This window comes from Theobroma cacao, chromosome 4, assembly GCF_053813885.1.
Source record: "Theobroma cacao isolate CCN51 chromosome 4, ASM5381388v1, whole genome shotgun sequence".
In the NCBI taxonomy this organism is placed as follows: Eukaryota; Viridiplantae; Streptophyta; class Magnoliopsida; order Malvales; family Malvaceae; genus Theobroma; species Theobroma cacao.
The window spans coordinates 24,473,705-24,535,546 of record NC_142642.1 but is presented as its reverse complement, the minus strand read 5'-3'; the positions used below and the strand labels follow the sequence as shown (position 1 = coordinate 24,535,546).

General features: G+C 32.2%; 3 protein-coding genes and 1 long non-coding RNA gene across 4 annotated transcripts; 1 reads left to right on the top strand and 3 right to left on the bottom strand.

Moving 5' to 3' along the window:
* Nucleotides 1-2,617: 2,617 nt before the first annotated feature.
* SPX4 (SPX domain-containing protein 4) lies at nt 2,618-5,344 on the bottom strand. The gene is made up of 3 exons (XM_018120380.2): nt 4,830-5,344; nt 3,317-3,482; nt 2,618-3,235 (listed from the first exon to the last, which is right to left on the bottom strand). The coding sequence occupies exons 1-3, from the start codon at nt 5,304-5,306 to the stop codon at nt 2,751-2,753; spliced, it is 1,128 nt and encodes a 375-aa protein (XP_017975869.2). The 5' UTR covers nt 5,307-5,344; the 3' UTR covers nt 2,618-2,750.
* Nucleotides 5,345-5,839: 495 nt separating this feature from the next.
* On the bottom strand, nt 5,840-10,589 carry MTO1 (Pyridoxal phosphate (PLP)-dependent transferases superfamily protein). The gene is made up of 11 exons (XM_007032541.3): nt 10,001-10,589; nt 9,523-9,626; nt 9,114-9,187; nt 8,823-8,991; nt 8,392-8,451; nt 8,079-8,282; nt 7,885-7,971; nt 7,486-7,593; nt 6,903-6,998; nt 6,665-6,783; nt 5,840-6,233 (listed from the first exon to the last, which is right to left on the bottom strand). The coding sequence occupies exons 1-11, from the start codon at nt 10,479-10,481 to the stop codon at nt 6,110-6,112; spliced, it is 1,626 nt and encodes a 541-aa protein (XP_007032603.2). The 5' UTR covers nt 10,482-10,589; the 3' UTR covers nt 5,840-6,109.
* Nucleotides 10,590-36,623: 26,034 nt separating this feature from the next.
* Nucleotides 36,624-37,455, top strand: LOC18601560 (uncharacterized). Its single transcript, XR_001927425.2, has 2 exons — nt 36,624-36,710; nt 37,153-37,455. It is a non-coding gene; the product is annotated as an uncharacterized LOC18601560 (long non-coding RNA).
* A 6,594-nt stretch (nt 37,456-44,049) lies between these two features.
* On the bottom strand, nt 44,050-46,537 carry MYB16 (myb domain protein 16). Its single transcript, XM_007032538.3, has 3 exons — nt 46,171-46,537; nt 45,921-46,050; nt 44,050-45,317 (listed from the first exon to the last, which is right to left on the bottom strand). Exons 1-3 carry the CDS (start codon nt 46,301-46,303, stop codon nt 44,375-44,377), a joined length of 1,206 nt encoding a protein of 401 aa, XP_007032600.2. The 5' UTR covers nt 46,304-46,537; the 3' UTR covers nt 44,050-44,374.
* Between the last annotated feature and the right edge of the window lie 15,305 nt (nt 46,538-61,842).

Sequence of the window (61,842 nt, the reverse complement as noted above, 5' to 3'; positions counted from 1 at the left end):
AGCAGTCCATGAAGGTAAAAAGAGCCTTTTTTTTTCCCTAGACCACCCACTTGTAAAGCCAGCTCACTGAACTTTTTGACATATTCCGGGATTTCCCCACGTTGTACCAACCTACGCAACTTACCCCTAGCCTCATCCGTGGCATATTTCGTAAACCTAGCAATTTTAGATACAACATGTTACTATGACACGAGAAGACACGGGGTTAAACAGGTTTGGGTTGAATCTTAATGTGTTTCATGTTTAATATGGTCTAACACGTTTAAAACACGAAAATTTTCATATCTTAACGTGTCAAACACGAATAACACGTTTAAAACACATTTATACACGTTTAATTAATCATGTTATTGTGTTTAAACGTATAAACATATTTAATCGTGTTATCGTGTTTAAACATATATACATGACACGTTTATCAACTTGTTAAAAATTAATATCAAAGACTATTTTAGCCTTACTTAAATAATTTTAAACAATTATTTTAATAAGATTTTTAAATTTTGTAAAGATAATAATGTAATTATGCCATGCCCAAACCTTAATTTTAAATTTTGTTTTGTTATATTTGATGTTATTGTTATTTTTTTTGTTATAATTGTTTTTACAATTATTTATTTTAAATTTAAATAATAAAATTATATTTAATTGTAAATATTTTTATGTAATCTTGTTAAACGTGTTAATTGTGTTATTAATCGTGTCGTGTCATATATTGACATGTGTAACAAAAATGTTAATCGTATCATGTCGTGTTACGCGGTTATTAAATGTATATGTGTACATGTTTCAGATTTAAGACAAATAGTATTCATGTCGTGTTCATGTTTAACTTTAACGTGTTTCGTGTCTAATCGTGTCTGACACGTTTAAGATACAAAAACACGAATTGCCAGCTCTAATATTCCGGGTAGAACTGTTTTCGTAACTCACTATGGAAATTGGCCCATGTGAGAACCGGCGCTTTCTTAAGCTATCATCACACCACCTCCTCCATCAAAGCAGTGTTGTATCTCGCAAATACATAGATGTCGCGATGATCTGGTGGTCATCAGTAGCAATACCAGTGGCCTTGAAGAACTGCTCCAACCCCCAGAGAAAGTTATCAATTTCCTTGGCATCCCTCCGATCGCAGAAATCTCTCGACTTAAGCACTTCAAGCCTCACCTCTAGTTGTGTGGCAGCCCCCTAGCCACCCTCGGTTCTTGTCGTGCAGACTTCTGCACTCAATTCCTCCATTTCACGCCTCAAGATATCCAACACGTTCTCAAGCTGAGCGTTTCTCTCTGTCATAGTCTCAAGGGTCTCCCTCACCACTTCTTGGACCTCCCCTTTGAGCTCCTCATCCTGAGCATTGAGCTCATCCATGTGCTCCTCCTACACATCAAGGCGAACTAGCATCTCGCCTACTGTCGCTTCCACCCTGGACAACTTAGCGTCGAGAGCAGAAATAAAGTCTTGGGAGGTAGACTTACCCCTCCGACCGGCACGAGTTTCCCTTCCCTCGAGCACTGGGTCTAGCAAGCTTGACCCACTAGTAGTCATTTTTTTCACCTCAGATCACCTTCTAGAAAGCTTGCAAACTATGGCTTGCAATCTGATCGCAATTAACCCAACAACTAACTGTCTAGCAACTGATTGCAACTGCTTTGATACCACCTATCACGTGGTGGTTCTTTAGACCACCCAACAGTGTTGTCTTAGATTCATCCCTTAACTCGGTTCCGAAACTCAAGTCAACCTAAGATATGCCTACTAGCTAATCTTCAAGGTCACTAGGATCAATAAGCACACAATATGCAATATGCAATGCAAGCACACCTACTTTAACACTAGGCTCCAGCCCAACAAGCACTCAACACACACACACACAACAGCACAAGGCTTCTGGTCAGCAGGCTCACAACACACCCACACAACAGCACAAGGTTTTGGTCAGCAAGCAAGCGCACACACACACAACAGCACTAAGCCTTAGGCCATCAAACAAGCATGCAGCAGAAGATTGAAGAAAAGAAAGGAGAAAAGAGAACTAGAGAGTATTTGAGAGTGAAAAACTTGTATTCATTAAGTCATTAGCTGTATAAATAATTAACAAGAGCTATTTATAATCAAAATTTCCCCCAAGATTCATAATGACTGGACAAGACAATTTTAGGCGAAACATTTCAAATTCAGGTAGTTCAAGCCATTACAGGGGCTACAGTGGTGAGCTGGTCTGATTTCTAGGCAGTCTAGCTCGTCTGGGCTGCCCATAGGTAATCTGCTTGAGCACTGTGCAAGCTGGCTCACCCAGGGGCCAGTGTTACGCACTCCTGCTATGCAGCTTGCATCTGTTTCGCGCTACCAAGCGAGGGTTCTCTCCCAACAATACTTCCTCATATGCCGACACTCCAAAACACCCTAAGACCTCCTCTAATGCGTTGAACTGCAATCTATGACACATCCACATGCTTGGACCTTTGAACCACTTGGAAAATGTCAACCGAAATTGCATTTGACCAAGCAACTGTTTGCCAACATTGGGAAGGTCAAGGTCTAAAGCCAAAATCCCCCTACTCCCCTAGACTTCTCAATGTAAAACATTCCAAAAAATCTTTTTCAGATTAACGCTACCTTAATTTTTAACCCAACTTATATAACGTGAAACTGATTTGTAAAACACAGCTTCCAACACATTATTCATTTGTCAGTTGTTCCAACATATAAAACAAAAATAAAAACTAAAAGTAGCCAAGAAAAAGGAAAAACTAGCGATGTTGCACAGATTGCGCATCCTCTTTATCAGCCTCCTCGCCCTTTTGCAAAGTGGCTGAAGTGTTTGAAGCAGAGTTTTCTGCTGTTACAGCACCACTGTCACCATCCTGGTTCTTAAGGAGAGCTGAGAATGATAATGGATTGTACGTGGAGCTTGCCTTTTGAAGGCCACGTATTGCTTTCATTGCTGCCAGAGTACTACGATATATATCCAAGGTTCCCTCTCCCAGAGTTGATGAAGCATCCAGCGAATGATTTGCAGTGTTATTTGATGGTGAATTCGGTTCTCCTTGTGTGGTAGATTCAATGACTTCTGCTTCCAGTGGAAAGAGAAGCTCAAGATTTGCCTCACACTCATGGACTAGCCTTGTAAGAGATTCTGTCGTGAAGAAAGGCTGGCGAAGGACAAGTTGGGTGAACTGTAGTCGCAACAGTCCCCCTGTTCGTTTATCATACTTCTTTAAAATTTTAACAAGCCCTATTAAGCAGAAATGTAGAAATGGTTTAGAAACTGACAGATCCATATAGTAGAAAGAAATTGATGATGTAACCACTATACCTGCAAAATTGAGGGAACTGTAATTTTTGAGAAGCACCATCTCCCCATGAATTATGACAAGATCCTTGCGAATATCCATCATTTCTTCACTAAATTCACTCTCCGATGTAATAACTCCACCCTTTCCACTGCTCTCCTTAATTTGTTCAATTCTCTCCTTCAGCTCCTGTTATACAGTTATAGTTGAACTAAAAAATTACAAAATAAAACATTAATGAGCATCCGCATAACTCTACACTGAACAGTCCATGCCTCCAATGAAGGGGATTATTATACTCGGCATCTAAAAGGCATACAGAACAATGCTTATACAAATTCATATTCTCAAGCACCAGAACCTAAACCAAAAGAACTCAATAAACTACTTAGAAACAATTACAGAAGATCACTGATTTTTATATACTAGATCACAGACTTCAAACCCTTGTTTTGGTGCGATAAATGACAACTACAACATAGAAGGAAAAACCACATTCTGATTAAAAGAAAATTAAAACAGATCTAAACGATTTACTGGCGATTTACACTTCAGGAATAAGAAGACCATGATGAGGGTGGGGATGAAAGAAGTGCTTATTGAGTTAAAATCGGTTCGATAAGCAGGTAGAGCCACCTTAAATAACAAAAGATGAACTTGAGGTCAAGGCATATCAAGCACAATGACCAATTCAGGTTTCTTTAATGACTTGAGTAGATTTCAGAGGACTAAATCACTTTAGAATCATTGTGAGAGACGATGTTACCTATGTAAACTGCTCATGAAACACAATATTAAACTGTTATAAGAGTAACAACATTTTAAGACATCTGTATAATGATGAGATACCAATAATATTCCTGTCCTATCAGCTTAACAGAAGGTGAATACTCAAATTATAGATAGGTTACAAAAACTTATGTCAGAACTCAGATGCAAGCAACATCATTTAGTTATAAACTCCCAGAGATATCTGATTCACACTATCCAGCACTGATTCCTGATGCCATATTACTTGAAAATTTTAAAGCTCGCATTAAGTTTCATCATTCATGAACAATTTCTTTATAAATTGCATGCCAAAATAGGAACTTTTGAGCACAAATTCAAAAGACAAGTATATCACAGAGGAACCAAGGGCATTGAAACATTGTCTTGGAAGTTATAACTCTCATATCCTCACTATTTTACCTATACCAACAATCAGGGTTTCTCAACTCTCATTGACACTTCAAACTTGCTTCCACTACCGTAGTATTGCACTTCCTAAATTTTCAGAAACTTAACAATCTATAAAGCAAAAAAAAAAAAAAACTTAACTGCTGCAAGTTTACTTAATTTTCGCTTCATGTCATCTAGAGGCAAAATTTAACTTCATTCTCATAATAATCCAAAAAAAAAAAGCCCAAAAGAAAAACTCCCCATTGAATGGAAAAATTAAGAAAACCCCAATAACTCATTTCCTCATTCGCAATACGAAATGTCACGGCTACCCAAAAAAGGTGAAGATAAAAGAGAGAGTAAAAAGGGAAGAACCTGAAAGCGAATAACGAAATCTTCTTCTTTATCAACATAAAAATCATTGAACTTTTCAAGCTCTTCATTCAGAATTCTCACAAACCAATCTTGCAAATCAACCGGAGGCTGTTGATGATCATGATCAACGGTCGTAACAGCAGTGTTGGTGGTGTCAGCAAATACGGGTCGTTGATCATGTGGGAGATGAGGATCAAGGGTCGGGGTTTGAGGAAGGTTTTTAAGGAGTTTCTTCAAGGGTTTGTAGCATAGGAACTTGTCCCTCCACTCGGGTAGAGTCTCCTCTAGATGGGCCTTGAACTCTTTGCCGAATTTCATTGAAAACTGGATTTTTTTTTTTTTTTTGGGTTTGTTTGGACAATCACGATGAAGATATTCTTTGGGTTTTAGTATGCTTGGTTTCAAGTGAAGTAGAGGGGTGAGAAAATGAGAAAGGGGAGGGAATCTTGAAGGGTAAGCAGGAATTTGGAATCTCATAATGGAAAATGGATAAAGATGACGATAAATAAATAAAAATAGTAAATACTTACTAAATTGGCTTCTAATTCTAAATATCAAGTCGTCTTTTTCTTTGCATTTTTGCCAATTTTTTTATTACAAAGAAAAAAGGGAAACCTTTAGGATTTTAAGTTTTCTTTTGAGCTTGTTTGTTTGTTTGTTTGTTAAAAGTTCAAGACAAATGTCAGGCATCAAGCACCAACACACTCTTTTTTTTTTTCTCTTTAATTTCTTTCATTTACCATTATTATTATTATTATTATAATTATTATTTGCAGGCCAAACATGATTAACAAAAGTTTTCTTAAAAAATAAATTGTTGTTCTTTTCCTTGGTTTTTTTTATTATCTCTATAAAAAATGAGCGGGTGTCACTTTCTTGATTACCTTGGGTCCTTTGCTAAGAACATTTTCTTGAATTTTACCACTTGGTTTGACTTGAATAACTTAGTTGGAATTTGACTCAACCAATTCATTTTGCAAAGCCAGACAGTTGGAGCAACACCAATACCATGAACTGAAATTCCTCCTTGAGCTTGCTTTTTCTTTTTCAGTTTTGATTACTTCATCAAAATCCGCATCGCATTGAGAACAAGCATTAAATAAAATTGCAAATTATTCAAGAGATCATTACTTCATTCAAGCAATGAGCTGCCCAATTGAAACACAACAGAAAACTTTGGAGATCAATGCCAATTGAAACACCAAAATAACTTGACCAGACCACAAGGTTTGTAACTAAGAGTCGGAAAATTTATATATAAGGGCAGGGAATGCACGCCTTTATATGGTTTCCAGGGCCTGGAGTATATCAGCCTTCAAATCTTCGAAGTCTTCAACTCCAAAGCTAAATCGGACCAAGTTATCCTCGATTCCATACTTACGCCTCTCAGCTTGAGTAAGATCCCTGTTTCATAACGCACAAAATGATTACTGCAGTTTCAGAACCATCCCCCAAACAACAACATACTGTCACTGCTAACCATGATAATAATTTGGATCTACCCATTTTTTTACTACTATAACAGTAGCAAAGCTTATAGTGCATTAGATATATAGGGTCAATTATGTTCTTATTGCTTTATATGTCATGCATCTTTCTCTAAATCCCCTACTGTTACTGCATTTTTCTCTCCTCGATCTCAATCTATCAACAAGCACCCCATGCATTTGACTCATTAATTGATGCATGATCCCTTGCTTAAAAGAGTAAATACAGAGCTCAAATCCCCTTCCCCCAAATCCAAACAATAAAAACTCAGTCCAAAGGTTGAGCTGTTGCCTAGACAGATAAACGCAAGCAGTGCGGAACACAAGTATAGAGAAATAATGCCATACCAATAGGACATTATAGCTGGCTGATCCACAATGCTTTCACATCCACCAAAGGATGGGGCAATGTATGGTATCTTCAATGCATCAACAAACTTGATGGTGGTCATCAAATCTCCATCCACCTGAATGATTTAGAAGATGTTAATTTTGAGCAATTTTTGCATGAATTACACCAAATGGAACAACACAGATTAAAGATGAATTTCCAGTTACAAGGTTAAAGTAGTTAAATAATACCAACCTCAAAACTGACCACACCACCAAAGCCGGTCATTTGCAGCTTGGCAATTTCATGTTCAGGATGACTTGGCAAGCCCGGATAATAGACGCGTTTCACCTACCATTGACATTTAATACGCCAAAAGATTACGAAAATAAGGCCAAAGTTAGAAAAAGTAAGAAATGATAAATCAAATGAATTCTGAATGGTTTCAAAATATGACGACATCAAAAGCTTGATGAAGGTCACTCGACCAGTAATCCCATGCAAATACAACATATGATACCAACAATCGAGGAAATATTCCCAGCGGGAACCAGATGCACTATCAGATTCTTTGAAAATAAACCAGATTCCTCTCCAGGAAGTTCAAGACATGCATAGGGATGACACCAAATGTTGGGAACAACCAAATAATGGAAAGAATTGTTCATTGAGACACTAAAATCCAACAGCACCCAACTTAACTCACATGCACACTTTAAATTGATTTCAGTATTCCCATCCCTTTTTTATTTAGTTTACCATGTTCCGGTTCTTAAATTGAGTTGCATTAAATGAAACATACATAAACAAGAATAGAATAAGGGAATGTCAGTTGTACCCTAGGATGAGCCTCTAAAACTTTGGCCATCTTCAATGCTGTTGAATTCTGTTGCTGTACACGAAGATGCAGTGTCTTCATGCCTCTGATGATCAGGTACGCAGCATTCTGTTAAACATAGAAACAACATATTACTTTGTGAACCATGCAACTTACAATGGAGAAAAATTAGGGCGCAAATCTTCAGAAAAGTAAGGTGGAAGTCATTAAAACATCATTCTTGAAACAAAAAAACACATTCTTCTTAGACAAGAAGTTCAACTAATACCACCTAACGATATAGTCCTCTTAACTGATTAGAATTACCAAATAAATCTACTCAAGGCAGACAAACAAATACATACAGTTTGAGATGAAATACACCATGAAACTGCTTAATCAAGATTCAGGACAACTAACCGGGTTGAGAGTACCGCCCAAAATATGATGCAAAGTACGAATTTCAGTAATCAACTTCTCAGAACCACTAACACAACCAGCCAGAACCTGTAGCAAGAAGAATTACCCTAGTTTATTGCTTGAATTAATGATAATGCACACATGAAAGGAGAACTTATTTCAAACTGACTAGACTAACAAGAGCAAGTGCTTACATCATTGTGGCCCCCAATGAATTTTGTTGCAGAGTGCAAAACAAGATCAGCACCAAGGGCCAGCACCTTCTGGTTAAGAGGTGTAGCAAAGGTACCATCAATGCAGACAAGTACTCCTTTGCTGTGACACAGCTTTGAAACTTTTTCTATGTCAACACATCTGAGGAACGGATTTGTTGGAGACTCAGTAAAGAAAAGAGAAACCTGTATGGAATCATAATGCACTTTCAACTCAGGATGAACTGTCATTTCCAAAATAAACATAAAAAAATAAATCTAGCAGAACAATGGAACCACTTTCTACGCTACTGACTTTATTCTTGTTCAGTGCAGCCTCCAAGCCATCCACATCTGCAGGGTCAATAACAGTAGCCTGCACATTGGATGACAACCAAAACTCAATTAGAAAATAACACCAAATTTTCAAGATATTGCAACACGTATAACACTAGAAATATAAACATTTAAGCAAGGCAAGCATTGGAACTTGCTACAAGCAGCATTCGATTATTATCGCAACTGCACTTCCCATTTATAACAAAAGGAAACCCAATAAATAATGGGGACAGGTGTAAACTTTTGCTCTAAAAACTATCTTACTGTAGGTGCACCAATATTATTGTTAGAAATTATTTAGGGTGATCAAATCACCTAGGTAATCTTATCATTATGGTGATTAGATCACCATAGAAAATTATACAAAACCCTACCAAAAGATTAACAATAATAAATTTGAAGCCATACTGAGATTCCCATTTTAGGCAGAATTGTCTCGATGAATATCCTAGTCTTCCGGTAGCAATCTGTTGTTGTCACAATATGCCCACCAGCAGGAACCAATGTCATCAGCATGACTGTGCTAACGCACATTCCAGATGCCACAATTAGGGTCGATTCAGCACCCTCAAGTGCACTGAAACAAAGAAAGATCAGCTTAAAAATGTTTCAACAACAAAGATTCGAGACACAAGCAAAAGCCATTTAATTTAACAAAAAAGACTATTAAAAATGAGAAAAAAAGAGAGACAACCGGACCTTATCTTCTCTTCTGCAACCACTGTCGTCGGATTTCCATACCGTCCATATTCAAAACTTTTATGGCGTTTCTCCTATGACAAGATCACACAAATGTTAATGCAATATAATCTCCAGGTCAACCATCAAATGCTTTTAAGACATTTCATTACTTCATCACTCCTTATAAGAATAATAAAAATAAGACATCTTTCAGATTGTATTTTGGCAAACACTAACAAGGTGATATTTCATGCACCAAAAAAAAAAAAAAGGTGACATTTCATCTTTGACTCTGACTATGGCGATTTAACATATAATGAACCAAGATATTTATTTCAATAGAAACCTTGAGAAGTAAACCATTAAATCAATGCAAACATTAACTATGAAGACAACCGATTCATTAAGGCTCTTATTATTATTATACCTTGAAGTCAATAAGCTCCTGAGTTTTCTTAAAGAAGTAAGCAGAAGTATTAACCACTGGAGTAGTAATTGCATCAGTAACTATACCCCGACCTAATCTTTCACCTGCAGGAAAAAAAAAAAAAAGATAGCGCAAAATCCATTAAGTTTTTAATTATTAAACAAATAATAAGAAAAGGCTTCATAATCTTATTTTCCATGTAAATGTAAGGATTAATGACAGAAAATAACGTATTTTTAGGAAATTATAATTAAATCATTACTAATTAATCATCAAATCTGGATAAAACGAATCTTAAATTATATCCACATATTACTGTAATTTTTAAATTATTAATTATCTCCTAAACATAAATCCATAAAAACCACAAATATCGCTATCCTTTCCTTTCCTTCAAAATAGAAACTTTTTAAAAGAAAACATAAATAAATAAAATAATTCGATGGAATTAAAAATTAAAATTAATTAGTTTATTTACCAGCATGAACCGCGATGCTCCCATCGGAGCTCAAAAAGGATGTCGTTGAATTATCTGAACCCCCAATCTGTACACTACCGTTGTCATTACAACCTTGTACAACCGCCACGTCATCAGAAACGTGGACGGTGGCGGCTGTGGCTGCCTGAGCAGCAGCCGCCGCTGAGGAAGGGGAACCTGAGGCGGGACTGTTCGACCACGAAGCCGCGACTATTTGCGCAACACCGATGTTGCTACAGTTGCGGCGAGCCTTGATGCTGAGCTGGCGAACGAAGTTTGGCGGGAAACGAAAGATCAGAGACGACAAACCCCCGCCGCCGATTCCTCCAGTACAAAATGATGCCGCCGTTACCCGTCGGCTGGGCCGAACCCGAGGCTTGTCGCCGATCGGTGCACCGGAGAAATCGGGATCGGAACGGCACTCGAATGAAGAATAAGCATTAAAAACCCAAGGAGGACACGAACAGGAGGATACGGCCATTTTTAACGCAAAAACGACACCTTTTCAGCTCTCTCCTCTCTCTCTCTCTCTTTTTCTGGGCCTTCTCTGAAATGCGAAGAGGCTCCCGTGTCCGCCTTCGCTGGCCTCTAACTGAATAAATACGCGAATTCGATTGTCGTTTTGTGGAATTTTTAAGTTGTTGGAGCGGTGATCTTTTTAACTAGGGTTAGGTTTCTGTGGAGTTCAGTTTTGCTTACGTGGCAGATATAGACTGGTTGGAAATTTTTTGCTTGGGTGGAGCGAGGCGTGTTTTCCTTGTCCTTTTCATTTCCTTTTTTGGAGTATATCCCCACCCTACCCCGGAGTTTTTGGGCGTTTGAGATAGAAAGACTCGAAAGTTGAAAGTTGCTCCGTGTTTTCTACAATTAGATAGATAGGATTTCAAATTATGCCGGACTACAAAGGATGCTCTCCTAAATCAAAAAGATATATGTTATCTCATAATCATGTACATCTATGAAATTAGTGTTGATGAGGGATCTTTATAAGATTAGGATGAAAGATTAGTTTAATAAAATGTATAATAAATTAAAGACATAATATTTAAAAAAGTTTTTAAATTATTCATAAAATTTTAAATAAATTATTATTTTTTATTATATTTAATTAAATTTTCATATTTTTACTTTGAATCAAATAAGTCTCTACTAACTATCTTTAGTTAAAACATATGTTATTTTGTACATTGATATATCATAATAGATGATGATATGATATGCTAATGTGACATGATAACGAAATTATATGATATTTTTACTCTTAACCTAAATACCATATTAGCGTCATGTGGATATAAAAATTATAAGTGGTGTTTAGACTAATGATAATTGATTAATCGTTAATTATAAGAGTCTATTTGACTTAAATTAAAAATATAAAAATTTAATTAAAATAAAAGACGAAGAATTTATTTAAATTTTTTCACATAATTTAAAATTTTTTTCAATAATTTAAAATTTTTTAAAGTATTATACCTAAGGTAAAATATTTGATTAACTCATTGAACTTAGCATTCATTTTTTTAAGTATATATGTGTTAAAGCTTAGGTGATGGTCCTAAAGAGTATCATTTGTTTGTTAAAAGTGTTGTAATTTTACGAATGAAATTTGTGTATGATATTTATATAAATAAATTGTTTCCATAGAATAAAAAGAATATATAATTTAATAATTGTGAAACAAAATTTGGTAACAAATATGGAAATACACATTAGGATGGGAAATGGATTGTGACATTGTCGGTTATTGCTTATCAGCCCACACAATGTTTCGTAAATGGAACGAAGGAGGGAAGAAGAAGAAATGAGTGTTTCTTTTCTTTTCCGTCTTTTGGTAAGAGGAAACCAAGAGGAAGAAAGGAAAATGGACAAACTTGTATTTTTTTTCCTTCGCAAATCTAATCTTTTCAAATTGAGATGAAATTTTATTTTTACTTAAGTTACTCATTTTATTTAATGTAAAATATCTTTATTTTCTTAATTTTAGTGACAATTTTATATAAATTTATTAATTTTTAAAATATACAACCCCTACTAAAAGAATATATTTAGCGAGATATATAAATTCAAGTGTTAATAAATTATTAATATTTTTATTAATTTAATAACGTGATAATATTGAAAAAAAATTATTTTTTATTAATTTTAAAAATTATTATACTATATAAATTATAATTTTTTTTATTTAAAAAAATTTTATCCCCTGCCTCTTCGAGCGATCAGGGTGCCATATTCGGCTCTTGCCGGAGAATGCCAAATCCGACTTCCGCTAGATCTGCCTTCCCCTATGCTCCGTAAGAGAGAATGGGTCTGGTAGGGGGGGGGAGGGGCGGGGGGGTTGTGGGAGGTGCGGTTTCCTAGGTGCGAGATCCACACTGACTCCTCCAGGGAGTGTTAGGGTGGGGGGCTGTACCTCCCTTGGGGAACGCATGGTGGCCAGCCTAGACCACCGTCTACTAGCTTGAAAAAAAAAAAAGAAAATAGTGAGAAAGAAGTAGAAAGAGTAAGTATTTTTATATTTCACACTTGCCCATTAACATTGTTTATGTATTTAGAATAAATTATTTATTTAAAAAATTAATAAATTCAGATAAAAATTATAATTAAAAATAAAAAAATACTGATATTTTACTCTTCTATTATAATCTTACTTTTTTTTTCATCTTTTATATCAAATATGAAGAACTAAAATTAACTTTCTTTCTGCATCCATTTTTTCTCTTTTTTTTTGAAAAGTAAACAAACATGTTAATGTTAATAATTGCTTGTAAGTTGGTCCAAATATTAAATTGTAGGTTGACTTCAATGTCTGAAATTCAATAAAACAATTAATAGGAATAATTGAGTTATAATTAAGATTTCTAAGGCAATAAAAAGTTATAAGGTGATATGCTGTAGCTATTCTATTCGTGGGTTGAATTGCCACGTAGGCTAGCTCCCAAGTTTAGGTTTAAACTTTTAAGAAAATTTGAGCCGATCCAATTTGTGAAATATTATTTTATCATATTAACTATAGGACTTTTTATGAAAAATAATAATAAAAAGGTATTATTTTAATATTATTATAAATCGGTTCAAGCTCGACATAAATCTGATCGAAACCAGTTGAAGTCAGCAACGAAGACCTGTACGCTGAGCCATCAACAAAATCCTAAAAACATTATTAATTAGTACTCAATATTTAATTATAGATTAGAAATAAATTGAATTGCTTCTCAAAAAAAAAAGAAATAAATTGAATTGCTCATTTCATTAAAAAAATAAAAGTAAAATAGAAATAGTTGATATTTGATTCTCAAGTTGTGAAAAAGGAATATTCGGTATTTAGGAAATATGACTGGACAATGTTATGGGGCAAAGTGTAGTCCATATATATACTTCATAAAATTGGTACCATTAATATCACAAGTCATTTTCTTGGCTTTACTCTGTTGGGGTGGTGGCGGGTTCAAAGGATATTGCCAAATTGGGTCCCAAGTACATTTAATTTAATGCTAATACTTTGAGCCCGTCCTTCCAGATTTTAAGTTCTTTTGGGTTAATTAGTCATATAATTTAATTTAATAGATTAATTTTCAATTTATCTATTAAAAATCATTATTAATTATATATATATATCATCATTTGTACGAATCAAATTCACGAAAGACCACCTACTTACGAATTGAACTAACCAGGTCAATAGTCTTAAACATGTATGGACTTGAATTAAGAGTTGAACAAAAATCTCTTCATAGGTTTAGTCAATATATGCCTCCCCTTCATAATGGTTGTCACATACCCAAAAGGAAATCTCATACACTAATAAGAAAATGACTTGTTACCTAATATAGTTGAATATCAATGTAAAGATAACAAAGTTGTGGGTATAGCCGACTCATAACCGCGCTTGTGCACCAAACGTCTTTGGTTCTGTCCTATCAAAACCTTGTTCCTTTTCTTTGGTTTTGACATTTGATTCAAAGCCTAAAAAAAGGCTGAGTTAATCAAGACCGACAAAAGTTATTGGGTTTATGGGACGAGGAGAGCTTTAGTTTCTATTGTGTTAATCAAGACCTAATGGATCTCTATGCTTATCAAAAAATAATTCAATTTAATATAATTATTTCTTGTTCAACAACAGAACTAAGCAAGACAGGAGATAATATTTTCTAATTCCCTCACTCTAGATTCTAGAAATTAAAAAAAAAAAAAAAAAACCAAGTGGTTAAGCAGTATAGTATAATCTGTTTAAAATAAACAAATAAGTTAACATGTAAATTTTTTTAAACACAAATGCTTCCAGGTGGAGAAGCAAAGTTTTGCTTTTGTCTATACATAAAAGTCAAAATTTCAATTCTTTTAATTCTTGTAATATTATAAATTATTGGTATAATATTTTACAAAAATTTTAATTTATTTAAAAATATGTAAATAAGTCTTTATTCTTTTATTATGTTCAATCAAGCTCTTATATTTTTATTTTGAGTTATAATTAAGAGTTAATTAACTGTTATTAGTCAAATCATTATTTTTTAATGTTTATGTTACGTGATATTAACGTATTATATTGACATATCATAGTGAATAGTGATGTGATATACTATTGTGACATGATGATATAATTATATAATAGTTTTCATCTATCACGTTAATGTCACATAAACACAAAAATGATAAGTTATATTTTGACTACTGATAGTTAGTCAACCGTTAATTATAAAATTTTATTTGATTCAAATAAAAATACATAGACTTGGTTATATTTAATAATTTTTTTTAAATAATTTAAAAACTTTTTAAAACATTATATCTAAATTATTCTTTACTCAATAACGTTTGTATTTGACTAATGACATTTCACAATGTCTAGAACTCAATATTTGTGTTTAAACTTTTAGCTTCTCCTAAAAAAAAAATTATATTGCATTAAAAAAGAAGAGGCGAAAACATAAACAAAATAAAAATATTGAACTAAAAACTACATATATTCAAAGAGAAAGGTGGATGCTGAGTGGATTATCATTGGCAACAACTGTTAATGGGCAACAAGACAAGCTAGTCATTTGAGTTGTACCCTAACAAAACAACAGAGAGTAACAAAAAGGAAAAAGAAAAGAAGATTTGACGGGGCAGAGAAGATCATAAGTTACAATTTTTTCTTCTTGAGTTTCATCATCCATGACCCTCACTCTCAATTATCCCCCAGTAACTTGATTCCTTTTGTGTTACATAACTCATTGTCAAAGTTGCACTTGAAGCTACAATTTATTTCTAGATTTCATTGCAACTTGCAAAACTATATATCTTTCTCTCTCTTTGTAAGAAAGAAAAATAGATCATTAACAAGTTTGCAATTAAATATTTGAATTTTGCTACCGTTTGCACATAAGACAAACTCTATTAGTCAAATGGATAACATGGTAAAAAAAATTTAATATGCACACGATTCTAACTTCTATTGGTTACTTATTGTCACGTCACTTGTTTGATTAACTAAATTGGTAAAGTGTGCTATTAGCTAATGGGACGAAAGATAGAAAATTTAATTGCGAATTTATTTATTTGAACAGCTAAACTGATAAATTCATTGTAGTTCAGATACCAAATGCGTAATTAATTTAAAATTATAATATAATTAATTCATACAAAATTTCGAACCTCAAAATTAACAATTCACAAAATTATAATTTTTTTTAAAAAAACTATTAGTACCCACTATTCCTATTCTCATACCCACACTTAGTTCTCCTTGTTCAATCAGATTGAAGTACAAGAAAGGAAAACTACATTAGACTAATTATTTACTCAAATTAAATACGATTTGGCATCCGAGTATTTGGTTCATTGATTGGTATATTATCCCCCTACCTATAGAACATGGTTCGAAATCTCCATTCTCTAATTATAAAAAAAAAAAAACTAAATACGATTTAGATAAAACAGTTCAGTCTAATTAATTTATTGGGTCAATTGGTCCAAAATGTTTGATGTAATTGATTTTTTGATCAGTTCTCAGTTTTAAAATTTTTGGATCAAATCAATAAAAAACCAAATTAATTTTTTATATATATTAATATATATAATATTATACTATATATTATTTTTTAATTTATATAAAATATAATATATATTTAATATTTCACTTCATTTCTATTTTTTCAATTATTATTTCTTTATTTCTTTTAATTCTTTTTTGTTTATACATTTTAGAGATGTCGAAGATTAGGATTATGGATTCCATTTCCGTTGTTGACCATTAATAAGTGAAGAGGTTAGAAATACAATCTTTACAATTCAATTGAGGTAAATATTAAGTTTTATGACTTTTTACATAAATTTTCATTTTTAGTCTTCTTTTACTTTGTTATTAAAAAAATTATACTAATTATATTTTTTATTTTTCTTTCAATTGTTAGATATAGCCTATGTGAGTGAATGTCAAAAGCCAAGTCAAGGAGGGGATTCAAATTGATAATTTGTGATGGTTAAGGATCTTCTGTTATATAGTTTTATTTTATGGATGTTAACTTTATTATTTTTGATTTTTTGTTATGTTAAATTTTAATTGTTAATTTAATAGTTTATGCAAAAAAATATAATTATGTGAGTAAAGGGTCTAAGCCTAGCTGGGGAATTAGGTTATCACAAAATAGAGCTCCAAGTTGATAGCAAGTTAGTGGTGCAAGCCATAATTTCCCCCATGAGTCATCTATGTTTAGATTCAGATTTGATTGAAGCTATCTAGCATCTACTCCAGCGTCAATGGGAAGTCAAAACACAACACATATTTAGAAAATAAAACACTTTCGTTGACTTTTTAGTAAACAAAGGCTTCTCCATAAAGGAGGATTACGGAATTTTATGATGTGCCACTCATAGACACTAAATCTTTTCTTATGAAGGATATATTGAGAATTAGTTTTTTTTGTTTAATTAGTATTTAATAAAGCTTTTTTTTTAATAAAAAAAAGAACAAATGTTATATTTTTTAATGTTTAGATTATTTGTTTATTTTATAATAATAAATGAAGTTTATAAATTTTAATATTATAATTTAGAAAAAAAATAAAATTTTAATCTATTAATCTAAAATCTAACTGATCGAACTAATTAGATATTTAATTAATTTAATCTTCTTTTATATTTGATCAATTTTTTAAAAATATTTAATCAATTTAATCTTTAAATATGGTAGATCAAGCTACCCATTTGCTTACTCCTAATTGAAGTAATTACAAGATTTTGTTTACGAACCATATGTAATCCAAACGAATTGACCAATCACACGGAAACGTGTAAGTCCTTTTTTGTGTGTGTTGGGAAGCTCAAACAAGCACGTTGTTTAGGCGGCCGCCGAGGCGACAACTTTGACTAAATTGATGTCTTTATAGGAATCTTAACGCATGGCAATAACCCTTTTTTCTACTTGTTTATGACCTTTTTGTTGACTAATTTCCAAGATAGTGAACTGTAAAGCACTAGTTTCCATTCGAGGAGGGGGGGAAGTAGAAAATGAAAAGAAAGGAAAAAACATGATTTCCTCCCTAATCCATCAACGCAAAATTGTCACTATAATAACTGATTTTACTAATTTAGGCACATTTACAACTTCCTTTCCAGAAATTTTAATTTGGACACTTTTTTATTATTTTATTTTTCTTTTTTTCTTTTTCTTAGTTTTTTTACACATATGAGAAAGTATTTTTTTTTTAAAAAAAAATCAAGTTTTAGACATTAATCTTTTGAAAAAGTAATAACAATAATAATTTCCTTAAACCTGGGTTAATTTTATCCTTAAAGGTGTAAATGAATCAAGATTGGTACTATATCGATTGGCTCGACTTAACTCGATAACAATCTTGATTAGTTGAAGTCCGTAATGTGTTGGTTATGCATTTCTTTTTTGGTCAAATTCTTAATTAAGTTCCTGCTTTGTATAAAAATATTGAATTCAATCCATCTGCTATCTTTAATACAAATTGCTTCCATATACTTTCAATAGTTAACACCATTAACATGCTTTCATTAAATATATTGTCGTGGCATTGACCCCTTTAATTAATGCTGACTTAAAGTTGATCGTTTTAGATTAATATTCATTGATGTTGATTAAAAATACTTTTTATTTATTAAAAAATTTTAGGTATAATATTAAAAAAAAGTTCTCAATTATAAAAAAAAATAATTTAACTCTTATTCTTTTATTACGTTTAATAAAATATGAATCAATAATTTTAAGATGTGTGACTGCACAAAAAGAAAAAGGTAAATCAATAACTAAAAAATCTAGTTAGTAACATCTTTAATCACGTCATCTGTTACGTAATAATGTTTTTTTAAAAATGATACATTAACATGTCATATCATCAACATGTGACATTAAACTTGATAATTGTAATTTTGACAAACAAAGTTAATCAACAATTGGTGATAAAGACTTAATTCACCACAATAAAAAATATTACGACTTAATTGAACACAATGAAAGTATAAGGGTTGTATTGAATTTTTTATATAATTTAAGAGCATTTTTGGGTATTATGCCAAAATTCAAAAATTAAAGACAAATAATATTTATTTTTAAGAAACCACCAAAGGATAAAAAAATCAAATTAGTATTTTATTATAATTTTTTAAAAAATAAAAAAAATATTTTTTGAAAACAGATTTGAAAATTAAGAAAATTAAAAATAAAATTTAATTTAATAAAAAAATTAAGACATTTAAAATATAAAAGTGAATTTTTTTTGTTAAAAAAACTCAATCTCTCTTTTTTTTTTTATGTTTTTCTCCCTCTAAGGTCAAATCTAGTTGGTCAATGTTATATCTATATTAGACGACTAAAGAAGAAAAATATGATCTTATTAATAATTTTAAATTGATTCTTATTTTGAAATAACAAAAATTATGATAAAAATTGCTCAAATAAATTCCATCTTGAATTTTTCAAATTCAAAATCCCTTAAACAATTTCTTTCAAACTCAAAAAAATTTAAAATTTTAGAATAATTAATAAAATTCAATTAATGTATTTATTGTTATGAAAAAAAAACTTAAAAGAACAAATAAAGATAACTAAAAGAATAATTAAAAAGAAAAAATAAAGTATTTAGGGGGAGAAAAGAGATCTTATTGAAGTGTGTGTTTACAAATGAACTGAGATGGTCTATTTATAGGCAAATAACCCCCTTATCTTGATAGAATTTACAAGATGAAAATAACACTTAAAGATTAGATGGATTAAATCCTAATCCAATCTAATTTACATCAAATCTAGATATAGATAAAATAAATGGATATTCACAAAATATTCATAACACTCCCCCTTGAATATCCATTGTATTAAGAATATGACTCGTTAAAACCTTATAAGGAAAAAAAACTCATGAAAAAAAAATCAAGTGAAGGAAAAAGAGTACATAATTCTTTTCAAGAATACGCTTATGAAATACTGCCTCATTAAAAACCTTATCAAGAAAAACCCAGTGGGAAAAACCTTGATGAAGGAAAAGAGTATAGTGCGTATTTTACTCCCCTTGACAACTATATTATTTAAGATCTTTAAAACGGTACATCCCAATCTTTTATGCCAACTTTTCAAATGTTGCAGTAGGAAGGGTTTTAGTAAACAAATCTGCTAGATTGTCACTTGAACGAATTTGTTGAACACTTATATCATCCTTTTCTTGGAAGTCATGAGTGAAAAAAAATTTTGATGAAAAATATTTGGTTCGATCGCCTTTAATATATCATTCTTTTAACTGTGCTATGCAAGCAGTATTATCCTCGTATAATGTTGTTGGAATTTCTTTCTTAGTTGACAAACCACACATTTCTCGAATATGTTGAGTTACAGATCTTAACCAGACACATTCACGACTTGCCTCATGAATTGCTAAAATTTCTGTATGGTTATAAGAAGTAGCAACTATAGTTTGCTTTACAGAACGCCATGATAGAGCCGTACCTCTATACGTGAATAAGTAACCTGTCTGGGATCGAGCTTTATGTGGATCTAATAAATATCATGCATTTGCATAACCAATTAAATCTGATTTTAATGCATTTGAATAATGTAAGCCCATATCCATTGTTCCTGAAAGATATCAAAGTATATGTTTAATTCCATTCCAATGTTTTCGAGTTGGAGAAGAACTATATCTGACTAATAAATTCACAGTAAATGAAATATCATGTCGTGTATTGCTAGCAAAATACATTAGTGCTCCAATTGAACTAAGATATGGTACGTCAGGACCAAGATGTTCTTCATTATCCTCACGAGGTCGGAAAGAGTCTTTTTTCACATCTAATGATCTTACAACCATTGGTGAACTCAATGGATGTGCTTTGTTTATATAAAATCATTTTAGCACTTTCACTATATAATTAGATTGATGGACAAAAATTTCATTTGTTAAGTGTTCAATCTGAAGACCTAAATAAAACTTTGTTTTTTCAAGGTCTTTCATCTCAAATTCTTTCTTTAAATAATTCATGGCTTTTGATAACTTTACAAAAGTTTTAATAATGTTTAGATCATCAACATAAAAAGCAATTATCACAAATTCAGATCCAAATCTTTTTATAAAAACACAAAGGCATATAAGATCATTTTTATAGCCTTCTTTCGACAAATATTCACTAAGGCGATTATACCACATGCGTCTGGATTGTTTTAATCCGTATAAAGATTTATTTACTTTTATTGAATAAATCCCTTGGGATTTCAAATTTTGTGCTTCAGGCAACTTAAATCCTTCAAGAATTTTCATATAGATATCATTATCAAGTGAGCCGTATAAATAGACTATAACTACATCCACCAAACGTATTTCAAGCTTTTCATGTATTGCCAAACTAATTAAATATCTAAATGTAATTGCATCCACTACAAGAGAATATGTCTTTTTATAATCAATACCAGGCTTTTGGGTAAAACCTTGTGTGACAAGCCATGCTTTGGCGTACAAATACCCATTTATATCCCACTAGTTTTATGCCATTTGGCGTACGAACTACAAATCCAAAAACTTCACGTTTTGCAAGTGAATTTAATTCCACTTTGATTACGTCTTTCCACATTGGCCAATCATTTCTATATCTACATTCTTCAACAGATGTAGGTTCAAGATCCTCATTTTCTTTCATAATATTGAGCACTACATTGTATGCAAAAATATCATCGACGTTTATTTCATTTTGGTTCCATATTTTTCTCGTCATGACATAATTTATTGAGATCTCTTCATTTTCACTAATTTCAGGTACCTGAATTTCTTTTGAAATTATGTTAAGGGTCTCTTCTAGAGTTTTTGTTTCCTCTTCTTGACCATTTTGAATATTTGCTCATTTTCTTTTTCAAGGATTTTTATCTTTCGAACCGATTGGTCTTCTACGCTTCTGGCGTGTCTTAGACTCATTAGCAACAACAAATTGTCCTACATCAATTTTGATTAGAGTATTTATAGCTGGTATATGAGATTCAATTACTCTTTGTAAGTTAGTAAATGCGTTTGGCAACTGATTTGCTATATTTTGCAAATGAATTATCTTTTGAACTTCTTGTTCACATTGATTTGTTCAAGGATCAAAACTAGATAATGATAATGTATTCCAAGATATTTCCTTTTCCATTTGCTTATTTTCTCTCCCTAATGTTGAAAAAATTGTTTCATCAAAATGACAATCAGCAAACCTTGCAGTGAATAAATCTCCTATTGAGGGTTCTAGATATTTAATTATAAATGGAGATTCATATCCAACTTATATTCCTAACCTCTTTTGAGGACCCATCTTTGTACGTTGTGGTGGAGCCATTGGAACATATACTGGACATCCAAAAATTCTTAGATGAGAAATATTTGATTCCTAACTATAAACCAATTGTATAGGGGGGAATTTATGATAACTTGTTGGCTTGATGAGTACAAGTGCTGTTGCATGCAAAATGGCATGTCCCCAAGCAGAAATTGGGAGTTTGGATTTCATAAGTAATGGCCTTGCAATCAGTTTAAGGCGTTTGATAAACGATTCTGCTAGATCATTTTGTGTATGAACATGACTAACAGATTGTTCAACATTTATTCTAATAGACATGCAATATTCATTAAAATCTTGAAATGTAAATTCACCAGCATTGTCAAGACGAATTGTTTTGATTGCATAATCAGAAAAATGTGCTCGCGAATGAATTATTTGTGCAAGTAATCTTGCAAATGCCAAATTGCGAGTTGATAACAAGCACACATGTGACCATTTTGTTGATGCATTGATTAAAACCATAAAATATCTTAATGGTCGACATGATGGATGTATGGGTCCACATATATCACCCTAAATACGTTCCAAAAACATAGGGGATTCAATCCCAACTTTAGCTGGTTATGGTTTTATAATTAATTTACCTTGAGAGCATGTAGCACATGACAATTCATTAGATTGAAAAATTTTCTGGTTTTTCAATGGATGACCACATGAATTTTCAATAATTTTTCGCATCATTATTGATTTGGAATGGCCTAACCGGTCATGTAAAACATTAAAATTATCAGTAAACTTTCGGTTTACATAAGTTTTAATCATTTTAATTTTTGTGTAGTACATTCTAGAGCACAAAACGGGTAATTTTTCCAATACACATTTTTTACCCAATATAATAGATGTAATATAAAGATATTCAGTATCTTTTTTCATTCGTTGTCTCAATATAATATCCATTCAAACGAATATCTTTAAAACTTAATAAGTTTCTTTGAGACCTAGTCGAAAATAAAACATCTTTTATTATAAACTTTGTTCCTCCAAGTAGTGAAATATTGGCTCTTTTAGAGCCTTTAATTAATCTTGTACTACCAGATATTGTATTAACATTAGCTTCTTCCATTGTCAAGTGGGAAAAATATTTATTGTCTTTAAATATAATGTGCGTTATAGCACTATCTATTGACATATATCTTTATCATTGATCTTGGATCTAACGAGATGAATATCGATATTTTCTTCAAGAAAATAAAACATATATAGTAAGAAACTTATATAAGAGAACACTAAATATAAACTTTGTTATTAAAATAAAAAAAATCTTCATAATAAACATATTAAAACACATTAACTTCTTAATAGAATTATACTAAACATACCAAGTTCTTAATAGAGTTGTACTAAAACACATCAATAAATAATTTAAGAAATTTCATTATTAGGATTTCCATCACCAATCAACTGATCAATCCGTCCTTCAAGGTGAGCAAAAAAATTAGCAACATCTAAGTGTGTTATATCAACTTGGCTATCATCTTCAACAAAATTTGTTTCAATATTTTTTCCTTTATCTTTTAGTGATACTTGATAAAGTTCAATAAGATGTTTTGGTGTATGACAAGTACGTGACCAATGGCCTTTCATGCCACATCGATAACAAACATTTTCTATATTCCTTTTACTTTGTCCACCTTTGTCTTTTTCTTGTATCTCTTCACTATTCATTCATTTCTGGTGGATATTCTTATTATCAGAACAATAATTTGTGTAACCACAACAATTGCAATAATTATGATGACCTTTTCCATGTTCACGAGTACAACCATGACCACAGCCAGAATTTCTAAATGATGTCTTAGGGAATGGAGTAAAACCAGTTGGGCGAGATTCATGATTTTTCATCAATAGCTTGTTATTTTCCTCAACCACAAGGAGACATGAAATCAGTTGCTGTAGGAGCACGTTTGAGGTGTGAAAGTAGAGAATATTTTTTCTAACAAATCAGCATCAGTCACCTTTTCTCCACACAATTTTAGTTTAGAACTAATTCTGTATAATGCTGAGTTATACTCACTTATAGTTTTAAAATCTTGCAATCGCAGATGTATCCAATCATAATGAGCTTTTGGTAGAATTACTATTTTCTGGTGGTCATAGCTCTCTTTTAGACTTTTCCAAAGATCGACTGGATCTTTTATTGTGAGATACTCAATTTTTAATCCTTCATGAAGATGGTGGCGAAGGAAAATCATCTCTTTTGCCTTATCCTGATTGGATGCTTTATTTTCTTCTTTGATTTTGTCTCTAAGACCCATAACATCTAAATAGATTTCAGCATCTAGAATCCAAGATAGATAGTTCTTACTAGTAATATCGAGAGCCACAAATTCAAGCTTTATAAGATTTGACATTGTAATAGCTTAAAAAAAAAACATAAATGCTAGTATTACAGAATATATCGTAATTGGCAAGCAAAACAATAAATTGACTAATGAAAAACAATTAATATAAAATTAGAAATTGACTTATTATAAATTGGTAAAATTTGGGCAAAACAATAAAGTGATAATAAACAAAAATTACCTGAAGAAAAATTAAACTTCGACTTTGTGAAGCTTAAGTGTGAGAGATTAGAGAATCGTGCTGATAACGTATTGTGAAAAATAACTTTAAAAAAATAAAGATAATTGAAAGAATAATTAAAAAGAAGAAAGAAAGTATTTAGGGGGAGAAAAGAGACCTTATTAAAGTGTGTGTTTACAAATGAACTTAGGGGGTTTATTTATAGGTAAATAACCTCCTTATTTTGATAGAATTTACAAGATGAAGATAACACTTAAAGATTAGATGGATTAAATCCTAATCCAATCTAATTTACATCAAATCTAGATATAGATAGAATAAATGAATATTCACAAAAATATTCATAACATTTATCAAATATTTAATATCATTCTAAAATATCAAAAATGTTTTGAAATCCCACCCTTCGAGGGATCGATCCCTCCTTCATAGAAACTTGAAGTTCAAGTCGAAAATGAAGATAAGACGGATCCCCTTATATTGAAATCAATCCCAAAGTAGCCATTGATAGTGCAGAGGTTAGATATTCAAACAAACCACCGACTCTTTCAAGCATTAAATGCTTCCCAATGGCTCCAACAATCTTCTTTGGTATCAATAGATCATCTTCAGCTCATTTACGAAGAAGAACCAAGAGTAGAAATAAGAAACAAGTTGAGAGCAAGTATTTAAATCATTCTTCCAAGCTTTCAAAGCCTTCAAGTGATATTAAATATAGATTTGAGTTTTCATTCCTAATTTTTGTACTCATTTTAAGATTGTTTCTTGGCTGATTTGAATTCACTAAGCAATATCCACTTATTAGAAACCGTTTCGCTTGTAAATCTTCTTAAACACTATAAATCCTTGAAAGATAAAGAAGTTAAACTTTAACCTTCAAAATGTATCAAAGATTCTATGTATATAATAAAAGATAGAGAGGTTGTATTTAAACCATAAAATGCTATTTTAATGATTGAAAATCAATAATGGATTGAACTTCTTAACAAGCTAAAAGAGAGTCAGTAGACACCAAGAGGAAGGGCGAAACCTCTATAAATTGAGTTAACAATTCCCTCTATCCTACGCTTTTACCTTTATTGCATTTTTTTTAATTGAATCTCTATTGAATTATTAATCAACTTGATATTTTTGTATATCTTCCTTGAAAATCTATTTTGTGACAAAGAATTTTAAAAATCCAATTCTCCTTCATCTTGGATTATTTAAACTATATGAGTTTGCAATTGGTATAAGAGTGTGGATATATTTTTGTAGATTCAACCACCTTCACGTGATCCTATTAGCTCAAGAAACCATGTTTTGAAAAGGCATCAAAGTTCCTAGAAGTAAAGGAAGTTGAAAGGAAAGCAACTTGAGGAAGGATCTTCTTCAAGTGATGGAGAAAATGAAAAATTAACCATGAAGTATGTTTTTCATGATCCAAATCCGAGCCATGATCGACGCATGGGCCCAACAGACATAGCTCACTAAACCTAAACAAGTCTATTACTGTATATGTATTTTTCATATGTTTCACCATTCATTATTTCTTTCATGATTCTATACTCATCATGTCCAACTATAATTTCCCAAAACATACTATAACATGTGATTATACATCATTCTTGAAATATCGTTAACTTTGCTAACTCATAGCTACAACGTCAATTATTCTAGACATCTAGCATGTACTACGTGTCTCGTAATTAATACCACAAACTTATACACACACACACACACACACACACACACACAAAAGGACTCATGATTGTCAATGGAGTAACTCTGACTTAGATATAGCTAATCGAATACCATAACGAGTACTTACAAATAATTGGTTACGTAGGACACCTTCCAATTTACAATCCAACTAATTTGAAAACTAAAACATGAAATTTAAAAATGTGAATATAATACTCAGCAAGGGACATAAAAAGAGAACAAGCAATAGATGGTTGAGAATTTATTAAATCACGTTGTTTTCTTTGAACCAATGCAACTTTTCATTAAAAATGCAATTTGTGTTTGCTTGATGATGTTTTGGTAATGATTTTAAATGACTCTTGTACATATGAGTTTGGATGATTATGTTGGCCATCCATTTTGATGCTATTTTCTTCACTTTTGCCTTGTGATTTCTTAAGGGAACTATTCAAAAGTTCCTTTCAAGTATTATGTCTTCCATATAAAAAGAGTAAGTTATATTGTCATCCTGTTTTAAATTGATCTTTCCTCTTTAGATTGAGCATAAATTTTGAACTCTCTTCCTTCATGTTTTCTTACTTGATGCCACTTGACCTTCATTCCTCATTACGATTTCATGTTGCCTTCTTTTTTTGCAATGACAAAAAAGAGAGAAATCTTGAAAAGGAAAATCTTCACAAATTTGATCTCGGAGCTTAACTTGACACATTTTTGAAAAGATTTGAACTTTGATCTTATGGAATGGAGCTTTTCAAACTTTTCAAAATATTTAAACTGTTCTCATTATTTTTTAAGCTTACCACTTCATAATGTTTTCGCGATTAAATTTAGGATTTATGAGGAGATTTTAAAATGGATTTATATTTAGTGCCTCTTTGGCCTAAATTATTTTTAGCTTATTTACTTCTTAAAAGTAGAAGTTGCCTAAACAGTATTTTGTTAAAAACTTTTTAAAAAAAGTAGTTTTTTTTAAAGAACATAATTTTAAAAAAGAAGAGCTTAAAAAAAAAAAAGCTCCAAATAAAAGCTTTCTTTTTTCTTTTTTTTTTTTAAAGCACACCAGCTTTTTAGGAGAGTTATTTTTTTTCTAAAAAATACTCTCTCAAAAAATACCTCATTCCTCTTTCCTTATCAATCTCCCTCTTTTCTCCTTTTTTTGCAAATTATCTTTCTAAGGGTTTTTTTATTATTACAAAAATTAAGGGAAAAGAAAACCCAAAATTCAAAACTGTATTTAAGTATTATTTCTTCTTTTTCTTTCTTTGTTTTTCATTTTATTTTTTATCATTCTTTTTTTTGGCTTTGATAGACTTGTATTTGTATGGAATTAACGTTGATGATTTCAATAGGAAAATGGGTTGCCAAATCAATGAGTCATTTTCCTGACCTAGTTGGATTCATTATTAATACCACATCGGGTTCTCTTCCTTTTATATAACATCAATTTTGTTTAGCTCTAAAAGTCATAAATTTCAAATCAATTCTTAAAAAATAACAATAACTATTTTTTTACACTCATCTTTTTTTTTATTTGATTCAATTTTTTACTTGATTTATTAAATACCCTTTATAGTAATTTTAATCAAAATTAAAGTTTATATAAGTTCTTTTGCCAAATAACTTATTCATAAAAAAAAGCTTATAAAAATTAAATTTACCAAACAACTTTAACTTAATTTTAAAAGCTATTATTTTTTATAAAAGCTTTATAATAGCTTTTAAGCTAAAAAAAAGTCCAGCCAAACATGCTTTTAATGTACTGACAATGTACAACTTCTATACATTGTTAAGTCATCAAAATGTGCCATCTCATTAATGAGGTAAAACTAAAATTCATTAGGAATTTAAAACTAAATATTAATAAACTTTTTTTTTAAAAATAAGTAAATGTTATGAAAATATAACCTATAAGAACAAATAAAGATAACTTGAAAGAATAATTAAAGAGAAGAAAGAAAGTATTTAAAGGGAGAGAAAAGATCTTATTGAAGTGTGTGTTTACAAATGAACTGATGGGGCTTATTCATAGGCAAATAACCCCTTATCTGGATAGAATTTACAAGATGAAGATAACATTTAGAGATTAAATGGATTAAATCCTAATTTAATCTAGTTTACATCAAATTTAGAAATACATAATATAAATGGATATTCAAAAAAATATTCATAACACTCCTCTTTGAATATCTATTGTATTAAGAATATGTTTCGTTAAAACTTTATAAGGAAAAAACCTCATGAGAAAAAATCCAAGTGAAAGAAAAAGAGTATATAATTTTTTTCAAGAATACGTTTTTGAAATGCTGCCTTATTAAAAACCTTATCAAGAAAAATTTAGTGGGAAAAACCTTGATGAAGGAAAAGAGTACAATAAGTATTTTACTCTTCTTAATGACTGCATTATTTAAGATCTTTAAAACGGTGCATTCCGATCTTTTGTACTAACTTTTCGAATGTTGCAGTAGAAAAGGCTTTAGTAAACAAATTTGCTAGATTGTCACTTGAACGAATTTGCTGAATACCAATATCACCATTTTCTTGGAGATCATGAGTGAAGAAGAATTTTGGTGAGATATATTTCGTTCGATCGCCTTTAATATATCCTTCCTTTAATTATACTATGCAAGCAATATTATCCTTGTATAATGTCGTTGGAATTTCTTCCTTAGTTGACAAGCCACACATTTCTCGAATATATTGAGTTACAAATCTTAACCAGATACATTCGCAACTTGACTCATGAATTACTAAAATTTCTACATGGTTAGAAGAAGTAGCAAGTATAATTTGTTTTATAGAACACCATGAAATAGCCGAACCTCCATATGTGAATAAGTAACCAGTCTGAGATCGAGCTTTACGTGGATCTGATAAATATCCTACATTTGCATAACCAATTAAATCTGATTTTAATGCATTTGAATAATATAAGCTCATATCCATTATTCCTCGAAGATATCAAAGTATATATTTAATTCCATTTTAATGTCTTCGAGTTAGAGAAGAACTATATCTTGCTAATAAATTCACAACAAATGATATATTAGGTTGCTAGCAAAATACATTAGTGCTCCAATTGCACTAAAAGATGGTACTTTAGGACCAAGAAGTTCTTCATTATCCTCACGAGGTCGAAAATGATCTTTTTTTCACATCTAATGATCTTACAACCATTGGTGAACTCAATGGATGTGCTTTGTTCATATAAATTCGTTTTAGCTCTTTTGCTATACAAATAGATTGATGGATAAAAATTCTATTTGTCAAGTGTTCAATCTAAAGACCCAAACAAAACTTTATTTTTCCAAAGTCTTTCATCTCAAATTCTTTCTTTAAGTAATCCACAACTTTTGATAACTCTTCAAGAATTTCAATAATGTTTAGATCATCAACATAAACAACAATTATCACAAATTCATATTTGAATCTTTTTATAAAAGCACATGGGCATATAATATCATTTTCAGAGCATTCTTTCGACAAATATTCACTACGACGATTATACCACATGCGTCTGGATTGTTTTAATCCATATAAAACTTTATTTAATTGGATTGAATAAATCTCTTGGGAATTCCAATTTTGTGCTTCAGGCAACTTAAATCCTTCAAGCATTTTCATATAGATATCATTATCAAGTGAGCCGCATAAATAGGCTCTAACTACATCCATCAAAAGCATTTCAAGCTTTCCATGTATTGCTAGACTAATTAAATATCGAAATGTAATTGCATCTACCATAGGGGAATATGTCTCTTCATAATTAATACCAGATTTTTGGGTAAAACCTTGTGCGACAAGCCGTGCTTTATGTCTCACAATCTCATCTTTCTCATTTCTTTTTCACACAAATACCCATTTATATCCCACCGATTTTACGCCATTTATTGTACGGACAACAGGTACAAAAACTTCATGTTTTGCAAGTGAATTCAATTCCACTTTGATTGCATCTTTCCACATCAGTCAATCATTTCTATGTCTACATGCTTCAACAGATGTAGGTTCAAGATCCTCATTTTCTTTTACAATATTTAGCGCTACATTGTATTCAAAAATATCGTCGACGTTTATTTTATTTCAGTTCCATCTTTCTTTTGTCATGAAATAACTTATTGAGATATCTTCATTTTCATTGATTTTAGGTACTTGAATTTCTTCTGGAATTATGTTAGGGGTCTCTGTTAGAGTTTTTGTTTTCTCTTCTTGACCATCTTAAATATTTAGTCCTTTTCTTTTTCAAGAATTTTTATTTTTGGAACTGATTGGTTTCCCACACTTCTAGCGTGTCTTAGACTCTTTAGTAATAGTAGATTGTCCACATCAATTCTGATTAAAGCATTTGCAGCTAGTGTATGAGATTTAATTACTTTTTTTAGGTTAGTAAATACGTTTGGTAACTGATTTGCTATATTTGCAAATGAATTATCTTTTGAACTTCTTGTTCACATTGATTTGTGCGAGGATTAAAACTAGATAATGATAATGCATTCCAAGGTATTTCCTTTTCTAGCTGCTTATTTTCTCCCCCTAATGTTGGAAAATTTTTTTCATCAAAATGATAATCAGCAAACCTTGCAATGAATAAATCTCTTGTTGAGGGTTCTAGATATTTAATTATAGATGGATATTCATATCTAAAATATATTCCTAACCTCCTTTGATGACCCATCTTTGTACATTGTGGTGGAGCAATTGGAACATCTATCGCACATTCAAAAATTTTTAGATGAAAAATATTTGGTTCCTGACAATAAACCAATTGTATAGGGAAGAATTTATGATAACTCGTTGGCTTGATGCGTACAAGTGCTCCTGCATGCAAAATGGCATGCCCTTAAATGGAAATTAGGAGTTTGGATTTCATAAGTAATGGCTTTACAATCAGTTTAAGGCGTTTGATAAAAAATTCTGCTAGACCATTTTATGTATGAACATGACTAACAGATTGTTCAACATTTATTCTAATTGACATACAATATTTATTAAAAGCTTGAGACGTAAATTCACCAGCATTGTCAAGATGAATTATCTTGATTGCATAATTAGAAAAATGTGCTAACAAACGAATTATTTTTGCAAGTAATCTTGCAAATGTCAAATTCAGAGTTGATAACAAGCACACATGTGACAATCTTGTCGATGCATCGATTAAAACCATAAAATATCTTAATGATCCACATGATGGATGTATGAGTCTACATATATCACCCTGAATACGTTCCAAAAATATAAGAGATTCAATCTCAATTTTAGCTAGTGATGGCCTTATAATTAATTTACCTTAAGAGCATGCAGCATATGAGAATTCATTTAATTGAAAAATTTTTTAGTTTTTCAATGGATGACCATATGAGTTTTCAATAATTTTTCACATCATTATTGATCCGAGATGGCCTAACCAGTCATGCCAAATATTAAAATTATCAGTAAACTTCTGGTTTACTATAATATAAATTTCAATCATTTTAATTTTTGTGTAGTACATTCTAGAGGACAAAGTGAGTAATTTTTCCAATACACATTTTTTACCCAATATAATAGATGTAATATAAAGGTATTCAGTGTCTCTTTCATTCATTGTCTCAATATGATATCCATTCAAACGAATATATTTAAAACTTAATAAGTTTCTTTGAGATCTATTAGAAAATAATGCATCTTTTATTATAAATTTTGTTCCTCCAAGTAGTGAAATATTAGCTCTTTTGGAGCCTTCAATTAATCTTGTACTACCAGATATTGTATTGACATTAACTTTTTCAATTGTCAAGTAGGAAAAGTATTTTTTGTCTTTAAATATAGTGTGCGTTGTAACACTATCTATTGACATATATCTTTACCATTGATCTTGGATCTAACCAAATGAGTATCCATATTTTCTTGAAGAAAATAAAATATATATAGTAAGAAACTTACATAAAAGAACATTAAATATAAACTTTGTTATTAAAACACAAAAAAAAAATCTTCCTAACATATTAAAACACATTAATTTCTTAATAGAATTATATTAAACATACCAAATTCCTAATAGAGTTGTACTAAAACACATCAACAAATAATTTAAGAAATTTCATTATTAGGATTTCCATCACTAATCAAATGATCAATCCGTCCTTCAGGGTAGGCAAAAAAATTAGCAACATCCAAGTATGTTATATCAACTTGGCTATCGTCTTCAATAAAATTTGTTTCGATATTTTTTGCTCTATCTTTTAGTGATGCTTGATAAAATTTAACAAGATGTTTTGGTGTACGATACGTACGTGACCAATGACCTTTCATGCCACATCGATAATAAACATTTTCTAGATTCTTTTTACTTTGTCCACCTTTGTCTTAATTTTACATCTCTTCACTATTCATTTACTTCTGGTAGGTGTTCTTATTATCAGAATAATAATTTGTGTAATCACCATGACTGCAATAATTATGACAACCTCTTCCACATCCACGATTATAACCATGACCATGAACATGACTAGAATTTTGAAACGATGTTGCATTCACTTCAAGGAATGGAGCAAAACTAGTTGGGCGATATTCATGATTTTTCATCAATAGCTCACTATTTTCCTCAGCCACAAAGAGACATGAAATTAGTTCAGAATATTTCTTAAAGCCTTTTTCTCGATATTGTTGCTGTAAGAGCACATTTGATGTGTGAAAAGTAAAGAATTTTTTTTAACAAATTAGCATTGGTAACATTTTCTCCACACAATTTAAGTTTAGAACTAATTCTATATAATGCTGAGTTATACTCACTTATAGTTTTAAAATCTTGCAATTGTAGATGTATCAAATCATAAAGAGCTTTTGACAGAATTACTGTTTTTTGGTTGTCATATTTTTCTTTTAGACTTTTCTAAAGATCAACTAGATCTTTTATTGTGAGATACTCAATTTTTAATCCTTCATGAAGATAGTGGCCAAGGAAAATCATTGCTTTTGCCTTATCCTGATTGGATGCTTTATTTTCTTCTTTGATTGTGTCTCCAAGACCCATAGCATCTAAAGGGATTTCAGCATCTATAATCCAAGATGGATAGTTCTTGTTAGTAATATCAAGAGCCACAAATTCAAGCTTTATAAGATTTGACATGGTGATAGCTTAAAAAAAGAACATAAATGCTAGTATTATACAATATATCGTAATTAGCAAGCAAAACAATAAATTGGCTACTAAAAAACAATTAATATAAAACTAGAAATTGACTTATTATAATTTGGGCAAAACAATAAAGTGCCACTAGACAAAAATTATCTAAAGAAAAATTGAACTTCGACTTTAAGAAGCTTGAGAGTGAGAGATTAGAGAATCGTGCTGATAACTTGTTATAAAAATATAACTTAAAAGAACAAATAAAGATAACTTGAAAGAATAATTAAAGAGAAGAAAGAAAGTATTTATAGGGAGAGAAGAGATCTTATTGAAGTATGTGTTTACAAATGAACTGATGGGGCCTATTTATAAGCAAATAAATCCCTTATCTTGATAGAATTTACAGGATGAAGATAACACTTAGGGATTAGATAGATTAAATTTTAATCCAATCTAATTTTCATCAAATCTAGATATAGATAATATAAATGAATATTCACAAAAATATTTATAACAGTAAAGATAAAAAATTTCTTTTTTTCTCCCTTCAACTCCACGTTTTCATCCCCTCTTCTTGTTTATTCATGAAGATTAGATATGATAAAAATTGTGCAATATCAAGAACAATAAGATATTCAAAAGTTTTTACTTTCTTCCTAAACTCTCTTCCACACATCTCTTTATACTTATACCTCATTATGTATGCTATGCTGGAAATTTTATCTATGCTCAAATGTTCAAGATTGTTAAAGAGAATATGTTTTTTTACTTAATTTTCTTTACATAAATATTTTTTACTGGTTTTTAATATGGACTTCATTGGTGTTGTTGAGACTGGTGTACTCATCATGAAAGTAGTCTTCACACATACAACATTGTTATCTTCTCTACTTGTTCCTGGGATCTATATTTGGATAGTGGTGATTGCAAGTACAATATAAAATAAATAACATATGTCCAGTATTCAACTAAGCATGTGGAATTTCAAATGGGCATAAGAACTAATCAAAATGAAAATTATGCACGTACCATGTTTAAAGGAATAAGATTGTTAAATTAATCCATGAGTTCTTCCAATATAAAACATATGAAAAGGCAATACCCCTTTCTAATCTAAGGAAAGCATATAATTGAATTAATAACAAGAATATAGCTTGAAGACTATCAATCTCAAATCTCACACTCTAAATTGAAAATTTCAAACTCTCGATTTCAAATCTCAATAAATCACATGTAAAGCAAACTTGAACTTGAATACATTTTTTATAGTTTTAAGAGACAAGATAAGGGTTGAAGGGAAGGGTGGATTACAATTTAGACAAAAAGTAACTTTTCCCTTTTGCACCTTAAACCCAGAAGAAGAAAAACAACCTTAAATCGAAAAAAAAGGAAAGCAAGATCCCAAAGATTCTTGAGAGAAGCATGGAAGATTGCAAAAACTTTTGAGAGAAGGGAAAGAGAGAAAAGTGGGAGAGAGAAAGAAAAAGTTTTTAACTTTTTACCTCATTAATGAATTTTAGTTTTATCTCATTAACGAGGCATTACATTTTGGTGACTTTACAATGTATAGCTTTTATACATTATTAGCACATCAAATATAAACCCTTTTTAAATTATATTGAAAGGATTAAAGAAAGTTTTTATTAAGCATATTTGCTTAAAAGTTTTATCATATTAAAAAGAGAGATTATTAGTTTTAAATTGATTTTTATTTTGAAATGACAAAAATTATGATCAAAATTACTTCAATAAATTCTATCTTGAATTTTTCATTTTTCAAAATCCCTTAAACGATTTCTTTTAAGTATCCAAATTATTTTGGAATGAAAAATGTTCAAATTAAAAGATTTTTTTTTTCTTTTAAAAAAAGAAGGCACAAAGATCGATCCCAAGGTGATCTCATTTTAGACAGAAGCTAAAGGTCCCTTAACTGCTCACTACATATCAATCCCACTCCTTGAGGGATCAATCCCCTTTTCACAAAAATTTGAATCTCAGACAGAAAATGAAGACCAAATGGATCCCCTCATATTTGGATCAATCCTAAAGTAGCCGTTGATAATTCAGAGGTCAAGTTTTCAATGAAACAACTCTTTCAAACATTAAGTGATTCCCAATGGCTCCAATAATCTTCCTAGGTATAAATAAAACATCTTATTCTTGTTTATGAAGATGAACCAAGAGTGGAAACAAGAAACAAGTTGAAAGAAAGTGTTAATTCATTCTTTCAAGCTTTTCCAAGTCTTTAAGTAATCTTAAATCTATTTGAGCTTCCATTTCTCGTCTTTGTACTCATGTTGATATTATCTCTTTACTAATTTATACTCACTAAGCAATAGCCATATATTAAAGACCTTTTTACTTGTATATTTCCTCCAACTCTTAAATCCTTGAAAAATAGAGAGATTATACCTTAACTTTCAAAAAGTATTGTTTATAGTTTCTAAGTAAACCTTAAGAAATAGAGAGGTTATAACTTATACACAAGCCTTAAAAAGATATTTGTGTTGATTGAAAATCAATCGTATATTGAACATTTTAACTAGTTAAGAGAGAGGACGTAAACACAAAAGAAAAAAAAAAAAAAGGACCGAACATCTATATCTTTATTGCAATTATAATCAATTGAATATTTATTGAATTGTTAATCAATTTGATTTTTGGTATATCTTCCTTGAAAATCTATTTTGTGATAAAGAGTTTTGGAATCCAATTCACCCCATTTTGAATTATTTAGACTACTTGAGCGTACAATATATTAAAAGAATTAAATTTAGAATTTGATGTGTCCTTTTCTATGTATTTTTCTTTTTTTTTTTATTATAGCAATATGATTATTTGAAGAAATATAGAATTACTTGTTGCAGTATTTATTTTCCTAGTTTGGGGCGGGCCGAGGTATTTCCTCTCATGGGCTCTGTTTGTATGGGCCATGTTATGGCTAATTTGGCTACTTTTTAAAATGAGAAAACAATCCGCCCATAGTTTTAATTAGAAATTTTCTTTTTTTCTGGTGAACGTTGTTGGGATTTTCTTTTTTTTTATTGGATTTTAATATTTTCTATTTAACAGAACTACATGCTCTATTTCTAATATTTTTCTTTTTTTTTGGTGAATTTTCACAAAATACTACATTTATGATGCTTATAATTGTTTTGATATGACCCCTAATTTCAGTTTTGGCGAAATATGGAAAATCTCTACAATAATTAAAGTAAAACTAGTGATTCCATTCTAAATAATTAAAGTTAAAATAATTTTAAAATAAATTTGGGCGTGATTTATGGAATAGGAGATGCCTAATTTTGGATTCATTGTATAATAAATCTACGTTTTAGGGCAAAATTCATCATTGATATGATAATTTAACATTCCTAATCTGGGCCGTCCAACAACCCTGGTAGCTGACCACACACTCAGAACATTTTATGTTTCGTACCGAAGATACGGTCCAAATGGGTGTGACTCTTCCCTATAATGCCCTAAAAGCCATATACTTCACCTATTTAGCCACCAGTCTTTGTTTGCAAAAGCTTGTCTTATACAATGGTGGCTGAAACTGAAGTTGATAATGGCCAAAAACCAAATCTGGTGATTTCTTTTCTTCCTTGTATTCTGTTTTTCCTTTTTATTTAATCCTTGTCTTAGAATTAATATTGCACTAGTACTAAGGCATCATGACCGTTGAAACAATGCATGATTCGCCTAATCTTAAATGTGCAGAAATGAACAAAGGGATCCGCTTTGCAGCTTTAACTTTAATCCAAGTTTTTGCTGTCAGTAATGCCCCCTCACATGCTTTACCTATAATGAAGTCGAGTGTCAGTAACAAATTTGGTTAAAACAACACTAGTAAATCCTCAAGTTTCACTAAATTTCTTTACGAATGAATGCTTTTGACACATTTGTGAAAACACTTGATTTATTGATTACATAGAGAGAGCCAGCAAGCTGATTTAATTCACAAATAATAGAAGAAATTGAAGTGACCATTGATAAGCAGCCATCCCGGACAATTAATTAATCTTGACAGATTTGAATGCAGGATTCAGGAACAATGTTTCTGCAGATCTTCTGTAGCAGCTTTTTCTTGCAAATCTTCAGTTTGTCTAGAGACTTTCTGCTATGGCTTTAATTGTCTTCTGATTGCTTTTCGATGTGTTTTTTTGTTTTTCAATAAATTGTTGCTGCATCCATTTATAGAACCATAGATCAGAGTATTCATTTCTCGGACAAATCTTGATGGATTTCAATGAATATCTCATGAAAACAAAAAATTTACATGGCGGTTTGCAGGAGCAAAGGCCATAGTAGATAGTAATATCCTTTTAATTAATTTTTAATGATAGGTTACATTACTTATTAATATAGTATAAATAAGACTTAAATATTGAATTTTTCGAAAAAATATTTAATTTAAAATTAAATGACAATAGATGAAGAGATCATTGTTATATTTATATGTCAAAGATACTCTTAATAGATGTGAAATTAATTTCTTTTATCATCACTTTAATTCTTTCTCGTGTCTAAGTGCCACAAATTCATTGAGCGGCCAACAAATAGAGATAGGGTGAAGATATCCTTGGTATATGTTTATATTCACAATATACTTAGTTTGATAGGTGTGGGAACAAGGACCTCTGCACTTATTTGGATGTCCGTTCTAAAACTTTAGCATGGTATTTGAGTAAGCGTTGTCCAATTCGTAATTGATTTATATCATGTAATATGTCTGTAGTCTTTATAAGTGAGGGAGAGTATAAAGTGATAAAAAAAAAATACACATTTTTTAAATTAGAACTATTTTAAAAGATATAAATATAACAAAAACTTCTTTATTTATTACCAATTGGTTTTAGATCGAATACCCTTTCTAAAAATTCAATATAGTATTAGATATTGTCTCTATTCATTAGTCTCTCCATAGGCCTGCGACGATGTAAGGGAGAGTATTGAAATAGTCATAAAAAAAATTACAAACATATAAATATAACAAGAATCTCTCCATCTATTAAAAACTAATAAAAATTAATATCTAATATGGATCTTTTGACGTATTTATTTTTCTTTCGTTATGTCAAGAATGAAGTTTCCAATGGCAGTCAAGGTGCCAGCTAAGTTAGCTTGTAAAGTGTTTGGGTGGTTATACCAAGGATTAGCTATGGGAGATTAATATTTGATTATAGACTATAGATGATGGATCCTATTTGCTCTAAAGCTTCGTGGCTAAGGCTGGCCCATGAATGGTATGGATTAGGTTTGGAAGATATCAACCGGATTCCTCCAGCCTACAGGGTTACGTTAATGCAGAAAGGTTTAATAAGTTTCAAATTTGATGCATAAAAAGGTTGCCTTGTCAGAAATTGAATTGCAAAGAAGTACGATCCAAAGATGCTTTTATCAGTCACTTTTTCAAAAACTTTGTATTAATGGATTTCTTGCACAAGCCTTTGAACAACTAACTATTGCCCCCTGTTTCTTCATATAAATTAATACAACAAACTTCAAATCATTTAGGCCTAATTATCTCACTAGAAGTACCCGGCCCCATGACCATTTGTCAAAGTTTGAATTAAATTCACTCTATAACATGAAATAGGTCATGCGCCATAAATATGCCTGAGCTGAGCTCACTGTGAGATAGGCATTTCGACATAAAACGAAGACTTAAATGCCTTCACTGCTTAGAGTACAGGAAAACAAAAATGTAGAAATAAAAACCACACAAGCACTTGGGTTTGAAAAATCTGTACAACTGAATCATAGGCCAAAATCAATGTTACCTGTAAATTTGTTCTTTCTATAGCCATTGCAGTCTCTTCTTTTTCCAGTTAATTTGTTAATGTAGCATTTCAAAAGCTGAATTGGACATTTATCCAAAATGGTGGCCTATTTCGTTTGTCCTAGCTTCTCTGGCCTGGCACTGATCTAGTATAGACTGTAAAGATCCAACAAATAAATTTTGGTAGGAAGAAACAAATTTGGAGTATCAATGAAAGAAATGAAACTGAGATATAAGAACAGTCATTCCATATATGTGTATAGCTAAGCTGTCTAAGGTTGATAAGATGATTAATATGGCAACAGGATTCTGTCTTTGTTCCTAAAAAATGATCAATGTTAGGAGATACTATAATTTAGGTTGATTTCAGTTTTCTCTTTGGTTTATGATGGTATCAACTGAAAGCTACTTGACATTTCCAGCGACTACAATGTGAAATGTTAATCGGGCTCAAATCATCAAATAACAAGGATAGGATTTATGAGATGGAAAAAAATACCTTTAGGTAATGAGGAATTTATCCCCCATTATCACAATCAAGTAACAATTTAGCAAGTAGCCAGCTCTTTGAAACATTATAAGGAGAAGATTAGAGTTGAAACGAGGTCTTAGGCTCTAATTACCATGGTTTCGATGTCAATATAGAAGAAATAAGGCATCAAAACTATGATGTCTTAAATGTCTTAAAAAACTTGGGATCATCGTTTGTTGTAGATATTTGTGTTGTTGAATATTTCTTTTAGTTGATCCAACCACTCTGCAGTTTTGTATTTAAGGGAAAGTGTAGAAGACTGCAGCTTGCCATATATACAGAGTCGGACTCGTCCTTTAATAGTTTGAACTTTTGATTGTAAATTCCGGTCTAAGGTAGTTCAGGCAATTAATTGGGAATTGAATTCCAAAGTTTAAGGATTTTATGGAAAATAGCAGGTGAAACAAAGTGAAGAAGTGATGAATGATTATCCTCTTTAAACTTTTTCCATAAACTTGATTGATGATTCAAAGGTTTGACCAAACCTTGTAGTTTAATCTCCATATAGCAGGTAAATCTGATCTCATGTTGTTTTCTTAACCCTTTGTTAGTGTCAAACTTTTCTAGGAAATTAGATATGTATACCATTAGATTGTTATATGGTGATTTTTATGTACATATGATCAAGTTTAAATCACAAAATGAGAAGCATTTCTCTTTTCTTTTCAGTTTGAGGTCTCAAAAGTTTCAACTCTTGGAGTATAAGCTAATTTGTGAAGTTATCGAAGGAACTGGATCCAAGCAACAAATTATTTAAAATTAATTACACGCTTTTAGATAGGCAATCATTCTGATATACATATACATATATATATATATATATTTGTCATTTAATACATCTAGTTTCATGAGATTGAAACTGTAGAGTAGCTCAACAAAAACAAAGGTACAAATCACTGCAGTTTCAGTGAACATTGTTGCATGCAAAATCCATCCAAGTCACAGTAGGCAAACCTCATTTAATAAGCACAGTTGAGCGCAGTCAAGGCAATTTAAGACCCATGTGGGCAGCACAATATACTGAAATAAATGTTCATGTACAATGGAAATTGAGAGAGAGAAAGATAGAGAAACGAAATTAATGTAAACGAAAATTCAAAATATAATAATTTTATATATAATTTAAAAGGAAAAAAAAAAAAAAAAAGAGTGAGAGGCGTTGTTTTTGACAACTGAAAGCGTGGCCACAGTTTCACCATTGCTCCCGACACTTTCATCACAGCCTGGCTTCATGATCCTTTCATTTAATGGGAAAATAACGGTTAATTCAATTTCTTTTTTAATATATATATATTTTTTGGTTTTGGGTGTGGAATTTTCACCAGAGATCGACATGTCTTGGCATGATCCATATGGGTTATGGTTTTAGGCTGCCATGCTTCTAACCATCCTATCATGACAACAATATTGTTAGAAATCTGAAGGATTCTTGTTCATTACATTGGATATATGTGGCTCTCCAGCTTAATAAATAATTATATCAGACATACGTCCATACATGTTCATAGGACAAATCTGATCTTTGAAATATCAAAATAAGAGATGTTGTAAACTTACTCTCAAAATAGTGATAAAGTGGGGCAAGAGGGATATGAGAAAAAGGGAAAAAAAAGAAGAAAATAAAAGCTGAAAAATAACTTGTGATTCAAAGAATGAAAACTTTTATCTGCAGACATCAAGAGGTTTCTTCTTATGCATATCCTTCAAGTAAATTTTATACCAATTTAGAAGTGTACGCCGTTAAAAAAGATGTTAGATTGTTTGCTAGCATTGCTTGGATTTTTAGAAGATGGATTCAAGTAAAAAGCAAAGCGTACAATCTGCTTTATGTATGTTAGTTCAGTGCTGAAATTAAAATACAAGGGCAATGATCAAAGTTGGAAAGGACAAAAAATTTAATTTCCAACTCTGGTACGTACTCCTCCAACTAAAATGGATGCGTAATGCTCAACATTATCCTTGAATCAGACTGAAATCTATTACTTACAAAATTTACTCAATATCCTGGATTAAAGAGAATTAATTTGTTCTTGTTATCAGCATTTGTAGATTAACTAATTAATTAGTAGATGTCAATATCAGGTGTGTTCACTACTCAGCTGATCTCCAGTACATTCTTTCTTAAACATCACCATATTTTTCATCTGATTTTTTCTTGCAGCGTGCAGCTACCTTTACTATCTTGGCATTCAAGTACTTACTCTGCATTAAATAGAATCTTGAGAGGAGAAATCTTTTGTGTGTATTTACATATATCTATCAGCAGGCATATGGAGCGATGAGGTCGAGAAAAAACACAATACTATGACCAGACAAGTGGAAGATCTGTGATCATTCATTAACAAGAAATAAATTCGAAGAGGGGGACGGGACCCTATATAAAGATTTTGTTCACATTACATTATTGCTTCTGCTGCAGGCAAACCTTAATTAAATCCTTATATCAGATTTTGATATGCAAAATAATTTTATTATTTCTGATCAACTATCAATCCACACAAAGAGACCAAAACTTATGAAACATGGAGCATGTGATCCTTAATTATTAAGCATTTCCCAGATTAATGTTTCGGCAAACAAAAACAGAATTTATGTTTTGAAGTCTCATTATTTGCAAATGCAAATCGTACGAGATAAAATATTGGAACCTAACACATTGCAGACTTCAAGCTGTTACTCCAATCCGAAGGCCTAAGCTCTTGACCTGCCAAACTTCTTCAAAAGGTTCTTTAAATGTTCAAATCCAAGACTGGCATAATCTAAGTCTGAAGGGGTATATATAGCAGTTCAAATATATTACGACATGTATATAAATGTAATTGTATTTGGTCACATACATGTTTATGAAACAAGTTGAAGCTCCCAAATCATGAGGTCGGTCACATTAATATCATCAATCGTTAATTGAGAAATAAGGCAAGGACATTGAGTTCTGGGAAAGAAATTATTGATCTATTTGCCTTGCACATGCATGCAACTGCCCTAGTCACAACAAATTGACTGCTTGTTCATATATACTAGTGGTATACTTTTTCAAGTGTGGAAAATTTTCGTCTTGCAATTTTCTGCTTCTTTAATATACAGTAATGATCTCAGCTTGTTTTTCTACTGACTAGTCAATATTCATGCACATATACATTAAGCTCATGAAAAGAAAAAATCATTTTTTTGGGGGTAATTAATAATTAAATACTGTTTAATGCATGATATTTTTGAAGTATGAGACGTTGATGGATTGTTAATTGATATATTAATTGCTGCATATCCTTTTTGTGCAGTAGAACTATAACTTTAGCTGTTACATGTCATTTGATGGAAAGCTTTGACAACAATGCTAATTTAGAGCATCACATTTCAATTAATAATAAGTTCTAACAAAAAAATTGATTAGGGTGTTTGAGAAAACAAAGTACCTCTCAACTAAAGGACAATGGAAAGACAAGGACGTCCTCATCCTTGTGGCACAAACATAGTGTTTATTAGCAAAACTTGAAGACAAAGGATTAGTGTCCTAGATGCATCCATGTTTATTATTGTCAATAGTCATGTGATCTTAATTTGCCAAAATTGATGTTAGATCACTTTCATCCCACTTAAGCATCCAAGAAAGCTTAAGAAAAAGGAGTCTAGCTACCGTCTTACCCACCATCTTTGCCAATCAAGCTGATCTGATATTGGCAGTGGTGGTTAGGAACACTTTTTTTTTTTTTTTGCAAAACTTTGTAAATTTCCCTCCTCTTCAAGTTTGATAGTTCCAGCTGAGAGCACGTATTCGAATTTGATACCTTCTTTGAATTTCTTTGGCTAGAAGAAGAGGAGAAAAGGGAGAGAAAGACAAAAGAAATACTTATGACTAGTGCTTAATTAGAGATAACTGACGAGCAAGGTAATAAGATATGGGCACTGCATGTGGTCTATGAGTTGTCCCAATCTTTGGTCTGTATTTATCGTTTCAGAGTAATATCATACGCCATTTATAATTTTCTTGTTTCTGAAATTAAATGATGAGCAAGCAATATCCTACAGCATTAATTTGAAATGTGTGATCTCGCGTCAGTTGAAAGAGAATCCGTTGAAACAAGTAGAAAAAAACAAGAAGAAATAATCTGGTTGAAAATCGAAAATGATAATGTTATATGGAAAATATTAGTTTGCAATATCCCCATAGCTTCTTCTGATAAATTCTTTCTGTTCTTCACAAGAAATATTAGCTCTGCAGAAAACTATTGATCATTTAAGTTTGCTTTGGTTTCATTTCTCCTGATTTTTTCTACCAACGAGACTAACAGGATTAAAAAAAAAAAGAGAGAAAGAGAGAAAGAGAAAGAGATACCAAGAATTTTTCTTGCTTGTTATTAGCAGAATGTGACCTGAACCTACCAGCAATAAAGTTTGTCATTAATACATCCCCGTATTTATTGGACTTGTCTATAAACAAAAAGTCTAACACAAAGGAAATGATGAACTTGAGGGTAAAACCATATCCACTTCATCATACACCCTTTGTAAAATGATCAATATCTTCCATTGGACCATCTCCTAGACCCTCTCCTCTCCTTGATGATGACCTAGAGATCTAGATGATGAGAATATAAAGATAAATATTAACAAAATTACAACTCAAATGTCATTAAATTGCACTCAAGCATATGTAAAAATCATCAACTGCAACAGGACTAAATTGAAAAGCTATCAACATTTCATTTTGAAGAAAGGCAAAGAGTGAAAGAGTGGCTCAAAGCTGTATTTGTTGCTTTCTGATAGGGATATAGCGATATGATCAGCAAAGCATGGTAGCAAATTAACCATCACGTGCGCACTTAAATTGTGGGGAAACAAAAAAATTAGCTGATGGTATTTGCACTGCTTAAGAACAAATAAAAATATAATTAATGGCTTTTTGACTTGGGCTAAGGATTGTGGTTGTGATCAACTTCTTTAGAACATTGGTGAATCTGATGGGGAAGAGTTCACCAAATTAAGAATGCTGTTCCAATAGTTCTTATTATCTTCATAGTAATCACTTCCATCACCACTGCCTCCACTGTTTTCATCAGATTCTTTGCCACTGTCTGATAAACTCCGGTCCATGGAATCATTAAGAAGAAGATTAGTGAAGCCTTCATCCATTACATTCCCAACATTAACATGGCCATTATTTGGCCTCAAAGACTCCGGAGTCCATCCTCCTTCCATGGAAATTGTCATATCATGAAGGCTAGAAGTGAAAGATAGAGAATTCTCCATACCCTCTTTGTATTCAGGCAAATTACTTGAACTTCCAAGGCCTTTCCAGTCTTGTTCACCTTCTTCTTTGATGATTCCAGTGTCTGATGAACCAGAAGTAGTGCCAACGAACTCAATCATGGGCATTGAACTCACGCCAAGCCCGGTACTCATGATCGGAGGTGCATTCTCTGAGAAAGTAAGTGTAGATGTAGGAGACTCAAGGTCACCAGCAACCCCAAGTCCAGTACTGTTTAAAACACCAGTATTACCTTCACTGGATTTAGACCAGCCACTGTTCCAAGCTGTCTTATTCACAAGCTGGGCAGCTGAAGCTGAAGTAGAAGCAGAAGCAGAAGCTGAAGGAGCATAACCTGGAGGGTTCAGCTGATGTTGGAGTGAATTTGAACGTAGCTTTGATTCTCTAACCAACCTAGCTTCAGCTTCAAGCCTAGCACTCTCCCACTGAGCCATATGGCTAAGGTTTGCTGCATTCTTGGATTGACCATCAGTGGAGAGTAAAGCATCACTTTTTGGCTTGTGAGTGACTGGATCAATTCCCATTTTGGCTAACCTTTTCTTGAGATGAGTATTCCAGTAGTTTTTGATCTCATTATCAGTTCTCTTTGGCAAGTGAGTGGCTATGGCCGACCACCTGAAGACAAAACAACGAAGACATAATAGAGACAGACTCTTACGTATACAAAACCCTAGAAAACATCAACCACCACAAAGCATTTTTTTGAATGCTTCAGTCATCTAGAGACACAAAAATTAAATAGACAATTAAGAAAATGAGAAAAAAGAATGAACAAACTAAAATTTATTAAAAAAGAAAAAAAATCATTTGCTATTTCATTTTAATGAAAAAATTGAAGACCATTTTTGCATTTAAAGATCCCCTTGTGTTAAAATCAGATGTCAGAAGAAGTAGCAACTTATTGCAAATGGCAGAGACCACAATTTTAATAAATATCTGTAGGGTCAAAAACCACCCAAAAAAAAAAATGTGTAGGTGATAGGGTAGAGTAGCAGTTCAGACTTGAGAGTTATTGTGTGCGGCCATTATATCAAAAAAATGTTATTGAGTGTAAGAAATTTGTGCTTGAATTTCCAAAACCAAATTTGGAAAAACTAGGTTTAGAAGATCAGAAAACCAGCCAGTGTTCCAAAGTGATACAATCAAGGGTCATGACGGAAGAAGACATCAAAAAATGGACGAGAAAAAGAAAAGAAGAAAATTATCATGAACTTTTACCTGTTCCCTAAAAGGGCATGTAGTTGAATGATGGTCTGTTCTTCTTGCAAACTAAACTTTCCTCTCTTAATATCAGGTCTCAGATAATTAGTCCATCTAAGCCTGCAGCTCTTCCCACATCTTTGAAGACCTAAAAAACAAACAAAAAGGAAAAAATTGAGCTGAACTGTAGCATGGATGAGGAATGAATGAAGTACCTTGTACCATAAGTAACCAAGAAAAGAGAAGAGAAAAGGTTAGGGTTAGTCACCGGCTTTCGCCGGCAAGGCACGCCAGCTTCCATGACCATGTTCTTCAATGTAAGCTAAGAGTTTCTGATCTTCTTCAGGTGTCCATGGTCCTTTCTTCAAACCCACTTTGTCACAGCAAGGTGATCGTCCCATTGGGTATTTAGTGAAATCAACAAAGAAAGAGGAAAGTTGGTTCTCTCTTTATATAACACAAGATATTGAGAAACTAATGGAGAGAAGGGAGAGAAAGAGAGAGAAAGAGGGGGGGAGGGGGGGAAGAAACTTGTGTTTGTAAATGAAGAGATGGGCAGAGAAGAAAGGTCAGTGAAATAAATGGGATAGAGAAATTAATTTTTGATCAGAGTATATGCTAAAGTCACATGACAGAAGGAAAACCCTTTAGTAGCATTATTTCACTATGTAGCTTTACTTAATTCATAGGGCACCAAAAATTGTCCCATGTATATATGGCCAAAGAACGAAGGAAGTCCCCAAACCCAGAGGGATTTGAAAGGATTTTTTGGTCCTCACAACACAAAAAAGCAAAGGTAGTAATGGCATGGGGTCCGATCCAAAATTTCAAGTCTCTCTCAAAATTTTCACTACATTACTCATGGTGATGGTGACTTCTCCTTTCAATTTTGACCCTTTTCTGAAGGTGTATTAATTAGCTTATAAAGTTGCATTTTAGAACTAGAATTGTGTATTATAGTTTTCATGGTGCCTTTAAATTTCTTTTATTACACTTTTTTCATTAGTGCTTTTGTTAAATAAATAGAATAGATGCACCTACCCTTTCATTACACAAGATTTTGGCGAAAAACGTACAATTTTGATGGTTGAACTGATGACACAAGAATGACAAAAACCTTGTTGATGCATGATGATATTAATCCGAACCCCCCCCCCCCCCCCCCCCCCCCCCAAAAATAAAAAAAAAAGGCAATAAAAACAAGAAAAGTTTACATATGAACTAGCTTTGAACTCATATTAAAATATATACAAAGTGTTCAATGTTAAATTAACTGGAATATAAGTAAAGACGTCTGCAATTTTCATAAACATATCAATAGTATGTAGTTGATTGGATTGCAAGATTCCATCTCTAATTATGAGACATCCTAATGATTAGAGATTCCACGGTAGAGGTTTTGAGTTTGAATTTTGAGATGAAATAAGTGAAATTTATGAGATGAGAAAGGGTTACTCATGTTATGTAACTCGAAATTCCTTATGTATTTAAAAAAGAAAAAACCCAAAGATGCAAGATGCTCTTAACAGTTCTATTTAACCAGAATTTACTCATGGTGACTATTAAATAAGTGACTAAGTACTAATTTACTCATGCTGAACTTTTAAATAAACTAAGTATTAACTTATAAAGTCAAAGTCTCATTGAGATCCTTGAAATTTGCATAGTAGATATATACATTCATGGATCAGAGATAGACAATTATGGAAGTTTAACTTGGCCTCAGGTTTGCAAGCTGTAGAACCCTACTTGAAAAAAAGATAGTAGATTTTAACTGTTTTGGAGACTGTAGGTTCTTTACTTCTTGACCAACCTAGCTAATTAGAGTAATCCATGCCTGTTCCTTTTGGAAATGTGAAATTTTCAGCTCACTGCTCACTACTTAGGCCATACAGAATGCAGAAACTATCACATCTGTTGATTGGCTACTCCACGGCATGAGACTTGAGTGTGGACTAACGCCAAACTGTTGAGAGCATTCAGATCTATTGTTACCCAAAATGACGGGGCCAGAGTATATTGCATAGGCAGTCAGTTTGGCATATTGAATCTGATTTATTGATTTCAGTAACAATTATAAGTTTTCTTCTGGTTTGGCTAAAAGCTGGCTACGACTGCAGAGCCTTTTATCAAGAACTCGAACCCCCATTTTTTTCCCTTATAATTTTTCCCTTACACTAAAAAAAAGAAAGAGATCCCTTCAATGCTATATATCACTACAACATATAGCATAATTATTTAGCAGTTAAATGTTCCAATAATGACTTTGTTTAATTGTCAACTTGTGCTGTTAAAATTAATCACTAAAAAGCTGCTGCTCAATGTGAAAAAAGGTCAGCACTCTGAAAAAGTTTGTTTCCTTGGTGAAAAATCTAAAAAAAAAAAGAAGAAAAGATGTGTTTTGTACACTACAACTCATTGAAAAAGTATGGTTTTAATTACTTCTTTATAGAAAGATCTTCAAAGACAATTTCTTTTTTATTTCTTTTCAAAAGGAAAAAGTGGATTTCCTTGATAACCTTCAGCGTACAAAAGCTTTAGTCATGAGACTTTTTGATTGTCATCCTGAAGTCACAGTAATGTGTTGCAATTTTTAGTATCGTGTTGCAGTCGTTTTTGAACTTTGTTGAAAACCCAATTTTCTTGCAGTGATATTGTGGCTATTGGCTATGGCTAACCTTTGTACATATGAAGCCAACTTACGGTTGTGATATATTTCTTTTTTTTAAAAAAAAAATCATAAAATTCTGAAATGTTGAATTTTAGGTTGATCGGAATTCAAGATTTTATTTGGCTAAAATTTTTATTTGTATACAATATTGAGTAGTTATATAGTTTTAAACTTTTTGTTACATATTTGAATCTTAATCCTATTGATTGGAATTCAAGATTTTATTTGGCTAGAATTTTTATTTGTATATAATATTGAGTAGTTATTTAGTTTTAAACTTCTTGTTACATATTTGAGTCTTAATGTTATTCTACTTTGAATTTTTATATTAGAAAAATGAGTCTTTAAGTTTTAGAAAAGTAGTAGTGCTTTGGAAGCCCTAAAGAGAACACATTGTAACTTTGTTTTTGCTATAAGTGGAGTTATAATGGGTGTGGGTGAGTATTCTTATGAAGTTATTAAAAGAGGGTCACAAGGGTCTTTGGGTCAGTTTGAGAAAGTATTAAGAGAAACTTTATTGTACATTAATTTTTCAATAATAAAAGAATTGTTACACTGACATAGGCAAGAGGTTGAACTACGTAAATTTTTGTGTTTTTCTATATGTTTGATTTTCTTGTGTTTGCATCTTTGTTGTTTTTGGAGCAATTTTCATAATAGACTAGCATTGGAGTTTCGGGTTTAGTAGGTCAAGATTCAACAATTATATCGAAAGTTACTAGTTCTACAAATTTCTCAATTAAGAAATTTGATGGGATGACTACTTTCATGGTGGCAAAGAAATATGAAAGATATCCTTTTGCAGCAATTATTGATACACCTTTTGCTAGCAATTAGATAGCATAAAAGATATTGAATGGGCAAAGTTAGAGGAAAAGTGCGGTAGTACTATTTGGTTTTGCATTGGAGATAATGTGTTTAACAATGTAATTGATGAAGAATTTGCTCTACAATTATGGGCAATGTTGGAGAAGATTTATTTGGTAAAATGTCTTTCCAACAGTTGCAGAATTAGGTACAAGCTGTATCACTTGAAGATGGAGGAGAATGGAGACCTTATGAAGAATATGAACAAGTTTGGTGAGATCATTCTTTAGTTGAAGAAGGTTAAACGTGAAGGTGGAGGAAGAGAAGATGGTATTATTGTTCCTTACATCAATTTTGGACTCCTATGAGGTATTTTTGAAATCTATAATTTGCGAGAAAGTACAACAATGTTAAAGTAAGCACAAACAGTTATGGGAAAGATACAACAACGTTAGAGTAAGCACAAGCAGTGTTAATGTCTCATGAAGCCCGAAAGAAAAATAAGGATCGGAGTAAGGATTCAATTGACTCGACATTGGTGGCTAAGGTTCAGAAGGGCAAGTCAACTATTATAAGATCTAAGGGTGGCAAGTCTAGACCTAGTAATGTTCAGTGCTTTCGATGTAATGATATGGACATATTCAAAGATATTGTCCTATAAAAAGGGATGAGAATAATGGGACAAATGTAAGTGTGTTTTCGTTACATCTTTTTTTGAAAAGTGATTTTATTAGCCTCATAACCATAATGCTATCTCTTGCTTAAGTCGTAAAAGACTCCCATGTCATAAGAAATTCGATCTGGGCAACAGAAGCTAGTACAATTGACAAAAACACTTTCCATTACTCTAATCAATGGTATCTTCTCACTAGAAGACCGAATCATTCATCAGGAGCTAAGTAACTTGTAAACAAAAGTTGGGTATTGCGTTCTATTACAATCTACTTAACAATTTCTAATCCAACCTAACCAACATAACCACACACTAATTACAAAATACTGAATAGCAAAAGCAAAAATGCTCCCAGCTACTATTTCTCATCTTCCACGACAGCAACTCAAGAAACTTGTTACATGTTTTTGACCCTAGTGTGTTTTCGTTACTAACAATGATGATTGTGTTGTCCTTGCAATCTCAAAGATATGAATGCAAATTCTAGTGATAGTTTGTACTTAAATTCTACTTATGTCACTCACGTATGCTACCAAAATAATTATTTTGATTTACTTTAGGAAAGGGTGGTCGTGAATTTAACTTTGGATGATAAGTCAACAATGAAGGTCATGGATCTTGAAGTTATGAGAATCAAAATGTTTGATGGGGTTGTGTAGTCTTTAGGTGGTGTAGCTTATGTCCCAAATATATCTAAGAATCTAATATGGTTTGTTGTCAATGATGGAGTGAAAGAAGTTACACAAGATTACATGGTTCTAATTAATGAGGGGAAATTTACATAATGTTTTTTGTTGTCTAGAGACATGAGCACTGCACAATGGATGATGGCAACCAAATTGAAATTTCATTTACCGAGAAGGTGATGAAAGGTTCCCAAGGTTCCCAAGGTTTTCATGGTGTAGATGATCATGAAATGATGAAAAATCTTGCTAATGTTTGTGAATTGGAAAGGTTGTCATGGTCCTTCTCTAAAGTCAATTAGCGTTATTGACTGGATGGTTATACATTTGCCTTGGCTGTTTATCAAATTGAGTGTTGGACCATACTTGATTCGTTATGTGTAGTCGAGGTAATTAATTTGAAGGTTAATGGTTTGGAAAGTCTTGTACTTGGAGAGTTGTTTAAAGTGTTAAAAAACAGGTGAAGTTGGAGAGCTGCAATTTGGGACAATTAGTGAAAAAAGTTTAAAGAGTTTGAATTTACGTCAAAGGTGAAGATTTGCTAAGTTTAGGGTTGATTGAAATTTGAAATCTTATTTGATTGGAATTCTTGTTGTGTATAACATTAAGTAGTTGTACAGTTTTTCACTTTTTGATCCAAAGTGAGTCCTAATAGTATTATGTTTTGAACTTTCATATTATAAAAGTGGGTATGTATCTCGGTTCTAAAAGAGTAGTAGTGCTTTGGGAGCCCTATAAAAGGAGTGGGTAAGTGTTCTTGTGAGGTTGTTATTGATAGAGGATGTACAAAGGTGTTTCCGTTGGTTTGAGAAACTATTGAGAGAGATTTAATTCTATTTTAATTTGTCAATGATAAAAAACTGTTTCACATTTTAGATAAAGACAAGAGGTTCAATCATGTAAATTTTTATATTTTTTTGTTTACTTGATTTTTTTGAGTTTCATCTTTATTGTTTTTTGAACAATTTTTCATAACAAGAAATCTAACTTAAGTTTAGAAATTAGAAATTATGCAGAGGAATGTGATAGGAAATTATCTTATTTCTTAAAGAAATTTAAGATTCTAAACTTCAAATTTAGATGAATCCATGCTTTAATTTACTTGTTGATTCTTAGAGCCATTTTGTCACCGAAAATTTTTATTTGAAAAATTTACTCCACTAAACTGTAGGTAAATCATTTTTACATAGGGAGGCTCAATTGAGTTTTCTTTTTTTAGTTGTAAATTTTTCTTAGATGCGTGTATTCCATTGTATTTCTTCTCTCATCATTAGTTTTTTTTTTTTCTTTTAAATGGTCTGCATCATGGAGACATTTTTTCAAGTAGAAATTTGAAAATAATATCAACTGATTTCACAATATATTGGGTATGAGTGAGATTGAATATTCTTTTACCAAAATTTTTGTACCATATTAATCTGCTCATTTCTCAACCCCGCCCTCCCTCATGGGACGTTGTCTCATTTAATATATGTTCCTGACTATGTATTCGTTTGGTCCCAATCTAAAAATTATAAAAAAAATTAAATTTGCAAGTAGAAATAATAGTATGATTACATCTACTTATTTGAGCTTTAATTGTCTTTCTTCTTCTTCTTGGTTTAAATTATTCTTTTTCCCCCTTGGCCTAGCATCTACTCATATGAGTTAGCTAATAAGTTATGGTAACAGATCATCAAAGAGATAACCCTGAAAAAGACTACTATAACTCTAACAATGTAGGAAACTAGTAGCCAAAATTATTGAATTGATGAATTAATAGCTTAAGTAGTATATCTAACTTATAGCTTTGTATTATGGAACACAATTTTGTCCTTTGGATATGATGATTCTTTTTATTACCAAAAAAGTAAAAAGATTGTGTGCCCTAATCCCCTATTAGAAAGAAAGAAAACAGACTTTTTTTGAGGTGGGTGTGGATTAATTGTCCTCATGTAAGTTCAATATCCTTAGGGACGGTGGCAAATTGTACTTGATTTGGTTCAAGATTATTTTATACTTTGCATTAAATCAATCTGATTTTGATGAACCAAAGGGTAGATGTCGACCTTAACCCTTTCAAAAAGTATTTGCAGCCTAGTATTATTTTTTTTCTTTTCGTATATACGAGAATATTTAAGAGTTTTTACATTAACTAGAATTGGTTGACAAAAAAATTCCATCCTCGACCGGGCCAATAATCTTATCATGTTTTTCAAATAACCTCTTTTTTATTATAACTTATATAGCATTAACTTAAGCATTTATTAGCACAATTAATGTATTTTTTTATTCTGATCGATACTTTTGTTATTTGTTTTTTAGTTCTTAAAAAAATTACTGTAAACTCAAAAACAAAATCAAATTTAAACTTATAAATGTATAAATAATTAAAATGTAATATAGATTATTACATAACTAGGTTACGTAAAAGTAAAATCATGCATTTTGTTATATATAACAAAGAGTACATTTTTTTAGCTACAATTCTTAAAAGTATTAGTGTTTGGTTTTATATCCAAACTTGCTATTTACTTTTTTTTTTTTTTGAACTCCACAAAGCAAAAGGCAAATAGGAGATGCAATAACCAAACGTGGTCGAAGGGGACAAATTCAAATGCAGAAGCAGGAGTTGAGGGATTAATGGAGGTTAATACAATAAAGAGTGGGGTATAATTATTATTGTTATCTTGAATAAACATAATACAAAGATATATAAAGACAAATAATATGTAAGAATACATTGACAACTATATCCAACGTCATTGTCTCTGGTCAACAACAATCTCAACTTGTTCTAAAAAAGTTGCTTTGTTTTTTCTTAAATTTTAAATAAAAAATCAGAACCCGACTTTATAAATAAAGAAAATACGTATTAGACAATTGAGTAAAAGGAGGAGGTTGTATTAAACACTATTTGTGAATATACTGATTGCTTATGTTCCAAGAAGTACTCATCCGGGGAAGGTTTGGCTCTGTATATAATAGATAACAGTAATGATAGAGACCCCAGCTCCAATTCCATATGCATAACTTTTATTAATATAGAGGGAGAAGGTTAAAGATTAAAGGGGGAGGGGGGATTTATTGACGTGGGCTCCTGGCATTTGGAGTATAAGATGACAAATAGAGAGGTGGGGGTCCCATTGGAGAAAAGCAAAAGATGGAATACTTTAAATGTTTGTGTGTGGTAAGCAAAGGCAAAGGTGTATTGGATCCAAGTTTCGGATTGGTTGGGTAAGGACAATGGGGACATCTCCTTAAATTCTCCCTTCCATCATTGCCAGCTCTAGTTTGCATGGTCCAACACCGCCTTAATTGCCCCGTTAAATGAATGTCCATTACCACGTGTCAATCTTCGGAATCATCCACATGTCTACTTATAACTCTTCAGAGCCCGTAACAAAAAGAAACCCCCATGTAAATATAAAAGCAATCAAATTAGTAACTCAACTAACTAGTCATCACCTTTTAATGTTATTAGCAAGGGTAAGATTCAAAGTTTCTTAGATTTTTCTTATATGTGCAATGTCTTTTCAGATTTTGACATTAGATTGCTCTATTAATTTGGTGACTTGCATGAAGGAGTGGAGACGGATCTCATCAGAACTAGAATAATAATTTCATAATTCTTTTTATTAGAAGGGGACATGGAAATTTAGACCTTTTTCTAAAACAAGATTGATAATGTTTATAAGCTATAATCTTCAGGAGACGACAGAAGCAAAAGAGAAAAACAAATATATATATTTTGAAGGGTAATTAGAGCAAAATTTGACCATGAATGGTCCTTGAACCTATATAAAAATCCACTTCAATTTTTGTTAGGTGTTGATATAAACAGCAAGATCGATAGTCTCAATGTAATTCATTTGTTGGGGAATAAAATATTCTCATTTGAACTTGAAGGTGATCAAATTATTGAGAGAAAGAAGTAGCTAGATTCTAACAAATGCTTGGAATTCAAAATGTTAATCAATGCTGACAAATGTACAATGTCTGTCTTAAATTAATCTTAGTTCAATTAAATGCAGTCTTTGTTCTTTGGTTAGACCTAGAACTAAAAAGCAAACATAAACTATAATTTTCCTGTAAATTACCTTTTCTGATAAGGTCATGTGCATTCATTAAATAACCGAAACTGGATTAATGCAAACGTTGACGCTATAGTAAAAAAAAAAAAAAAAAACACAAAAGAAATAAAACAAAGGATCGATTTCTTTTTCCGTACGTACATATGGGAAAAAAATTCAAACCTTGGACCTTATCCTCTGAACAAGTAACAATTAATGGCTCAAAATTGCTTAATTGTTAAAAAAAAGAAAAGAAAAGAAAAGAAAAATGGTTGTCATAAATGAAGGCTTATTCATTTCCAACTCCGCCACCACCGCCAGCGCTGCCTCGCTAGTTCTGTTATGTGATGGGAACGCGACTTTGTCTACACGAGGTGGAAAAGGGCATTAATAATAAGTTTCACAAAGGACAAAGCATTTGCTACATTCATTATCATCTTAAAAAGTTAATTAAATGCAGTAAATTTTAGTTACATAATAAAGAGATCGAAGACCCAGTATCGTTTTCATATTCAATTTCGTTCATTTTTTAGCATCTTTTCATTCATATCTCGAAAATGATTTTATGCCAACAAAGATATCTTTCTTAATTGATGCATATATCCAAGAAGAATATTTAGGTGGTGTAGACACTGTAAAAAAGAAAAAAATCCTAATTAATTAAAAGTAAATGAAAAATAAACAAAAAAAGAAAAAAAACAAAAAAAGAGAAAGGGGGAGAGGGTACGACTGGCAGGGTGCGGATGCACGCTGCCAGGCACCTCCCTCACCTTGCCAGACGCAAAAAATTCATGTCTGGCAGGGTAGTAGAGGCACTACACTCGGTCAAAAGCCGAGTGTATAAAGCCCCACTGTAGCAACGGATCAAGGATCGGGAGCCACAACCCGCAAGCCAAAAATTGAAACGGAAAAATCCTAGCTTTCTAGCAACTGAGAGCAACCACAAATTCTCAATTAGAAAATACAAAAAATAAAAAATATATATATAGAAAAAGGGTGCACAATGGGAAAGGGAGGATAGTTCGAGTTCTTGGGAGTCGGATTTGGGTTTTGGGTGGTTCAAATTGGAGGTGAGAAAGACTTTTTGTGCCGCCGGTGGTGGGGTTTGCTTTTTAGAGTTGGGTTTTAGGAGCTGTCCGGCGGTGAGGAAGAGTCTGATCGGCAGTAAAAGAGAGAAAAGGAGGGAGATCTAATCGGTTTGCTAGAGGGAGTAACGGAAAGCCTCCTGCTCGCCAGTGATAAGCTGTCCAGCGGTGAGGAAGAGCCCGATCGGTAGTAAAGGAGAGAAAAGGAGGGAGATCTAATCGGTTTGCTGGAGGGAGTAACGGAAAGCCTCTTGCTCGCTAGTGAGAAGTTGTCCGACTGTGAAAAGGAAGAAGAAAAGTTCGACGTCGGAGCAAGGGAGTAATGGGACAGTCCCCAAGTCGCCGGTGTGAAGTGTGAGAGAGAACGGTGGGATTTTTAGAGAGAGAAGAGAGAGTCCGACGACTAGAGAGAGAAACAGATGAGAGAAAATGAAGAAGAAAGTAAAAAAATGAGGGTTTTATAGCTAGGGGTTGGTGATTGTGAAACGATGTCGTTTTGACCCACAAAGAGTTCATATTCAGTCCTTCAAACGGCACCGTTTTAGGCACCAGGAGGCTGAATTCTTGAAGCAAGCTTTTTGGGCCTTCCATAGATCCGGTTTCTCCTTGAGCTGATCTGGGTTCAAATTTTGGGTAAGCTTTGGACCTTTGACATATTGAGTTTGTTGCATAATGATTGGGTTGATTGTTTTTATTTTTGAGAATCATTAACATAATTTTATGCAATTGACAAAAGTAATAATGATGATAAATAAAAAGGAAAATAGGTAGAGATATGTTTATGCTGTAATATGAATGTTAGAAATATAGAAAATTTACTAATATAGGAGATATAAAAATATATAAAAATAAACATTTGGTAATAGAAAAGAAAATTATATATTTAGTTACATAACAAAAATAAAATTAGGAAAGAAGTAGAAAAATTAAAGAAGTAGAAAAATTACTTATTTATAAAAACATATTTAGGTATACAAAAAAATATACAATAGTGAAATAAAGAAGTGTTTATTAAAAAATGATAGATTTAGGAGAAAGAAAGAGAAGAGAAAAAGGGGGATAAGTGAACCAAAATGAATAGAAGCTTGATAAAAATATATAGATTAAATTAAGTGAGAGATGGAAAATTATTTGCTAATGGATGGATTGGGATAGATGAAAAACATAAAGGAACATATTAGGTTATAAAAATAGATTTAATAAATGAGTAAAATGAAAATTAAAGCAAGGTGAAGAATTATTCATATAAATAAGACAAGTACTTAATTCTATACCGATGATGGGATGATCGGTTGGGACGCGAGAAGTCGCAATCTCGAGCCCATATTTTCTAGGTTCGAAATCCGAATTAAGGCTCCACCAGTACGATGGGAGGGCCTCGATTTTAAGATCCCGAAATTTTAATAAATAAAGAATTTGACTATACAAAAGGTATTCAATAAAAATAATAAAAAAATAACAATAGATAAAAAAGGATAAAAGTAATAAATAAAGATAATTCAAATATATAATAAATAATAAATTTGTGAAAATGCAATATACACGATATTAAATAAATAAAAAAATAAAAAAATAATATAAAAAAAATCTAAAACAACAACTAATTTCAAATTAAGCATTAAATATCAAGTGGCACAAACTATGAATTAATAAATATTATAAAAAAAATGTGAAGATAAAGATAAGAAAGAAAAAAAGAATTAAATATAGATATATAAAATAAGATCTTAGGCATTAGGTTTGAATAAAAGATTGCTTACGAAAAATATAATAATAATAAAAATATAAAAATATAAAAAATAAAAATAGTATAATAAAAAAATAAAATTTTTGTTCATTAAAAATGACATGGAATCATAAATAATTTATCTAATTATAAAAGGAAAATATAAAAACTTAGAATTAAAATGTAAGGTATAAAGAAAATAATAAGAAAAAAAATAGAAAATATGATAATAAATAAATATAATAAAATGAAAATAATAATTAAATAATAATAAATAAAAAAATAGACAATTGCATTAGCATAGCATATACATATTGCATCATGCATATCATTGCATATAAATATTTCTGTTTTCGAGTTTAAGCGCCGATGATGGGATCTTCCGAGGATCTTGTGAAGGCGAGTATTCCCCGAAAAGTTTTCTAGGTGAAAAGGTGTCCCTGGATCCCACCAGTATGATGGGAGGGCTCGAAAAGCATCTTGAATAAAAGGCTTCTGCCCATATTAGGTTCATTACACACGAAAATATTATTTTAAAAGAAAACGTACGATGACCCCGATGATGGGATTTATTCGTTGAATTTGTGAAGGTGAATTTCTCGAATAATTCCCTAGGTGAGAGAACACCCCGGATCCCACCAGTATGATGGGCGGATTCGAGAGAACGTCCTCAATAAAAGGTTATTCGTCCGACATTTTTTATCTCACGCCATACATCTTATCTTGCCTCACATTTGCATTTCATTTTAGGTTAAATAGGAGATAAAATAAGAGAATAACAACTAAGGGAATATAGTGAAATTAAAAATTAAAGCCTAATAAGATAATCAAAAAATGGTACCGTTCATGAAACGAGCGTCTCGGGGGTGCTAATCCTTCCGCGAGCGTAACCGTACTCCTGAACTTATATATAGACAAACGTAGACCAGTTTAAGATTCTTTTCGATGGGCTTAAATTAATTTAAAGCTTCATCGATTAGAATCGAGTCAATAGGTGGCCAATCGCAGCTAGTAAAAAAAAAAGATTGGTGGCGACTCCTAATTTTTTTTAAAATTTTTACTCGCGTCTGGCGGTCTGGTTCCAGGACCCGCACGTTACGACAGCTAGCGACTCCACTGGGGACTGTCGAGAGTCGAACCATTAAATAATAATAGGTTATCCAAGGCTTTAAATAATTCGATGCTTAGTGTTGATGATTTGTTCTGCATATTTTGTTTAGTGCATTTGTTTATTTCGCATTTGTTACTTTATTGCTTTTAATAATTGTGGGGATTTAGGATAGAGGGATGTGAGAATATTACTCCGAACTCGATGTTTTCCTTCACACGCACAGCACTTTTTGCATTCATGCATAAACCCTCCACCCGGGTTATGTCCTTTTTTAGGAGGGAGTTTAGTAGCTACGCTTTCGTGAGGTGATAACCTCCGCACAGGCTAGTGAAGACTCCCACTCAAATTGAACCTAGTCCGTTTGAAGCCTGTAATGGGTAAGAATCGGGGTGCCTTACTAGTCTGTGTGGACGACAATGAGGAACGATTTGGGAACCTTAACTTTGTTTATAAACCCCGCTCAACATATAGAATACCAAGAGCAGCTTAACCCTAGGTAGGGCCATACCCGTGAGAGTATACCCTATAAATGGTAGACATGAAGGAATTTCGTCCACTCCCTCTATTTTAAATTTTGCCACGAGATAATAAAGTATCGTGGAGTAGATTGTAATACCCATGATATTGCTTATTATTCTCTCATTATTTTTAACACTCCATTCTTTCTTTTTACCATACTAACTTAAGTTTATTTTGCTTGTCATGTGCATGTTACATGTTCATTTGCAGGCATCGTAATCGCATATAGTAGAAATATTGGCTATACAACATCCAACCTAAGAGATCCCGGTTACATCCATGGCATCGTCATCAGCAAGTCTACTCAACATATACAGAAATGACTATGAGATAGAGTTACAGATGGGGCAAATTCAACAAGAAAAAGGAGATTGTTTGACCTAAGGACATATCCTAACTTTACCTGAGAGAGTTTACTTGGACCTTCAGCAGAATAACTTCACAGAGATAATAGGAATTTGGGAACAGTGGAGACGTGCTCACCGAGACAATTTTCAGAGTAAGTATGGACACATTGCATGGCTCTTATATGCACCAGTTGATGACCAGATGCTCTGAGCCATCGTATAATTTTGGGATCTTTCATACCGCTGATTTATCTTTAACAAGGTGGACATGACTCCTACCATAGAAGAATACTCCTCTATACTCCGGATAGATCACATGCAACCTGACAAGATCTATTGAAGGGCCTAGAAGATGGGACATCGACGAAAGTTGGCCAAGTTGTTAGGAATGACTATAGTAGAAGTGGATCAGCACCTGAAGAAGAAAGGAGACATAGAATACCTTCTGTGGAGTTTCTTGAATGGATATATTAAAAAACACATGGATGATGAACAAGGTCTCCTAGCTTTCGTGATGGCAATCTATGGCTTAGTGGTTTTCCCGAAGGTTCTAGGTCATGTGGAGGTATCAGTCATAGACTTCTTTGATCAAGTGACAAGGAGCATCAACCCGACCCCATCCATCTTAGCTGAAACCTTCAGATCCTTTAATTTCTGTCGGCGTAAAGGCGAGGGACGATTCATTGGATGTGCCAAACTCTTAACCATATGGGTCAAAAGACATTTCGAATGCAAAGAGAGCAAATTTTGGAAGCCTTATCTGTCTGTAAGTTGCCCTATCCTTAAGTTCTGCGAAAGTGTATGTCCCAACTGCAAGAGGAAAGAATAATGGGTCGCGAATCTCTAGAGGTTAATGAGCGTTGAAGTAACTTAGAGAGCTCCATGGATGTCGCGAATGCAAGTGATGTATAAATGCGGAGACAAGCCGTGGGTGCTGCTGATGGGACCATGGGGAGCCATTAGCTATGCACTGATAATGGTACGGAGATAGTTCTGATCTGAGCAATTCATGCCCATGACTCACCAGCTCAATCAGTTAGAGTTTACATATGGAGAGCTAGAAACGCTAAAAAAAATTGAGGAAATTACACAAGACTAGAAGAAAACTTACCGAGTGGATCAAGGAAGGGTTACCGATGAAGTCACCACAGGATATCATACTTGGCATGACCAAAGGGTGAAAGATGTCGTATGCCCCTCGAAAAATCCATCAAAACATCCCATAAACCCAGAACCTCAAGATGTCCTGCTAGAGAGCGAGTTGACAAGAAATAGACTTGAAAAGGAGATGATGAATATGAAGTGGAGACATGAGGATGAGCTAGAAGAAGTGAAGAAAGAGACGACAAGAAAGGTACGGATGGCTTTGGAAGAGCGGGATGAGTGGCAAAGCAAGTTTGAGGAAGTGAACGTGACAAATTCTTCTCTGATAGCCAGAATGCAAGAACTCCAAAGTGCCAACAATGCTTTGCAGCACGAGGTACGAAGACAAGAACAAACCATCAAAGAGTTGAGAAATGACTGCGGCTTGTTAGAAACTGCCATGAAGGGATACAAGGCACAGTATGAAGTAGTAAGGCAAGAGTATTTCCAAATGAGGGAAAAAAATGATTCGTGCACACAAAGCCTTCAAAGGAAAGAAGCTGAAATGCGATGGATACTGAGACAGATGAGAGAAGTGGCATTTAGAGGGCGAGTGATGGCAGACAAGACCGAAGAACTTAGACGAGAGATTCTTCCGAGGGATAAATTGAGTGAGCGGTTGATCAATCACCTCAGGATGGTTAGGGACCAATATGACAAAGTTGGTTTTTCCTTTTGATAGTTATGTAATGGTTTTAGACAATGATGTAATCAGATATTTAAGTTTTATGGATGCGGATTTGCTTATGGTAAATGTTGGATGGCCAATATTTTTCCTATTTTTTCTTTTCAATACATTTCATTTGCATCATAATTGCATGATTTAAATGAAAATAATAACAAATAATAATGCATTTGTCAACATAAAATTCTAACTTATCCCTTGGACTAAAAGAACAAAATTCTAGAGAAACAAACTCTCAACAGATACAATACAAGAGCCCGTTCTAAGATTATGGGGGACGAGCATTCGAAGAGGATGGACAAGATCAAGAAGAAGCAAGAAGAAATCATGGGTCAGTTGTCAAAAATTTTGGAGTTGATGTCGACAAATAAAGGGAAGAGAGCGGCAGGGAGTTCTGGTGCACCAGAAGATGTTCAACAGACAGAAGCCAATACAGAC

Coding starts and splice junctions, on each gene's coding strand:
- MYB16 (XM_007032538.3), bottom strand. CDS start 46,303: ATGGGACGATCACCTTGCTGTGACAAAGTGGGTTTGAAGAAAGGACCA. Junction 46,051..46,170: donor TGCCTTGCCGGCGAAAGCCG/GTGACTAACCCT, acceptor TTTGTTTTTTAG/GTCTTCAAAGATGTGGGAAG. Junction 45,318..45,920: donor CATGCCCTTTTAGGGAACAG/GTAAAAGTTCAT, acceptor TTTTGTCTTCAG/GTGGTCGGCCATAGCCACTC.
- MTO1 (XM_007032541.3), bottom strand. CDS start 10,481: ATGGCCGTATCCTCCTGTTCGTGTCCTCCTTGGGTTTTTAATGCTTAT. Junction 9,627..10,000: donor GAGCATCGCGGTTCATGCTG/GTAAATAAACTA, acceptor TTTTTCCTGCAG/GTGAAAGATTAGGTCGGGGT. Junction 7,594..7,884: donor TGGGCGGTACTCTCAACCCG/GTTAGTTGTCCT, acceptor TATGTTTAACAG/AATGCTGCGTACCTGATCAT.
- SPX4 (XM_018120380.2), bottom strand. CDS start 5,306: ATGAGATTCCAAATTCCTGCTTACCCTTCAAGATTCCCTCCCCTTTCT. Junction 3,483..4,829: donor ATTTCGTTATTCGCTTTCAG/GTTCTTCCCTTT, acceptor ACTGTATAACAG/GAGCTGAAGGAGAGAATTGA. Junction 3,236..3,316: donor CAGTTCCCTCAATTTTGCAG/GTATAGTGGTTA, acceptor TCTGCTTAATAG/GGCTTGTTAAAATTTTAAAG.